This window comes from Chanodichthys erythropterus, chromosome 7, assembly GCF_024489055.1.
Source record: "Chanodichthys erythropterus isolate Z2021 chromosome 7, ASM2448905v1, whole genome shotgun sequence".
In the NCBI taxonomy this organism is placed as follows: domain Eukaryota; kingdom Metazoa; phylum Chordata; class Actinopteri; order Cypriniformes; family Xenocyprididae; genus Chanodichthys; species Chanodichthys erythropterus.
The window spans coordinates 19828035-19900123 of record NC_090227.1 but is presented as its reverse complement, the minus strand read 5'-3'; the positions used below and the strand labels follow the sequence as shown (position 1 = coordinate 19900123).

Genomic DNA, 72089 nt, shown 5'->3' with positions numbered 1-72089 from the left:
GTTCGTCATTCATGCTTGTTATGAACCCAGTATGGGTCATATTTGTTGGTTTGTTTTTTTCTTTGTTTTGCAGGATGGTGCTAGGGTGAGTGACGTCATCATTACTGAAGACTTACACCTGTTTGGAGCTGATGCCGGCAAATTTAAGCAGCTCCCTTCAGTGTGATGGCGCTCGCTCTCCCCTCCACGTGTCGTGCTCGTTTTCTCTTCAGTTGTTTGTTTTGTTTTCATTAAGTCTTCTTCTTAATTTTATTCTTACTTTAATAAATGTAATTACTTTTTCCGACCCTCATCCAACGTGTTGTCTCCTTCTTTTTCGCGGCTTGCGAGCCGGCCGTGACAAATGGGGGCTCGTCCTTTCATTTTTTAAAAATTTCTATTGTTTTTGACGTGATTCGAAAGCGCTTTGTTTTGTTTGCATTCGGTTATTTTGTAAGGAAATTCGGTGTGTTGATTAACCAACTGTAAAACCGGAAGAACGATTGTTTGTATAGCGCTTTTGTTTGGGATGTTTAATGCATCATTTTGAAGGAAATACGCGTTGGATTTGGCTGTTTTAAGGATTGAGTGCGATGGATTGCTGTATCCGTAATTTAGCTGTCTTTTGATGCGAAGTTTTAGAAGGTAAGTGATTTTGCAAATCCTATCGTGGGGGAATTTTGAATAGTATTTGTGTTCCCTTGTTAGGTGTAGCTGCTCGTTCCCTTTTGGAATGAGTGGGGTAATGTAATATTTTTTATTTTTGTGTTGGTGATCGTGAGTAGAGCAGTTGTCTCGGGAGCATATCCGTGGTATGAGTGAGTCGCCAGCGTGCTGGTTGCTTTTCTTTTACCAGCGGGAGTTGGTGCTTAAATACCCCTCACCAGTAACCACACGAAGATTAGGGGTGAGTTAGTTAGTTTTTTTTTCTGTAGATAGGGAAAGGGAACTTGTTGTTATTCCTCCTGCTGGGGTTTGTATAACACGTCTTCTATTTTGTAGCGTGTATTTAAAGTGGTAGCATGTCTACTCTAGTTGAAGATTTTATTAGTTCTCCGTCTGAAGCTTTGCTCGATTCGTGTGCAAAAGATCAATTATTTAAAATTGCGGATCACTATGGAATTGAAATTGGAGTTAAGAGGGTAAAGGATAGTACAATTAGAGAAACGCTTAAAACAAAACTGATAGAGCAGCCCATACTGTTTGAAATGCCAGCTACTGCCGGTCAAGTTAAACCTCATGTTGGCTCTTTAACTTTTGAGCAGCAAGAACGTTTATTGTTGTTACAACTTGAGCAGGAGCGTTTGAAGTTGGAGGTAGAGCGTGAAAAAACTAGAAACGAACAGACCAATTTTGAGCTGCAGAAACATCACTTGGACATAATAAGAGAAGGTGGATTGAATGGCGGCTCAGTTGATGCTTTTCAGGGTGCTTCTCAAATGTTTGACACTGCTGGAAATTTACATTTAGTTCCTAAATTTAATGAGCGAGACCCAGATACCTTCTTTATATTGTTTGAGCAGATAGCGGAGGCAAGAGGTTGGCCTAGTAAAGAACGTACACTGCTTTTACAATGCGTGCTCACTGGCAGGGCTCAAGAAGTCTATTCGGCTCTTTCACTCTCTGACTGCCAAGATTACGATATCGTTAAAGCTGTAGTTTTAAAAGCGTATGAATTAGTACCAGAAGCGTACCGACAAAAGTTTAGAACGTTGTCTAAGGGAGTTAATGAGGCTCATGTTGAGTTTGCTAGAGAGCTTACTACTGCATTTAATCGTTGGTGTATGGCATCGGAGGTAACCACGTTTGAGGAGTTGAGTAACTTGATTGTGCTTGAAGAGTTTAAGAACTCTGTTCCTGCTCACATTGTAACATATATAAATGAGCAGAAAGCTGATACACCTGCTAAAGCTACTGAGTTAGCTGACGATTATATTTTGACGCATAAGAGTAGTTTTGAGTTTCGGAAAAGGGATGAAATGCTTGAAGAGAAAGTAGATCGTACATCCAGAAATTCATCTCTGATCTGTAATTATTGTCGTGGTAAAGGCCACTGGAAAAATTAGTGCCCTGTGCTTAAAGTGAAGAGTAAAGGGGGAAAAGCTCCTCGTGTTAAGCCAGCTGTCCTTGTGGCACCAGTGTTTAATCCTGTTAACTCTTCTACTGAGGTTTTCCCCACAACAGTGAACCCCATAAAAGATGAAGATTATTCACCTTTTATTACCTATGGGCATGTGTCAATTGTTGGTGAGGAGACAAAAGTTCCAGTGACTATACTGAGGACACTGGACACTGGAGCATCTGAGTCCTTTATTTTGCAGGATGTGTTGCCATTTTCCTCTTTGAGTGACACTGGTAACTAGTGTGCTTATTAGAGGAATTGGGTTAAATGTCTTATCTGTTCCTCTACACAAAATAATGTTGTCATCTCAACTTGTGAGTGGAGAATGGTGATTGGTGTGTGTCCGTCTTTGCCAGTGGACGGTGTTGACATAATAATGGGAAATAATTTGGCAGGGGGCAGAGTTTGGCCTGGTACTTTTTCACCTGCTGTGGTCTCAACTTTTCCCATCTCAGATCCTGATGAGAGCAGCAAGAAAACTTCCAGAAGTTTTTTACTGCGTGTGCTGTGACTTGATCCATGGCCTCCGCACAGCCAACGTTGTTCTCTGATTCTACTGTAGTAAGACAAAGAATGAAGTTGTGTTTATGAATTATACAGACTGCAAGTGTTTAAAAATGAAAATAGCGATGGCTCGTCTCCGCAAATACAGTAATAAACGATGGTAACTTTAACCACATTTAACAGTACATTAGCAACATGCTAACGAAACATTTAGAAAGACAATTTACAAATATCACTAAAATATCATGTAATCATGGATCATGTTAGTTATTATTGCTCCATCTGCCTTTTTTCGCTATTGTTCTTGCTTGCTTACCAAGTCTGATGATTCAGCTGTGCACAGATCCAGAAGTTAATACTGGCTGCCCCTTGTGTAATGCCTTGAACATGAGCTGGCATATGCAAATATTGGGGTCATATTAATGATCCCGACTGTTACGTAACAGTCGGTGTTACGTTAAGATTTGCCTGTTTTCCGGAGGTCTTTTAAACAAATCAGATTTATATAAGAAGGAGGAAGCAATGGAGTTTGAAACTCAATGTATGTCTTTTCCATGTACTGAACTCTTATTCAACTATGCTGAGGTAAATTCAAGTTTTGATTCTAGGGCACCTTTAAGTATTTGTTTCATTTCTATGTAAATAACTTTGAATTACCATTGGGTATGAAATGAGCTATATAAATAAACTTAAAAAAAAAAAAAAAGTGTTAAGAACTCGCCATAATTTTATTTTTACATATAACAGCCACGCAACACCAAATAAGGCAAACAGTAAACACAGAGCGCTTGCTTAAGACGTAAGCTGATGCTGCTGTGTTGCCAGCTTCACTTTGTAGATTCAGCCTTACGCCGTAAGGACTAGTTGCACACGTGCTTCAGACACAGTCACGCAGAGGCATTCCCCAAAGTGTCGCCATTGGACACAGCGCAAGTTCCTTCGAAAGGGAACATATCATTTATCATAAATGTAACAGAATAATTTTATGAATTGAGAATTATACTAAATAAGGATTCGTAAACATTTGTACATCTGTACAGTTGCTGATACATAAGTATTTTGCATTTTAGATGCTGTCATTAGGTCAATATGGTACGATTCATTGTCTATGCAAATGCAAGTAAATGTATGTGTGGTAGAACCAAGCATTCTGTAAAAATACTCATGAGATCACATTGCAGCAGCTCCAACATATAGTGTGGTTGCACTTCAGGTGACTTGAGTTGGGCCCTATTCCAAAAGTAACCCTTAGCCCTCGCAATCATCCTCCATCTCCACACTTTTGTAAGAATTGAAAATATCTTAAGATATTTTAAAATGAACAAAGACATTTGCTTTACTGTTTCAACCCCCTCTCTCTTGCTACAAGGGCCATTTGGAAGGCACAAAGGTGCTGATAGTGATCAAGCCCTGTAGGCCAAGATGTGTGTACATCGGGGGTCCACAAATGGTCACACCTTTAGTACAGTGGGGGAAGTTTTAATCTTCTGATTGGTCAGTTTGAATGTCTCACACATTTGAGTTTTGGTCACATGGTCAGGGAAGGAATAAAAGAAGATTGTAACTGTTGCTCTGGGCTCTTTTTACTCTCTGCTCTTGGGCCCTCTCTGGCCCTCTCTCTCTCTCTTTCTTTCTCTCAGGTAACGTTTTACATTCATGCTGGGTACAATTAATGGTATATGATTTTATCATCTCATACATCTATTGTGTAATTATTTTAAGTGTAACCATAATCAGATATTGTCATTAAACCCTTTCAATTGCAAATGATGTGCTAACTAGTTTTGATTTAGTATTAATATTGATGTGCTCCCTATTTCAATACATTATTGTCACACTATAGCAACGCTCTCCCACATATTTTGCTATTGTAACTGCGCTTATTTCTGTCGTTGGTATAAGTTGCAGTGGGTGGTAATATACAAGAAATGTACAGTTTTCTAACATCTTACTGATAAAGTTTCTTTAGTCGCTCGCCAAACCTTACAGTCTGAACCGCTGTAGGAATTCCACCCTTACACTTTTGTGACATAATGGCCGTTGACTGTTGGGTAGAAGTCTGCTGCAGAGCTCATGGGCTTGCGGGCTCAGCAAAAGTGCGTTCACAAGCACCTTTCCGAAATGACAAATGGGATACCCTGCGGTCTTGTGGACTTAATGGACACGTGCCTTCAGCCTAAGTAGGGGTGTGAACTGTCACTGTTCTCACGATTCAATTTGATTACAATTATCATGTCAACGATTTGATTCCACAATGCATCACGATGCATCACAATGTGCTGCATCCTCAATGTTCCTCAAACTGCATATTGCACATTTTCATCAATTAACTCCCTTTTAATTTTATCTACTCCAAGAAAGTACACTGCCTGAATGTAGCATCAAACAAAACTTAAGTCTGAACACAGCATATGACAGGAGCATTTAGAACTAAATAAACACTAGTAAATACTAAAAGCACATGAAACTGTCAAGTAGTACTTAAGTTACAATAACGCTCGCACGCACACACACACACACACACACACACGCTCGCTGTAAATGTTAAAATAGTGGGTGCACTTATACTTGATTTTGTGTTTTGCCTCCCTCCTTTGTTTTACGCTAGTGCGAGAAGACGAGAATGTGACGAATTACATCAGAGAAACATCAGTAGGCTATAATCGATTATTACTGCATTGATGCAGAATCGTCCAAGTTTGCATAGTTTGCACAATTAATTTGTAAGTCTAATTGTAAGTCAACAAGACTGCAAGTGCACATGACGTGTGCAATTTGGAACAGGGCCTTAGAGTCCCGGCTTGTGGTTCTTCCCAATCCCATCCCCCTCTCTCAACCACTTTGCTTCCTGTCAATTTTTCTGTCCTGTCCCAATAATAAAAAAAAAAAAATAGTTTTATATTGATTGCAGCCTTAATCACTGCAGGAAACTGCTGGCCTACATGTATCTGAACTACACATATCTAAATTCAACATAAGTTTTTAAATCATGTTTATGTCTTCAAAAATGTTTACCTTGTGTAAACATTTGTGTGCTTCTCTTCTTCTACAATATGCCTGAATGGAACCATTCATATTTATTTTATTATTGTTATTATTATTATTGTTTTACACCTCATTCAGGCATAAATTGTATTTGAAATAATACCTGTGACATTTCAGAGACCAGCCATAAACAACTCATTAATCACACCTCATTTAATAGCCAGTTGCATCATGTGTTTTGTTCATTGCATTTGTTGTTGAAAACAGTTTAAGTCCCTTGATATTTATGACATTAATTTAATATATATTCCATCTGGGCTTTAATTAATGGGTTTATTATTTGTGCCTTTCCATGTTTTTGATGCCTACAAAAACTTTCCTCTCAGGTGAATACCTGCAACAGAAGCATTTGCGTCAGCCTGATTTTCAGGTTGCAACATGTTCAGTGTCACAGACCTGAGACTTGTTGTTTCTGCTTCTGTCCAAGCACTACACATGGTCCACACAAACAATCACTCTTTCTTGCAAACAATAAAAAAACATGTTGTTTTATTTGTCAGTAGGACAGAGATGTTTTACCATTATATGTTGCTTTGTATTTTCTTCAGGCTTAAGCAGGATGATATAATATTTAAGTGCAAATATGCAGAATAGTAAACCAAAGCTTGAGGATAAAATGACATATCTCCACAGTTACTATGCATCTTCCAGAAGAACAGACATAAACTGGAATAAATGTGATCCAAACAGAACAGAATATGATGAATCTGGCTTGTCGAAGTTATCAGGTAGCGTGCAAGCCAGAAAAGCAAGAATGAAGCACAAGATGGCCAGTAGGCCAGTATAACCCAGAACAGCCCAGAAACCTTTCGTGCAACCCAAACTGCACTCAAGAATGATCTTTTCCTTATAATATTTCATAGTTTTGTTTGGAAATGGAAGAGATATTGTTAGCCGAAGAACTCAGATAAGAACCTGTGTAAGTGTAAAGGCAAGAACAAGTCATTGTTGTGCTTGACATTATTTATGACATTACTTCCTGGAAGTGTAGCCTTGAAGGCCATCAATACCACTATTGTTGTCCCCAAAACACAAGAGATACAGAGGACAAAAGTGATCCCAAACACTGTGACACAACATACAGTGCCATCCAGTGGGCAGACCGATGAAAGTGAACAGTGGAGTCACCTTTATTTATATAGCACTTTATACAATACAGATTGTTTCTAAGCAGCTTTACAATGATAAACAGGAAAATGATGATCAATGATCCAAACAGAAATCAATTCTGCTATAAAGCAGCTCAAAAAAAAGACAATAGTGTCATGATTCAGTCAGTTCAGTGTTGACTAATTTCAGTTCAAAAACTGTGTAAAGTTCATTAATTCTGAAATGAGTTCAATTCATGTGTGATGTCATCGTCCAGCTCAGTTTAGTAATCATCTAATAGTGTCAGTGCACTCCAGTCAATAATATTGCTGAATATATCCCAACAAGCAAGCCAAAGGCAACAGTGGCAAGTAGGGCTGTCACTAATGATTATTTAGGTAATCGAGTAACTGATTGATTATTTTGACGATTAATCCGATTTTTTTTTCTGTGGTAATAAAAATAGAAAATGTATTATGTATTATAACAAATGCATGCAGAGGGCACCAACAGACTAGTGATTGTTGTTGTTGTTGTTGTTATGCAGCAGATCAAATCCTTAATATTGGCCAAATGTTTACTTAATCTATAATATTTGGCCACTTCCTTATGATGTAAATGCTACAGCCACTGTAATTTTTAAAACAAGAACATGTGGACATCAAAGCATGCAAACTCAGAGCAAGGGTTTAAACTCGTAACTTGCATGCAAGGATTAAAGCTTGACAAAAAGCTAAAGTTATTGACAACAGTGTATTGTATATTTATAATATCGAATGATCTAAACACATAACATTAGTCATTGTATTGGCCCACTGTCCTGCAGAGTTTCGCTCCAACCCTAATCAAACACACCTGAACCAGCTAATCAAGCTCTTTAGGACTGCTTGAAAATCACAAGCTGAAGATTAGATATAATGCAGGTTAGATATAATAAACTTTGCAGGGCAGTGGGCCTCCAGGAGCAGGGTTGAAGACCTCTGTGCTATCATATCATCTGAGATCCGTTATTCAAGTCTTCTTAATATTTTTGCTTAAGACTTGCTTTACAGTGCCCTCTGCTGTTGCTTTTTCTGCTTTATTTGTTTGTGCTCATGTGTATGTCAATATAGCTTACAAATGTGCAGACCATAGACGGTGCAGACCAACACAGGGCCGCAGACACGCATCTCTCCAACATCAGGTGGCACTATGTTATGCAGATTTGCGTTTTGGATCATAACTCTGGATTAAAATTATTATGCCATTTTTTTGATGGCAGTTATTAACAGCCTGGCATTGCATGCTTTTCATAATTTGACCTATATCTCCTGAATGCAATGTCCAAACATAACAAAGCTTGATACAAATAGACCAAAGGGCATTCTAAACACACATACCACATCATCAAAAAACATTAAATAAATAAATAATAAAAACAAATGTCGTGTACATAGCATAAAGCTAGTTTGCAGCCCTCATCCCTGGTTAGGCTTTTGCGTAAAATAAAAAAAAAACACACTCATCACAAGAAACAAAACTTTTACAAAGACACAAACATAAAATGTAAGTTATCCTACATAGAGAAAGAAAATGTAAACTTAACCAACATGCAAAAGCTCAATGTTCACATCACTGTAAAGATTTCATCCATTGTTTCAGCTTTGTAGAAAAAACTGATTGCAACTTTAAATCTACAGGCATGGTGTTCCATAGATGTGAACCTTTTACTGAAAAGGATGACTGACCCACAGTAGTTCTGCATCTCCGAACTCTACAATTCCCACTTACTGCCCCTCTGTTCTTTGCCCCATCACTGCTATATTCAGCTGACAGATTACATCAGGGTCAAGGCCATATGCAGACTTAAATACTTTTTCAGTTTTGATTTTAAATGCATCCAGCACTTTGTTCTTTAATAAAAAACACAATGATACTGTTTTGTTGTAATTTAAAGTTAAACAGTTACATTGCAGCCACTGGGAAACACTGACCAGTTGCCTGGTTAATATTTCTGCAGCCAAATGAGAAGTTTCTTATTTTACATAAATAATTGTGTCATTTGCATACATTTGACAACCGACCTCCTTGCAACTTTCAGGAAAATAATTTATACATAAACAGAAAAGCAAAGGACCCAATATTGATCCTTGTGGTATACCCAATTAGCATTTTTGAAATGATGACTTCACACCAATAATTTTAACACATTGCTGTCTACAACCCAGGTATGATTTAAACCAGTTTAGAGCTTGTTTAGAAAAGTTAATTTGTTTGTTTATTTATGAGTACTTCATGGTTCACAGAATCAAAAGTCTAAAGTCTAAAAATACTGCTCCCACTACTTTTCCTTGATCCAAACTACTTTTTTATGTTATCTATAAAATGACATACAGCCACTTCTGTTGAATAGTTTGGCTGGAATCCAAATTGCTTAGAATTTAAAATATTTTTTTCAAGGCAATTCATTGATTGTTCAACCACTAACTTTACTAAGACTTTGGAAATTAATAAAATTAATTGAAATGGGTCTATAATTACACAACTCATTAGTCTCTCCAGACTCAAAGTCACCACAGCTGTTTTAAGATTTTGTGGAAACTCACCAGTTTTAATAGATACATTTACCAAATGTGCTATTGGCTTTACCAGTATTTGTTTTGGCCGATTTTAAAACACTGCTTCATGAAACTTCTGAGCTTTATGAATCTTTTGTTTTGAATTAGTGATTCGGATCTCCTATCAAACGACTAAACTGCTGAAATCACGTGACTTTGGTGCTCCGATTCACTGATTCGATTTGTAAAGCTCTGAAGCAGTGTTTTGAAATCGGCCTATATAGATATTGTTGAAAAGTCTTTATTTTTTTTATTTTTTTATTTTTAGCACACAAAAAGCTTTATAATATTAAGATAGAACCACTGAACTCACATGAACTGTTACAAATATGTTTTAGGTCCCTTATGGACCTTGAGAGTTTGAATGGCTTTGCTCTCAATAGAGGCCTCACTGAGCCATTGGATTTCATCAACAATATCTTATTTTGTGTTCCGAAGATGAACGAAGGTCTTACGGCTGTAGAACGACATGAAGGTGAGTAATAAATTACATTATTTTCATTTTTGGGTGAACTAACCCTTTAGGCTAGTCCTAGACTAAAATGCATGTTTGAGCTGTTTTAACTGAAAGCAACTTGTACTGACATATCTGAAAATATGTCAGTGCCATTGTTTCGTCTCAAGATGCACACCACTTATGTTTTTTTCTAGGGTAAGTTTATAAAAGCTACTTAAATGCCCTAATTGAACAAAGGCCTAATCCTGGCTTAGTCTAAGTCCTGTCTGTGAAACTGCACCTACTTGTCAATTAACTCTTAGGTCCAATGTTACTTTTAGTCAACAGAATGTTTGAAAGGGACCATCATGGTTTTATAACATTATGCAAACCCTTCAATATTGCTTTTTGTTTTTGTTTGTTTGTTTGTTTTGAGTGATAAATCTTTATAGTTATCCATCCCAGTCATCCAATCAGGCTCTGTTTGATATAATTTCACAGAGTGCTCAATACAAATCCCATCCTTCTCTCCTGTACTCAGAAATATGGCAATTCCATGGTTTGCTTAGTCACTGTCACTGTTCAAAGCTCCCACCCAAAACCCAGCTATGTATTTGACGGATGTATGGAAGTGTACTGCTCTGGTGGTAATCAAGAACACAGTCAGTAGGGTGATTTTGTTTTCCGTCAAAATGTTGTTGTTATTGGTCTTTACCATTGGAATATTAAAAAAATCATGTGGCAGTAAATTCTGTTTCTCAAATCTATAGGAGAAAATGTATAGGAGAAAGTCCATTGTAGGACCATTCATCAGTCCCATTGATGCACTAATACAGGGGTGTCCAAACTTTTTTTTTTAAAGGGGGCCAGATTCAATGTTATGGACACACCTGGGGGCCAGTTACTTTACTTGACAGTATAAGATTAGCTTGAGTTGGGATGCATATGTAAGCTTAATACACAAACAGTAACATAAACATTTTAAACTCATTATAAAGAGTAAAATTTAAATGTTCTTACTGAGTTAGAACTCTACTCTTATTTGAATTAACCACTAGTTTTTCATGGTATCATACATTTAGGTCATCACAGGTAAAAATGGCACCTATGGCATCTAGAATGGCTTCATGGTATTTAGTCTATAATCATTTGATATAAAAACAAATGCACAAAACCTTCTAAAAAATAAAAAAAAAATAATAATAATAATAATTTGGCCTATTTCATTACTCATTTAATACATTTAATATGTATACAATAATATAATAATTTGATATTAATATCCCACATTTCTGCCACAATACCACGGTTTATGTATACCACGGTTTTATATATATATATATATATATATATATATATATATATATATATATATATATATATATATCTATATATATATATATATATATCTATATATATTAATATATATATTTATACAACAGTTCTGTCTGGTTCTCGAATCTGATTGGCTGATAGCCATGCGATATTTCAGTGATAACAGCACTCCTACTGCCTTTTCACCGTTTGTATCACTCCGCTTGAAGTGACCGTCATGGCGGCCGATCAAATCAACCGTAATTTTTACAAATACTACTTGTACCGCGAACTGTAGTTTTAATAGTTTTTTAGGTGAGAATGTAGTTGTTTAGACTTGAAATATGTGACTCATATTTCATAACAGCGCCTATTTTACAATTTGTTTTGACGTTTTCGGAGATGCGAGCTCGAGTGCATCAGCGGCCGTTCAGTGCTTCTGTAACCGCCGAGATCAGCTTCATCTCGGCCAGTGCCTCGGGGATTTGGTGCTGGCTCTTATAGTGGTTAAACACGAGACATAATTCAATTTGAGTACATAGAACGGGCAGTCTTTGGTCTTATTGATCTATTATTTGTTCCAGAGCAAGTCGAATTGTGCTATATTAAATTTGATAATAATAAACGTTACGTTACATCCTTATATAGCATATTGACTACAACTAGACGGGACATATCAGACTCTTCTCCGCTTCAAATACGTAAAACATTAAACTTTATAAACATATGTTTTTTTGAGTAAACAAAACGCTTTACTTTTTTTTTTTTTTCAAACATCAGATCTTTATTTACCTTTGCATTGCACAGAGGATATGTCCAAACTGCGTGCGCACTTCATTCACGAGGTGAGGCGGATTAATGAGGCTTGATTGACAGTTTGAGGATCCAATGGAGTTGGGAGGTTTTGTCACAAGCTCTTTAAAATCCTTTTCATTCGTTAAATATTTGTAAAAACCCACATACAAGCGTAAATGGTGACCTATATATATTTTTTTAATAACTAGTGCTTTATGTTTGACTTAACTGTACAATTGTGCTTATATGTTGTTCAATAAATATTATTTTATATAAATATGTCCATTAAGTAATATGGATTGAGTGAACATTACATTAATACGCCATTAGATGGTGGCAACACTTTACAGGAGAATTGGTCAGTGAGTCACAAGAGACTTTTAAATTGAAAGGGACTTTTGCAAAAGGAAGTTGTTTTAGCACTGTGGTGTTATTTACAGTCTATGGTTAAGGATGGAAAATTCCCAAAGCTGAAAAAAGAATACAAAGATCGCTTACCTCAGCGGACATTCAAACGGACTTGTATAAAGGATGTAATATTATGGACATCGACTTGATGAATGAATGTAATGCCAGATATATACCAGACACAGGTAATAGCTTCTCTCTCTCTCTCTCTCTCTCTCTCTAATACTGTAGAAAATTCAATGTGTTTCAATGAAGCGACTCAACGTTCCTTCGTTACTAGTTCTAAAGTGACGTTTTAGAGTTAGCAACGGAGGCTTGGTTCAACTGACAACTTGAGTTTTGAAACGTTCCTTCGTTACTAGTTCTGAAGTGACGTTTTAGAATTAGTAACGGAGGCTTGGTCCAACTGTCGAATTGAGTTTTGAATCCGTGGCGGAAGGAAGTAGTGCTGCACAAAAGAGGGTTTTAAAGACACTCCGTTGTTGTTCTTATTTATTTACACACTCGTGCCGTCGAACTGTTGTATAAACGCAATATCACACTCGTAGCCGTGCGATATGGCTGTATATCAGCACGCTGTGATGGCCTGCGGCCTCGTGCCTACGGACGAATCACAGCGTGCTGATATAGCCATATCGCACGGCTACTCGTGTGATATTGCTCATATATATATATATAGCATGGCTACGAGTGTGATTGCATTTGTACAACAGTTCAATGGCACGAGTGTGTAAACAAATAAGAAACAACAACAGAGTGTCTTTAAAACCCTCTTTTGTGCAGCACTTCTATCTTCCATCATGGATTCAAATCTCAAGTTGATAGTTTGACCAACCTTTGTAGTTCCATTTAGCCACTTGTTAGCAACCTGCTTCTTCAAGACAAGTAAAAGCTTTTAAAACTCATAAGTATTACTGGTATCACTGATTTATGTGGAATAAAATGAATGTAAAGACATTTTTTCAGGCATTTAACAAAACAAAACAAACAAACAAAAAAAAAAAACATTCTAAAAACCCATTGACTAAAGCCCGGGATACACTGTATGATTTTTGAAAAAAATAAAAGTTTGCCATCGTGAAACAGTCCTGGCGATTTCTGTGATTGTGGCTCTTTATCAGTGGTCCTATGTCGTACAGTGAGAGAGGTTCAAAGACTGATGTTTTCCTGGTCTTGTGACCAAAGATTGCCTACGATAATTTTCTAACAGTGTCAGAAATTCAGTATGATCATTGCACAGTGTGTTTGCTGCTACGACCTTCATCTGCTGATAAAGCCAATAAAAATGTGTCATGAAATCAACGCGATATAGCACTAAAACTTAAAGGTGCCCTAGAACTTTTAAAAAAAGATGTAATATAAGTCTAAGGTGTCCCCTGAATGTGTCTGAGAAGTTTCAGCTCAAAATACCCCATAGATTTTTTTTAAATAATTTTTTTTAACTGCCTATTTTGGGGCATAATTAGAAACGAGCCGATTTCAGGTTGTGGCCCCTTTAAATCGTGTAACAGTCGGTGTTATGTTGAGATTCGCCTGTTTTCCGGAGGTCTTTTAAACAAATGAGATTTATATAAGAAGGAGGAAACAATGGAGTTTGAAACTCACTGTATGTCTTTTCCATGTACTGAACTCTTGTTATTTAACTATGCCAATATAAATTAAATGTTTAATTCTAGGGCACCTTTAAAACTACTTACCTCAACTTCTTTTCCCTTCTTCTTTTGCTGCTTCCTTTTTTTTCAGCACACATAAAAACTACAACTGCCAAAGTGCGATTCAACATGGGCTGAATCCCAAATGGCACACTTCTATGCACTTTCGATCTTGTGGACTTACAATGGCTGCCACGTGCACGTCCGTTAAGTCCACGAGTTCCATACATCATTTTAAGTTTCAGAAGGGTGCTCAGGAGCACCCCCTTTGGGACCGCTATGCGCCCTCGATGCACACTTCAGCTGAACCCGTAAGTTTGTGAGCTACGCAGAGGAGTTTACCCGGTAGTCAAAGCGGCATTTCGTCACAAAAGTGCGGACTCGGAGGAAGGCCGTGAGGGTTTAGGGTGCCATTTGGAATTCAGCCAAAGTCTTTTTGTTTACCAATAGTGCATACTGATGACGTTTTATTCTTCTATAGAAACTTACATCGTAGCCTACGAGTCAATAGGTGTCATCATCGTACAGTCTACATGCATGTTGTATAGAAGTTTAATAGATCATGTCGCACAGTGTGATTTGTAATGATCTTATAGGATTGCTAAAATCGTGCAGTGTATCCCGGGCTTTAGACACAGTGGAACCCGTAAGTGCTAAAATGCACTTCTGGGTTTTGGCCTACAAAAATATGTCATCCCTGCAGCACTCTATATAGGTCTTTCTACACTCTCAAACAACATATACTGTATTTGTATAGATTTTAATATTTTGTATTAAACTTCAAATGTATTGTGTACAATATATAATACCTCAATATAACAATTTAGAAATATCCTACACTTATTTATGAATTATTTTCAGTGATTTTGGAAAAATATCTCTTTCTAACAACTAAAATTTCAGAAGGATGATCTGGGCCACACACCTTCCCCCAACAATCAGCCCTGATGTGGTCTGCCATCACAAATTTACATGCTGTACAGTCCTACACTTTGATAAATACATTTTTAAATAATGTACAATACTATCTTGGTATTATGAGTTATTAAAACTGCATGTATAATAATTACAAAACAAAACCTTGTTCAAAATAGTTTTATATTAATTTTATTATTTTATTATTAATTTTATATTATTTTATTATTGCAGCCCAAATCACAGCAGAGAAATAGTGTCATTGCTTGACATGTCGGGTCACCACATATCTGAAGGTAGAAACTTTGGAAGATATATGTATGTGATTTAAAATCTCACTTATATATTTCTCTCTATTCTCATCTTTCATAATATAATTGAAAATAATATTTCACATTTTCATACTTTTTATATTGTTTTACACCTCATTCATTTGTATTTGACATTTCAAAAACCCACCATAAACAATTAAATAATTTCACTTCATTTAACAGTCAGTTGCATCATGTTTTTTTCATTGTCTTTGTTGTTGAAAACAATGTCACTCCCTTGATGTTTGTGACAACAATATGTTGTATTTTCCAGCTGGGCTTTAGGGGTATATTTGCATCATTCTGTGTTTGTAGAGACACCTATGAACTATTCTCTCAGAGGGGTAGAAATTATAGGAGCCTTTGCATCAGCCTGTTTTTCAGGTTGCATCACATCACAGTTCAATGTTACAGACCTGAGAACATCACCACCCCCACCCCCACCCCATATATATATATATATATATATATATATATATATATATATATATATATATATATATATATATATATATAACTTGCAAAATAATATAAACATGTTCTATTTGTCAATTAAACTTAGATGTTTTTTTTCCCATCATATGTTGCTTTGTATTTTCCTCAGGCTTAAGCAAGATGATATAACATTTAGGGGCAAAAATGCAGAATAGTAAACCAACACTTGAGAATAAAATAGCAAATATCTCCACAGCTACTGTGAATTTTCCAGGAGAACTAACATAAGCTGGAATAAATGTGATCCATACAGCACAGAATATTAGCATACTGAATGTGATGAATTTGGCTTCATTGAAGTTATCAGGCAGTGTGCGAGCCAGAAAAGCTAGAATGAAACACAAAACGGCCAGTAGGCCAATATAACCCAGGACAGCCCAGAAACCAAGAGTAGAACCTAGACTGCACTCGAGAATGATCTTTTCCTTATAATATTTCATATTTTTCTGGGGAAATGGAGGAGAAATTGTCAGCCATAGCACACAGATTAGAAGTTGTATAAGTGTAAAGGCAAGAACACTGAGTCGTTGTTGTGTAGGCCCAAACCATTTCATGATATTACTTCCTGGAAGTGTGGCCTTGAAGGCCATTAACACCACTATTGTTTTCCCCAGAACACAGGAGATACAGAGGACAAAAGTGATCCCAAATGCTGTGTGACGCAACATGCAGGACCACTCAGTGGGTTGACCAATGAAAGTAATAGAACAGAGGAAACACAGAGTCAATGAAAAGAGCAGCAGGAAGCTCAGCTCTGAGTTGTTGGCTTTTACTATAGGGGTGTCCTTCTTGCTGTAAAACAGGATGGCTACCAACACAGTTAATCCTACTCCAAACAGTGAGAAAAAGACTAGCACTACACCCATAACTTCTGTAAATGACAGAAACTCTACAGTCTTTAACACACATTTATTTTTCTCAGCATTAGACCAGTATTCCCTTGGACACTGCTTGCAGTTAATTGAATCTGGAAAGGAAGTTGTGTTTACTATAGTTAGAGTTACAATGAAAATTATTTTATTTATGAACTCCTTTGATAAAAAACTGCACCCTGAACAGTAAAAGAAAAACACAAAAAGAGCAACTAACCAATTTTCTTTGGACCTTTGAGATGGGCTGAAGATTACCTGTCTCATTGCTGATTTCTCCGTCTGCACATGGAATACAGTCATAACAGCAGACAGGTCTTCCTTTCTGTGCAGCCTTTCTAGTGCCTGGAGGACAGCTCTCACTGCACACAGAACTTGGCTTCTACTCAGAAACATACAATAAGTTGTACAAAGTTATTTATATGTTGATTCTGATTCTAAAGAAAAGAGATAAAAATAAATGATCTTAAAAAGTTGCACCTTAAATGCCCTCTGCAGTTGTGTTTCTGCTTTATCAAAGTTTATTATCACTTCCACATTCAAATCACATGAATTTGTTTTAAAACACCAATTAGACATATAGGCCCGGTTTCACACACAGGGTTTAGCCTAAACCAGGATTAGGCCTTAGTTCAATTAGGGCATTTAAGTAACTTTTTTAAACATGTCTTAGAAAAAAATATTACTGATGATCATCTTGAGACAAAACAGTTGCACTGACATATTTTTAGATATCTCAGAGCAAGTTTCTTTCAGTTGAAACAGTTCAAACATGCATTTTAGTCTAGGACTAGCTTAAGCCTTGTTTGTGAAACCGGGGGATAGTTTGCTAAGGCAAATGGTTTAAATTATTATTATTAATATTATTAATATTGTTGTTTTGTTTTGTTTTGTTTCTTTTTCTACATTTTCTGTCCTGAACTCTGAATAGAATGTAGAGCTTTAAAAAGCGTTAGGAGATTAATAAATCTGCCATTATAATGTCCTCCTTTACTGAATTATAAAGTCCTTGTGTCTTAGATGTCAGTGATAGCAGTTGCCTTTTTTTTTTAGATTTTGAAATTATGGTAACCATTTTAATTTTGCTTGCCTTCAGCTTTCCTCCAGCCCAGATTATGTTTTCAGTGTTAACCACAAAGTGCTGGTCAGGGGTTAGTGAGGCATCATAGTATCCCACTGGTTTAAACTGAATTGATCCACCAGAGTCCTGCTGCCAATTCACAACTTCATATTGAGCTATTGTGGCACCAGTGCTGTCAAACCACACACGATCTCCCATCTTTACGGTATAATTTACCTTTTTCAGAGCCTCAACCACCTAGTAAAAAGACAAATTAGCTTTTATTGAGAAATTGCCACCCTGAAATACATATGTCTTTGATATCACTTTTTGTTTAGATTTATTCCGTTTTACCTGTTGTGGTTGTATTATCAGGTCTTTCTCACAACCTTCTGGTTCTTTGCACTTCAGTAGACTGTGTAGTGAATTAGCCACAGCATAAACTGCTTTATAGACATTGCTTGAAAATCTATGTTCAGGCACATCTTCATTGTAATTTTTCAGTGCAAGTAAATCTTGATATTTGCTGCAATTTAATTTGACCTGAGAATCATTCCCCTGACTCTGTGAGCATGGAAAAGCTGTGTCCCAGAATGCATTTAGAACATAATCTGCAAAATCTTCAATAAAGATTTTTCTCACTGCAAATCCCAGTGACCCCCCCAGCACACGAAAGGTTTTTGGAGTGATTAAACTCTTTGAAGTTATCCACCCCTCCACACCCACCATTTGGAGGCCAGTGATGTTCTGAATACTTAGCTGATCGATAAGTAAGCCCATCTCAAGAAATGAAATAAATGCAACAATCACTTTTGCAGTGCTCTTTTTAATTGTGTCTACGACTTTTTTTAGTTTTTCTGCCTCTGTTCGATAGAATTTCACAGAGTACTCCACACAGATCCCCTCCTTCTGTGCTGTATTCAGAAATATGGCCATTCCATTGTTTCCATAGTCATTGTCACTGTTCACAGCTCCCACCCAGGTCCAGCCAAAGTGTTTGACAATGTAAGCAAGTGCTCTGCCTTGGTGGTAATCACTAGCAATAGTTCTGAAGAATGAGGGGTAATCTCTCCTATTACTAAGACATTCACAAGAGGCTGCATGACTTATCTGAAAGAAAGAAAGAAAAAGAAAGAAAGAAAGAAAGAAAGAAAGAAAGAAAGAAAGAAAGAAAGAAAGAAAGAAAGAAAGAAAGAAAGAAAGAAAGAAAGAGAAAGAAAGAAAGAAAATTAAATGAGTTCACTGTATGGTGATCTTGTCAGACCTTTTTAATTTCCACTTACCACTGGAATTTTAAAAGGTCCTGTAGTTCTGGACAGAATCACTGTGGCAGAAGACTCTGTTTCTCCAATAATGGCATGTATAGGAGACTGTCCATTGCATATGTCCCCTGCTACAAACTCTGGACCATTCATCAGTCCCATAGTTGCACTCATAGATGACATTCTTGAACTACAGGTATCATAAATTTTGTAGCCAATAGAAACATTTGGGAGTAAACTTTCACTTCTGTTAATCTCCTCGATGGCAAAGATCATGATTTGAGCCAGACGAAAATCTCTCAGATTTACACTGTGAAAACATTAAATCAGTAAGTATCAACTACATAAACAAACAAACAAACAAACAAACAAACAAACAGATAAAGACAGTGGTAAAGTAATGGACATACATGTGCATACAGTCTAAATTTCACATAACAAACCTGGAGCATGATAGAAGCTGAGGTTTACGTGTAAACTCAAATGAAGGTAATGTCTCCATGCTGTGGATTGGAAAAAGTGCCCCAATATTAACATCTCCATCCCTGAAAAGTAGTGGGTACTTCAGGTCTCCAAACATTCGGCAAGGAACGTTGGCTGCCTTTGCATGAAGCAGACTGAAAAGCAAGAGCGTGTTAAGAAAGAGAAGCATCCCAAAGATTGAGCTCAACTACAGCTGCCAAATGTATTTGACCTGATAGGGTATTTGCACTTTTAAAGACATTATTATGGATGAATGATTGTGAACATAGCCAATTACCTCATAAGTTACATGAGGCAGGTCAATCACAGGTCAAAAAGGTCAAACTAATTTTACAGTGTCTAATTTTCTTACACCTGTTAGAATGCAGTAGATTTTAAAACTGGATATTGGATTGTTAGTTTATGCTGTGCACTCAGACTTGCATTACCTAGTTTTTAAAACAAACTCTAAATGCCTTCCCCATGTAAAAGCTATATACATATTCTTTGTTTTTTTATTTATTTTTTTTTTTTTTTTATGTTTGGTTTATATATATATATATATATATATATATATATATATATATATATATATATATATATATATATATATATAAGGGGTGTGATTGACACAATACCTCAGTATTGAAGTCACGGTTTAGTATGGATTCAATACAGCAGGAGGGAGAAATCTAAACATAAAATTGCTATTTTTTATTATTAAACAGTGGTTTACTGAACAAATTGTGTCTCTGTCTGTAAATAAATTCAATTATAGTTAACATCTTCTTAAGGATAAAAAAAAAAAAAAAATCTATCTCTGCTAATGCTGTAAACTATATACGGGGAGCCCTTTCTTGCACATTACTATAATATTAAAGGTTACAATTAAAAACAGAGCCCAATTTATTAAATTATCGCTATTTATTTTTAGATAATAATCAACACTCATAAAAATTATGCAGACATGTAAATTGCATATAAGGCAGTTTTTGCATTAACTTCCAAAATTTGCTTCTACTCCAATTGGAGGTTAAAATAGGCTATATTCATTTACACAGTGGCTGTCATAACTTTTCATGACAGAGTTATTTAAACATACATTAAACATATACATTTAATAATTAAGACTGGTTAAGTAAAATATAATAAATATATAGGCTAATATAGTGCATATATGTAGCGAAAGAGTTTCCAGAAAACATTGTAGGTGAACAAAATCCACCGTGCCATTCGCCGTTGCCGGCTTAAACTCTATAGGTAAAAAAAGAAGCCATATCTAAACATGATCCAGAAGCGCAGGTGTTTTTTTTCTGGGCCAAGGCTCATTTAAAATGGACTGTGGCAAAGTGGAAAACTGTTCTGTGGTTAGACAAATCAAAATTTGAAGTTCTTTTTGTAAAACTGGGACGCCATGCCATCCGGACTAAAGAGGACAAGGACAACCCAAGTTGTTATCAGCGCTCAGTTCAGAAGCCTGCATCACTGATGGAATGAGGTTGAATGAGTGCATGTGGCATGGGCAAGCTTACACATCTGGAAAGGCACCATCAATGCTGAAAGGTATATCCAAGTTCTAGAACATATGCTCCCATCCAGACGTCGTCTCTTTCAGGGAAGACCTTGCATTTTCCAACATGACAATGCCAGACCACATCCTGCATCAATTACAACATCATGGCTGTGTAGAAGAAGGATCCGGGTACTAAAATGGCCAGCCTGCAGTCCAGATCTTTCACCCATAGAAAACATTTGGTGCATCATAAAGAGGAAGATGCGACAAAGAAGACCTAAGACAGTTGAGCAACTAGAAGCCTGTATTAGACAAGAATGGGACAACATTCCTATTCCTAATCTTGAGCAACTTGTCTCCTCAGTCCCCAGATGTTTGCAGACTCTTATAAAAAGATGAGGGTATGCCACACAGTGGTAAACATGGCCTTGTCCCAACTTTTTTTGAGATGTGTTGATGCCATGAAATTTAAAATCAACCTATTTTTCCCTTAAAATGATACATTTTCTCAGTTTAAACATTTGATATGTCATCTATGTTGTATTCTGAATAAAATATTGAAATTTGAAACTTCCACATCATTGCATTCTGTTTTTATTCACAATTTGTACAGTGTCCATTTCCACTATCAGGGCAATAATGAAGAAGTTCCAATCAATCAAGAATAGTCAGAAGAACTGAGCTCCTGCCGGAGCCAAGGCGACATCACTGCTGTGACAGTGGAGAAATTGGCCAAAAGAACTGAGCTCCTGCGGGAGTAGAGGCAACATCACTGCTGCGACAGTGGGAGATCAATTATTAAGCATTTTTTGTCTGAAAATTTTCTGGTAGCCACTCCAATAGGGCTGATATGTTCAATTGGGTTCAGATCAGGAGCCACTGAATCACTTTCACCCTGTTCTTCTTCAGGAATCCAACAGTGGCCTTATATGTGTGTTTATGATCATTGTCATGTTGCATTGTCATGTTGCATGCATTGTCAACCTTAATGTTATGAAGTTTGTTGCTGCCACGTTGTTTGAGCTAGAGCTCCGTCGAGCTGATTCCTAATTGTTTGTTTTTGCCTCGTAAAATCTAACTTATAATCTATCACTCTTTCTTTTTCGGTGGGGGAACACATCCCCAACATTATTTTATATAAAAAACATTTGGATTACCTTGATATCGCTAGTTTTATCCGACTTCCCGAACTTTCGCTCCTAGCTTTAGCTAGCGTTTGTACTCTTCTCTCTCACAATATTATTGTTTCATCTAAGTTACTCTAATGGCGAGTGTATTGGATGTTTCTCTACCTTTGTGTGCAGGTGAGGACACGTTTGAGCTGCATGCGGTGCAGTTGGAACTGGAGGCCGTGGAGCGGCAGATCCGGATCCTTCTCGAGAAGCAGGCCGAGCTACGCGAGCGGCAGACAGCGCTGGAAACTTCTCACGCTGGCGCTCACCAACCCTTGGTAAGTTTGCAGCGCGATATTAACACTCCTGCTTCCTCTACGCCGTGTGTTTCTCTGCACAGGGCCCGAGCACCAACGCGTTCATCCCAGCCCTCGTTCACTCCGGCGCCGTCACACCAGGGACCTTGGGTGCTTCAGCAGCGGAAGACGCGAGCCAGGCCTCGGACCAGGACCTCTCCTCCGCCGCCCCCGGTCTTCGACGTCTCGACACGGAACCGCTTCTCCCCTCTTCGCGAGGCAGAACGCGACGCTGTGGTCATCGGAGACTCCATCGTCCGCCACGTCCACGCTAACACAGCCAAAGGTAAGGTGCGCAGTCACTGTTTTCCTGGTGCTCGTGTTCTCGATGTCTCTGCGCAGATTCCCGCGATCCTCAACGGTGCTGAGACCATCGGAGCTGTAGTGCTGCACGCGGGGGTGAACGACACCAGGCTGCGGCAGACGGAGGTTGCTGAAGCAGGACTTCAGAAGCCTGATCGAGACGGTACGAGCCACATTGCCCGCGACGAAGATCATCGTGTCCGGACCGCTTCCGACGTACCGACGAGGACATGAAAGGTTCAGTAGATTATTTGCTTTAAATGAATGGTTGATGTCTTGGTGTAATGAACAGAAGCTGCTCTTTGTAAATAATTGGAATCTTTTCTGGGAGCGTCCTAGGCTTTTCCGTGCTGATGGCCTGCACCCCAGCAGCATCGGAGCTGATCTTCTGTCAGAGAACATCTCCAAGACGCTTCGCACCATATGACTAGTAAGTCAAACCTCAAATCACAGTCTGTGTTCTGCCCATTTAATTGATAGAAATGTGAGTGTAGTACAGTCTATAGAAACTGTGTCTATTCCCCGAATAGTGAGGTTTAACAATAAAAATAAAGGATCTAGAAAAAACCTAATCGTGATCAAACCAGATTTTGTAAAATTACTGAACAAAAACAATCTCTAAAGCTAGGGCTACTAAACATTAGATCGCTGACACCGAAGGCAGTTATCATAAATGGAATTATCACGGATAATAGTCTTGATGTAATTTGCCTTACTGAAACATGGCTTAAAGCAAATGATTATTTTGGTCTTAATGAGTCTTGTCCACCTGGCTACCGTTATAAAAATAAATGCCGCCTGATTGGCCGTGGTGGTGGTGTAGCAACAATCTATAGAGAGATACTTACTGTTACTCAGAGAACAAACTACAGGTTTAATTCATTTGAAATTCTTATGCTAAATGTTACACTCTCAGATATATGTAAAAAGTCGCTACTATCTCTTGCTTTGGCTACCATTTATAGACCTCCAGGGCCTTATTCTGATTTCCTAAAAGAGTTTGCAGACTTTCTCTCAGACCTATTGGTCAACGTCGATAAAGCACTGATTGTTGGAGATTTTAACATTCATGTAGACAATATAAATGATGCGTAAGGGGCTGCGTTTACAGATTTACTAAACTCATTTGGGGTCGAACAAAACGTCACTGGACCCACTCACTGTTTTAATCATACTCTAGATTTAATTATATGACATGGAATCAATCCAACCGTTATAGAAATTCTACCGCAAAGTGATGACGTCTCTGATCACTATCTTGTAACATGCGTACTGCATACTGATGATATTTGTCAAATTGCATCACGATATCGACTAGGCAGAACAATTCTCCCGACAACTATAGATAAATTCACAAATAATCTGCCTGATCTGTCACAGCTGCTCATCGTACCCGAACACGCAAATGATCTTGAGGAAATGACTAGCAGTATGTGCACCATTTTTACTAGTACATTAGATACTGTTGCACCGACGAGATTAAAAAAGGTTAGAGAGAAAAATACTGTACCTTGGTACAACAGTATTACTCGCGCTATCAAAAAAGAAACTCGCAATCTAGAACGCAAATGGAGACAAACTCGTTTAGAGGTCTTCAGAATCGCATGGAAAGACAGTTTGTCCCGTTATAGAAAGACTCTAAAAGCAGCCAGGGCTGAGCATCTTCGCAAACTTATAGAGAATAACCAAAACAATCCACGGTTCTTATTTAGTACAGTAGCTAGATTAACAAATAAACAGATATCACCAGAACAAAATGTTTCATTACAGTTTAGTAGTGATGACTTTATGAATTTCTTTAATGAAAAAATCGAAAGTATCAGAAATAAAATTGTAAATGTACAACCTTTGACAGAGTTTTATGATTCAGCCTCAATTATCACCCCTCAAGAACAGTTGCAGTGCTTTACAACTATAGGACAGGAAGTAATAAACTTATTACTGCGTCTAAACCAACAACATGTTTATTAGATCCAATACCCACTAAACTACTAAAAGAACTGTTACCTGTAGCAGAAGAGCCTCTTCTCAATATTATCAACTCGTCTTTATCTCTAGGTCATGTCCCACGACCGTTCAAGCTAGCAGTTATTAAGCCTCTCATTAAGAAACCACAATTAGATCCAAACGTATTAGCAAATTACAGACCCATTTCAAATCTTCCATTTATGTCTAAAATACTAGAAAAAGTGGTGTCGGTCCAATTGTGCTCCTTCTTAAAAAAAAAATCTATCTATGAAAAATTTCAGTCAGGATTCAGGTCTCATCATAGCACAGAAACTGCGCTCGTTAAAATTACAAACGACTTGCTTCTAGCTTCTGACCAAGGCTGTGTCTCAATGCTAGTGTTACTTGATCTCAGTGCTGCGTTTGACACTATAGATCATAAAATACTCCTAGATCGACTACAAAATTACACTGGTATTCAGGGACAGGCATTACAGTGGTTTAAGTCATACCTATCAGACCGTCACAATTTTGTTTATATAAACGGGGAAAAATCTAAGATAACGATAGTAAACTATGGAGTGCCGCAAGGATCTGTGTTAGGCCCTCTGCTATTTTCAATTTACATGCTGCCACTCGGCAATATTATAAGAAAACGTGGGATTAGTTTCCACTGCTATGCCGATGATACTCAGTTATATATTTCATCACGACCAGATGAAATCTCTAAATTATCCAATCTGACAGAATGTATTAAAGAAGTAAAACATTGGATGACTAGTAATTTTCTTCTATTAAATTCAGATAAGACTGAAGTATTACTTATTGGGCCAAAAACCTGTGCACAGAATCTCTCAGACTACAATCTGCATTTAGAAGGATGTACTGTTACTCCATCCTCGACAGTTAAAGACCTGGGTGTTATATTAGACAGCAACTTGTCCTTTGAAAATCATATTTCATATGTTACAAAAACAGCCTTCTTTCACCTCAGAAACATTGCTAAGATACGGAATATGTTATCTATTTCTGATGCAGAAAAGTTAGTTCATGCTTTCATGACGTCTCGACTAGATTACTGTAATGTATTATTAGCTGGTTGTCCTGCTTCTTCAATAAACAAGCTACAATTATTACAAAATGCAGCTGCTAGAGTTCTTACAAAATATGATCAAATAACACCAATCTTATCATCTCTACACTGGTTACCTATTAAGTTCCGTATCGATTATAAAGTATTGCTAATGACTTATAAGGCTCTAAATGGTTTAGCTCCTGTGTACTTAACCGATCTTCTATCGCTCTACAATCCTTCACGCTCTTTAAGATCACAAAACTCTGGACTTCTGGTTGTACCTAGGATATCTAAGTCCACTAAAGGAGGGAGAGCGTTTGCACATTTGGCTCCGAAACTCTGGAATAGCCTTCCTGATAATGTCCGGGGCTCAGACTCGCTCACCCAGTTTAAATCTAGATTAAAGACGCATCTCTTTAGCCGAGCATTCACATAATGCATCTCATATCAGATCAACTGCACATGACTATCTTTGCTTAAAGTTATGAACAGCAGCTACGCTAATTGTTCTCCTTTTGCTTTTCTGTTTTACCTCGGGACACCCGCCCTGAGGTGACTAGAGAGTACATCAGCTTCAGTTTGGATCCAGCCTCTTAAGAAGACCTCAGATGACCATCACCTGTGAAGAGACGGCGCCAGCTCCTGCGAGGACTTCAGGAGACGCAATCATCTAGATCAACATTCACATTGCACAATCTCTATATCCTAATTTATTGTTAATGTAATTCATTTTCCAGGAGCTCATTACTTCTACCTTCAGTTAAACTGCTAACAGTGATTGTAATTACCTAAAGTATATTATTTGCTAACTACATTCTTTAAATTGTAATGTTGACATCCATTTTCTGTAAAGCTGCTTTGAAATGATATGCATCGTGAAAAGCGCTATACAAATAAATTTGAATTGAATTGAATTGATATGTAAAAAAAATAAATAAATCAAAAGGGGGCTTGGTAAAAGGGCTGAAACCTGATTCTTCTTCATTTTTGATTAAAGCCGAGTTCAGACTGCACGATTTTAGCCCCGATTTTGGCTCACTGACAGGTTTTGAGAAATCGCCGACAAATGCCCGAAATCACAGGCAAATCGGTGCTCGTTCACGCGAGTGACAATCACGCAGTGTGAATGAGCAAAGACGCGATCTGAGAGAATCGGCGACGAGTCGCCGACACCCGTGAGATATCTGGCATGCTAAATATCTGGACCTGTCGGCGATTCAAAATCCTGCAGTGTGAAAAGTGTTCTGACTGAAAACTACATCGGCGATGACTGACAGCCAATGAGAGAGCAAGATACAGAGCAGCGTGGAGTTCGGGGAGGAGTTATAGACCACAACATCAGCAAGCATGGCTTCATTCACATAAACATTACAATTATATCAAACAGAAACAAAGCACAAACATTTGCTTGACCATCCGCAACAGCAGCACATTGAAAAGTTATGTATTTAGCTCCAACTGTCATTGCAGAACACACAATCCTTGTACTTTGCGTCTTCCCAAACATTTCCTCCATATTCTTCTTTTCTTTGTATTGTTTTCACTGCAAATCAGCGCACAGGCAATTCATATTTCAAGCTTCATGCGGGCTACTATTTTTAATAATAATCCCACCGTGTGTCTCAATCAGCTCCCTAGTTCAGTAGTCAGGGCACTGATCAGGGTATCAGCCACATTCACTTTCATTATGTACTGATTCACTACCTAGGGAGCTAGGGAGCTGATTGAGACGCAGGGCCAGTCTCACGTGAGAACTCTGGTCTTGCGCGCGTTGTTTCCTTGTCAGGTCTCGCGTGTGTTTGGTTGTGAAACGTAGTTTGCGTGCCAGACAGAGTTGTCGGCGATTCTTCCTATTGTAAAGTCATGCAGTGTGAAACCTTCTGTCGCCGATCCATCGTGCAGTTTGAACACAGCAGCGACTGAATGCTGGCCAAGATAGTCATGCAGTGTGAAAAGAACAGTGACCCGACTACTTTGAAAATCGTGCAGTCTGAACTCGGCATAAGTTGCTCACTGTGTCAGGTTCAGCGAGGGCAGACTGAAGAATATTGCATTTTTTTTTTTTGAGTGGGGAGGCTTTCCACTCTAGGTTTGAAACTGCTCGAGACCAGACACTAAATACTCAGCAAAGTTAGCGTCAGGGTGGTGAGACAATTCGGCAGACAGACGAGAAATATTCACAGGAGTAGACAAGTAATTTTTTTTTATTTTTATTTTGTGATCATTTTACAGGGCATATGGTGCGGGAAGGAGCGTCACCCATTAATTGCAGGTGTGCAGGAAGTGGCACCGCTGTCGTGCGCATCCCCACGAGTTGAAATTAATGCAAACTTCATCGCAAGAGTTGAACGTGGTTTTCTTAAAATCCTTTGTTGAAGCATTGAAATTTGCTGGTCGTGGGACGTAACTAGTCAATCTTTCCTGTGGTGGAACTGGGCAAGGGGGAATTAAGGATTAACCAAAGGAAATGATATGGTGGAGTGAGCGAGTGATCTGCAGACTGCACAAGATACACTGCTCAAAAAAATTAAAGGAACATTTTGAAAACACATCAGATCTCAATGGTGAAAAAAAATGATGCTAGTTATCTATACTGATATGGACTGAGTAATGTGTTAGGAATGAAACGATGCCACATCATTTGATGGAAATGAAAATTGTCAACCTACAGAGGACTGAATTCAAAGACACCCTGAAAATCAAAGTGAAAAAATGATGCAGCAGGCTAGTCCATTTTGCTGAAATTTCATTGCAGCACCTCAAAACGGTACTCAGTAGTTTGTATGGCCTCCACGTGCATGTAGGCATGCCTGAGAACATTGGGGCATGCTCCTAATTAGATGACGGATGGTGTCCTGGGGTATTTCCTCTCAGATCTGGACCAGGGCATCACTGAGCTCCTGGACAGTCTGAGGTGCAACCTGGCAGTGTCGGATGGACCAAAACATAATGTCCCAGAGGTGTTCTATTGGATTTAGGTCAGGCAGCATGGGGGCCATTCAATGCTATCAATTCCATCATCCTCCAGTAACTGCCTGCATGCTCTCGCCACATGAGGCCAGGCATTGTCATGCACCAGGAGGAACCCAGGATCCACTGTACCAGTGTAGGGTCTGACAATGGGTCCAAGTATTTCATCCCAATACCTAATGACAGTCAGGGTGCCATTGTCTAGCCTGTAGAGGTCTGTGTGTCCCTCCATGGATATGCCTCCCCAGACCATCACCGACCCACCACCAATGCTGAACGATGTTACAGACAGCATAATGTTCTCCACGGCTTCTCCAGACCCTTTCACATCTGTCACGTGCTCAGGGTGAACCTGCTCTCATTTGTGAAAAGCACAGGCGCCAGTGGCAGACCTGCCAATTCTAGTGTTCAATGGCAGATTCCAATCGAGCTCCATGGTTCCGGGCAGTGAGCACAGGGCCCGCCAGAGGACATCGGGCCCTCAGGCCAAGACTGTTTCTGATCGTTTGGTCAGAGACATTCATACTAGTGGCCTGCTGGAGATCATTTTGTAGGGCTCTGGCAGTGTTCATCCTGTTCCTCCTTGCACAAAGGAGCAGATACTGGTCCTGCTGATGGGTTAAGGACCTTCTACAGCCCGGTCCAGCTCTCCTAGAGTAACTGCCTGTCTCCTGGAAACTCCTCCATGCTCTTGAGACTGTGCTGGGAGACACAGCAAACCTTCTGGCAATGGCACATATTGATGTGCCATCCTGGAAGAGTTGGACTGCCTGTGCAACCTCTGTAGGGTCCAGGTATCGCCTCATGCTACCAGTAGTGACACTGACCCTAGCCAAATGCAAAACTAGTGAAAAACAGTCAGAAAAGATGAGTAGGGAAAAAAAAGTCAGTGGCCTCCACCTGTAAAACCATTCCTGTTTTGGGGGTCATCTCACTGTTGCCCATCTAGTGCACCTGTTGTTCATTTCATTGAAAGCAGATGAAACCGATTAACAACCCCCTCTGCTACTTAACTGACCAGATCAATATCCCAGGAGTTTTACTGACTTGATGCTATTCTCTGATTAAAAAGTGTACCTTTAATTTTTTTGAGTACATAACTGTGCTTTAGTCATTCTCCTAAAGAAATGAACGCCTGCGCTGATGAGCGCTTGTCTTAGACTTACTACTGTCCATTTCTCTATTGCAGGAATTGTCGGATGGGCCGAGGCATAAGAAGTCGCTGGAGATGCTGGTTGGTGTCTTGTTGGAGGAGGCGAGGGTAATCCTCTGCGTCGTGGAGTACGGGAAGTGGCCCAAATGGGCTAACGTCCGCTTAGTGGCTCCGGGGATTCAGAAATAGCATCTGGAGGAGCGTCGGTACTCCTGACGTGGGATGAATGAGGTGAAGATTCCTGGGAGATGAGGGACTCATTGTCGGAAGGGAAGAGTTGCAACGATTTGGACCAAGTGCTGTAAAACTGTCGAGGAATATGGGTGAGTCGACTGTGTCTATATATATTCTTTCACTCATGCTGATTGGATAGATATGTTGATTACTGATTGCTAACAGCTGGCTGAAATGATGTGATGATTAGTCAGATTATTTGTGCTTTGCTCCTCCTGAATTTTGTAAATAAAACATCATTAAATATGCAATACAGTGCATCCGGAAAGTTTTCACAGCGCTTCACTTTTTCTACATTTTGTTATGGTACAGCCTTATTCCAAAATGGATTAAACTCATTATTTTCCTCAAAATTCTATAAACAATACCTCATAATGACAGCATGAAAGAAGTTTGTTTGAGATCTTTGCAAATTTATATAAAAAAAAAAAAAAAATCACACAGCCTTTGCCATAATACTTAAAAATGAGCTCAGATACATACTATTTCCACTGAACATCCTTGAGATGTTTCTACAGATTGAATGGAGTCCACCTGTGGTAAATTCAGTTGAGTGGACATGATTTAGAAACCAGAGGTGGATAGTAACAAAGTAAATTTACTTTGTAACATTTACTTGAGTATTTTTATTTATTTTTTTTTTTGGAAAATTTGTACTTTTAAGAGTAGATTTAAATGTGGGTACTTTTATTTTAACTTGAGTGCATTTATAATGAAAAAGCTGTACCTTTACTTCGCTTCCTCTCATTACTTTATTTTAATGCTATACATAAGAAATGTGTAGTTTATTCCAAGTGTGCGGTCTCTCTTTTTTTTTTTTTTTTCATGAACGATGGCACATTCATAAAGGAATCACTCTTTTTAGTCAATTCTGTTTAAAGACTTGATCAAACAAGTGGGCAAAACTGGCCCTGTCCCAAATGGCACCCAAAACCCTCACGGTCTTCCACTGAGTCCGCACTTTCACGACACAATGCCGCTTTGACTGCCAGGTAAAGTCCTATGTGTAGCTCACAGTGTTGTGGACTCAACAGAAGTGCACATCGAGGGCGCATAGCAGCTACAAGGGGGGCACTCACTAGCACTTTTTTTTTTAAGTTTAAATGACGAACGGGACACCCTGCGGTCCTGTGGACTTAACAGACACACAGGCAGCAGCCATTGTAAGTCCACAAGACCGAAAGTGCAAATGAAGTGTGCCATTTGGGACAGGGCCACTGCCTAAATTGGGTCGCGAATCAGTTTGACTGATTTGTTAAGTTCCTTGCACGCACTGAATCGTCTGAAGCGGTTTCTCACATATGCTGTGTGTGGCATATGCTGTCTGTGAACAATTCCACAGGTATCTATTTCAATTGATTTAAATTCATACAGCCTACATTTTACAACCAAACAGATTGTTATGCCATGATAACACCACTACAAAGTATGCAGCATTTCTTTACCGTTTTTTTGGACATATATCTTAATTTATACATTAAATACCATTGTTCAGAGAGTATGAAATGAACACCCGCCAACCCGTGGTAATTTTGCGCAGTGGCGGAGCCAAAGACCTGTTCTTCTTGAAAATGAACGCCTTTGCATAGACAGTTAATCAGTTTATAGGCGCCTGCAGAAATATGATTACATTTGATTACATTTTGGAGAACAGATGGAAGAAGATCCGTCAATGTGCATTTGATCATTGTTTATGTTCAGATGTTCAGCAGCTATGAGCGCGAGCACATGTAAAGAGTTTTGGAAGTTTTTTTTTTTCAAATGTTTTTTTTTTTTTCAAATGTTTTGGAAGTTTTTTTTTTCAAATGTAGCTGTATACGTTATATATATATATATATATATATATATATATATATAGATATATATATATATATATATATATATATACATATATATACAGTCAAACCAAACACATGTCAATGTCAAACATCTTTTCAGACATGAGAAGCATTTATTAACATCTTGTCCAACAAAAGACAACATTTAATAACTTCATTTTACTCCAGACTCAATTCATAATGACAGTTAAGCATCCTTCTGTGAGATGATGTGGTGTCTACACAGAATAAGGCAGTTGTGTGTTTATTAGTCATGTTTAATTAATCAAAACGTGTCAATCTTCTGTTTATTCAGCTACAGCTGTGACACTGTCCCATAAAATACATGTTTTACCGCTCTATTTATTACAATGATTTTATGTATAATAGAGTTTTAATTGGTTTACATGTGTTTTAGTCCATTTTATTCCTCTTATTTTAATGTGTGTATGTCTTAAAAATGTGTATGGGTCTGCCTGTCATGTGACTGGTCACATGACAGGAACCAGGAAATAGACCAGCATAAAGGAGGCAGCATGGCAAACAATGAGCCCTGATTGCAAACACAACAGCTGGACCGTCCCCCGTCCTCTTCGCACGCCCAGAGCAGCATCGCTCAGCGGAAGCGAGTGACCTCATCTCCTTCGGCGGCTCAGAGGATGAGCAGCCCGACGACTCCATGTCGCTCGCGGCATCTGAAGCAGATGAGTGGGCCTCTGCAACACTGGCTGAAACTCAGGGTTCCAATACATGCTTGGCGGCACGGCCGCTTCCTTATCAGAGTCAATCAGGCCTGCGTTACAGCCCTGAGACCTTGGACGAACCCCAGCTGGTTCAAGCATGGAGTCCCCCTTCAGGCGGTAACAAGAAGGAAGGTGCTTTCGACGGACGCCTCCAACACGGGTTGGGGCGCCGTTTTCGAGGGCAAACCAGCCTTCGGCTCGTGGACTCACGAGCAGAGCCATCTGCACAGCAACTGCCTCGAGATGCTGGCAGTAGAGCATGCCCTGAACTCTTTTCAGCCGTTCCTGGAAGGACACCACGTCCTAGTCCAGTCGGACAGCATGACGGTTGTGTCGTATATAAACCACCAAGGAGGCCTTTCGTCCAGCCGCCTTTGCGCCCTGGCAAAGCGCCTCCTCGAATGGGCAACGCCCAGGTTGCAGTCGCTCAAAGCGACACACATTCTTGGCAAGTCGAACCTTGGGGCAGACATGCTATCGCGGAGCAACGTCCCCTCAGACGAGTGGATGCTCCACCCTCAAACGGTACAAAAGATTTGGGAGATCTTCGGGAAGGCAGAGGTCGACCTCTTCGCCTCAGAAGACAATTCTCACTGCCCAACCTTCTTTTTAAAACAGACGGATGCGCTGGCCCAAACCTGGCCCAGGCTCCTCCTTTATGCTTTTCCCCTGATCACAATGATCCCTTGCGTGATCAGACGAATCAGGGAGGACAAACACAGAGTCCTGCTGGTGGCCCCACTCTGGAGGACCCAAACCTGGTCCTCAGAGCTGTTCAGGCTCTCCACGAGAGACCCATGGCCTATCCCCCTGAGAAGAGACCTCCTCTCTCAGGCGAACGGGACAGTCTGGCACCCCTAGCCCCAGCTGTGGGCTCTGCACCTATGGTCCCTCGATTAATCCCCCTAGACCACTTACCGTTCCCTCTTGGGACCTTTCCACTGTCCTTGCAGCCCTCAAGGGTCCGCCCTTCGAGCCACTGCAGTCAGCTGACCTTCGGCCCTTAACGCTTAAAACCGCTCTGCTACTTGCGCTAGCATCGGTTAAGCGCATCGGTGACCTGCAGGCCCTCTCTGTGAGCCCTGCATGCCTTGAGTTCGGGCCCAACGACTCCAAAGTCGTTCTAAAACCCAGACATGGTTATGTCCCCAAGGTGTTCTCGACCCTGTTCAGAGCCCAGGTTATTTCCCTCTCAGCGCTACCTCCTTCTACGGACGAGCGAGAGTTGCATTTACTCTGCCCCGTCAGGGCATTGAGAATCTATACTGAGCGGTCTCAGCCATTCAGGCAGTCAGACCAGCTCTTCACCCCTGTCATGGCTGTTGAAAGAGCCAGTAGTGCATTGAACTCACTTGAATGTAGAATGTACATTACATGAGTAGCAGGACCATTCATGATGCAGTTGTTCTGTTCAGCTGGGATTGTCATACTGAGACGTGTTAGATCTGTGTGGACCTAACTGAGATTAATGTCATGGGTGGAAAAATCATGAATATTTGTTTGTTTGTTTTTTTTTTTTAAGTTTTAAAGAGGTGTGTGAACTCGCAAGTACAATGTCAGGAGAAGTAATTTGCTCTAGTCCCCTTCCTGTTCGTTGGAGTGATGAGATAGCAGATTATCATCACTCAATGTCTGGCTGTCTAAGTGGTGTCTGCAAAATAATATAGGTTTCATCTGAAAAAGTTTTTGGGGCAGACCTGACCTGTTGAAAAGAGATGGTATTCATCTCTCTCGGGAATGTGCTGCTCTTCTCTCTAGTATTACAGAAGTCAGATAATTCCCAACACATAGAAACACTTACACCTAGATATTATCACATAGAGACTGTGTCTGTACCCCGAATTAGTAAAAAAAAAAAACTTCCAAACCCATTTAATGGTAAAAATTGAATTGATGTTCAACAAATAAAAAATAGAGATAATAATGATAAACAAATGATAAAGCTTGGGTTGTTAAATATTAGATCCCTTTTTTCAAAATCACTTATTATAAATTATATTATCCCAGACAATAATCTATATGTGCTGTGTTTGACAGAAACTTGGCTAAAACCAGACGATTACATTACTTTAAATGAGTCTAGCCCTCAAGGTTATGAATATCGACACAATCCTCGTCAGAAAGGCAAAGGGGGAGGTGTTGCTGTAATTTATAGTAATATTTACAGTATTAGTCAAAAGTCTTTCAAATATAATTCTTTCAAAGTGATGGTCCTTTTCGTAACATTATGTAAGTTGACATTTGTGCTGGCTACTGTATACAGGCCACCAGGCCACCATACAGACTTTATCAAAGAATTTGCTGATTTTCTATCGGAGTTAGTACTAGCTGCAGATAAAGTCCTTGTTGTTGGTGATTTTAATACCCATGTAGATAGTAAAAAAGGCTCACTGGGATTGGCATTTGCAGACATTCTAAACTCTATTGGTGTTAGACAACACGCGTCAGGTCCCACTCATTGTCGTAATCATACTTTAGATCTAATATTGTCACATGGAATCAATATTGATGCTGTTGAAATTCTGCAACAGAGTGACGACATCTCAGATCATTATCGAGTCTTGTGTATACTACATTTAGTCAAGGCAGCTAAACTGCCTCCCTGCCATAAATATGGTAGAACCATCACTTATGAGTCAAATTAATTTAAACTCGCATGGAAACTTTTTTGATATACACATTTATATTATTATTACACTTTCACTGATGGCGATAAGCACGCAGTTACACGCAGTAATTTCACAGAAGTTAAACAAAATGATATGAATTTAGACAGTAGATGTGCTACTTTCAATCACTTTTCCTGTGACGCGCTGTTTTAATGACAGCGAGGAGTGATAGGCGCACAATAATTCCTCTTTAAACTAAACTGCAGATGTTTTGACAAAATATTTTAGCGAGAACGATGATCAGTGATGCACACTTAACTTCGATATTATAGAAGACAGTGCTGGATTCAGTGGTCAAAAGGTCCGTTGTCCAGTTTGAATAGATCCAATGGTAATATCTTACTGTACAACAGCAGCTGCACGGAGGTGTTGATGTCGTGTGAAGGATCTTTAAACAATTACCACTGTATTTGAAGGATATAATTTGAGGAAAATGGTAAGATTTGCATGTTTCCTTTATAAAATACTTTGTCAGTGACACGCTGAGTCACGGAATTACACCACAATAAATAAGTAAGCCTATCTGTTTCCACAAAAAATAGCCTATAAACATCCTAAAAGATATGTTCACCTTATCAGCAAAACTGCATAAATTTGATTCAAATTGTTTAAAACAATTAAAATACTATTTGGCTCGTGGAAATTAATGATGCCGCACGTGCAATCTTCCACTGACTGGGATTTATAAAGGGATTTGTGCGCAGGATTTGGCGTACGCATGTTTTTTTTCTTGTGCGTACGCAGAATCTAGCTTTTTCGCGTACGTACATGTAGTAATGTTCAAAGTTCGTGGGGAAGGAAGAGGACAAGGGTCAGCTTTTTGACTGCTGACTGAGCTTTATTTAGTAAAATGAAAAATGTCCAACAAAAGTCTGTGCACCGCACAACAACGAAAATAAACAATCCACAACAGGGCTTCACTCCATAACGGTATAGACAATCCACAATCGGGCTTCTCTCCAGTATTGTTGTCGTGCTCTGTGTCTCAGTCAGCAGTCCCTCTCTCTCTCGCACACTCCTGCTTCTCCTGGCATTTTATCCTGTCTCTGCGCCAATTACTGGAATGAGAAACAGGTGTTCGTAATTTACATTTAACCCGCTCGCTTACCACGCGTCTCCCGACACTCTCTCCAGTTGCAGACCTTGCTGAACCACGCCCCCCTCGCCACAGTACACTTTTACGATGAAATCTACAGAAAGTTTTATAAATGAGGCCCCAGGGAACTAAGGTTACAGTTGTAACCGAGACGTTTTCTTTGCAGTGTGATAGAACTAGAGAACACACACACACACAAATCTTGCATTACCAGCCGATGATTCAAATTAAAATGTCCTGCCTTATACATGTTACAATTATAGTTTTGGTATCACATCCTGATAGAGAGAAATACCCTTTGTTGGTTTCATCCATGATTTTTCTGAACTGTGAACTGAATCCATGAAGTCTTTCAACTTTTCTTGACATGTGACTGCATAATTGACTTGACCAATGAAATCAGCTAGGCTGTGAGGTAGGGTTTAAACTTAACTGGTTTGGGGGAAAATTCTGCCTACTTCATCTTTCAATTTGACAAATATAATAAAACAAAACGACCAAAAATCGAATAATAAAATCAGTGCCAAATTGTGGAACCTGCTATGACTGTCCATTTTAATATCACTGTCAAATAAGACACTCGACTAAATATTGCTGATTGATTACAAAAGCCACACGTAACAGTAATAAGCCTATGCAGAGACGAGACGTATACGGATTTCCACAACAAAGTCCGGGAACGAAGTGAACTGTGACATTAACCCCAGGGAAGGGGGGGTGGGCGCCCTGGAGTTCAGGCAGCCATGGTGGGTCAGAAGCCATGGGCGGCCATGGCGGGTCAGAGGCCGTGGACGGCCATGGAGGGTCAGGAGCCTTAGCAGGCCATGGCAGGACTGGAGCCTCGGCTGGCCATGGTGGGTCAGGAGCTGTGGATGGCCATAGCGGGTCTGGAGCCTTAGCAGGCCATGGTAATGTCGAAACCCCACCCATGAGTTCCCCACCCACGGGTACATGGTAAGTATTTCATATAGGGATGTCCAGATCCGATCACATGATCGGAAATCGGGCCCGATCATGTGGTTTCAGACTCGATCGGAATCGGACATTACCTCCCGATCAAGACTCGGATATATATGTATTAGGGGTGCAACGGTTCTCGGTAAAAAAAATGAACCATACGGTTCTCCACTTACAGACCGCACTTGCACTGCGGTCCATCTCGAATGACGACGCATCTATTGGTTAATATGGTTTGTTTAAAATAGCAACGTGGAAAACAGACAGAGTTCAGATAATGTATGTTTCAGTCGATGGATGCGCAAAACGTTACAACAACGATAATCAGAAAGCGTGGACAAAACAGTCACTCTTTGTAAACTGTTCACTGCGAGTGCCGTCTGCTCTAATGTCCAGTCATTTACGCCGTCATCACCCGGGTGTTGATAGCGCCCGAGCGCAGGTGAGACCTGAACAGCACACGTTGCTGTCTGTGTTTAAACTAACTCATTTAAGCCTTGCTGATTTAAACCTTCAAGAACAAGACGCGAAAGAGAACTCGCGCACGCTGTGAGAAGATTTGTGTGTGCTCATCCGAAGCGCGCACACGCTTATTCCAGTCAGCGCGCATATACTGAGTTCTCTTTCAAGTCTTGCGCTTCAGCGGACAAATTAATACAAAATTTATGTCAACATGCCCGTCCTAGCGAGTATCCTAGCAAACATAGTCGGTTATGTCTTAAGTGAACGTATATCAGTCGAAAAAGACAGCGCATGTGGAACAGTAGCTATATGTACTGGATCGTGCATGGGAAAACAACTATTCCTGCTGCCTGTATTTAATGTTAAATCAAACAACAAATAACAAAGAAATCACTCACTGCTCTTGACTGAATAGTTTTTGTAACTTCATTAATGATTAATCTTTATTTATTTTATAAAAGATAAATATGCAGTGATATTTTATATTTGATTACTATTTGAAAATCACTGTTCCTGGATCTGTTTTTTCGCTCTTCTTTATTCTTTTTTATGTAGGCTATTAAGTATCGGATCGGGACTCGGTATCGGCAGATACTCAAAATCAAATGACTCAGACTCGGACTCAAGGGCAAAAAAACGTGATCGGGACATCCCTAATTTCATATAATAAGTATTTCATATATTTCATACTAAGTATTTCATATAAATATTGAAATGAGTGTTTCGTGCATTTTTCATAACAATGAATCTTTTTTTTAACTTCCACAATAATCTGCCAAGTGTTTTCTTTAAAGTCTAAAGTTGTGTTCCAAATTTGAGGTTGATATCTCAAAAAATGAGCTTTCTGTAAGATTTTGTTTGGGCGCAGTACCAAATGTTTCCACTAAATGAAATATATTTTCTGTTAAATTCCAAAGCAGTCATTTTTGACCGCAAGGAGAATGACTTTTTTTCCATGACAATTTAACCTTTTCGAATCATGTCTCTGATTTTATTTATTTATTTATTTATTTAATTTTGTATTCATAACAAGTGGCAAAACCTTTACCAAGTTTCATATCATTCAGATGAAGAAAAAAAAATTCTATATAACCAAAATGTTTTTTTTTTTTTTATTTATTTATTTTTTTTATTTAGAAGACAGAAGATATCTTCATTTGTGTTTTAAAGATGAACAAATGTCTTTTGGAACAACATGTTGAAAATCAAAGTTCATATTTGTGCTATTTGTCTAATATCCACCTACAAATTACACACTCATATTTGGATATTAGTATTTACTACATTTGGATAAAATCTAACTCTGTCACATTAGTATGGCTCTATTCCACCATTGCTTGAATCATGTCCTGCCCTATGAATCAATCATCCATATTAATTATGCCTATAAAAGTGCAAACGTTTTATCAAGTCAGTTGCATGTGTCCACAGTTGAGCTCAATCTTTGCAATGTCTGTCTTTCTTTACACACTCTTGCTTACTTTTCAACGTCATTCAAAGGCAGAAAAGCCTCTTTGCCGAATGATGGGAGAACCCAAATATCCGCTGTTATCCAAGGATGGAGAAGTAACTATTGGAGCACTTTTTTCAGTCCACAGCATAGAGTCATTACCTTCATTTGAGTTTACACAAAAACCTCTGCTTCTATCATGCTCAAGGTTTGTTACTTTGGAATCCATTGTTATATAATCATTACAGCAAATATGTAATATCAGTAATGTAATTTATCATCTGGAATATTAATGTGTTTCAGGTGTGAACTACAAGTGAAATTTAAAAAGTTTACAAAAATAAAGTGTGTTTTGGTCTGTATTTAACAAACTGGTTTCATGTTTTCACAGTGTGAGTCTAAGAGATTTTCGAATGGCTCAAACCATGATCTTCGCCATTGAGGAGATTAACAGAAATGAAAGTTTGTTACCAAATGTTTCTATTGGCTACCAAATTTATGATACATGTGGTTCAAGACTGTCTTCTATGAGTGCAACTATAGCATTGATGAATGGTCCAGAATTTACAGCAGAAAACAGATGCAATGGACAGTCTCCTATACATGCTATCATAGGAGAAACAGAGTCTTCTGCCACAGTGATTCTGTCCAGAACTACAGGACCTTTTAAAATTCCAGTGGTAAGAAGCAACTACATCAAAAGTTGGACAATCATTATACTAATCCCTTTTTAACATCCCCCCCCCCCCCACACACACACACAGTTTTTTTTTTCTTTTTTTTTCAGATAAGTCCCTCAGCCACATGTGAATGTCTCAGTAATAGGAAAGAATATCCTTCCTTCTTCAGGACTATTGCTAGTGATTACCACCAGAGCAGAGCACTAGCATACATAGTCAAGCACTTTGGTTGGACTTGGGTGGGAGCTGTGAACACAGACAATGACTATGGAAACAATGGAATGGCCATATTTTTGAATACAGCCCAGGAAGAGGGAATTTGTGTGGAGTACTCTGTGAAATTCTATCGAACAGAGCCAGAAAAACTCCAAAACGTGGTAGACATAATAAAAAAAGGCACTGCAAAAGTGATTGTTGCATTTCTTACCAGTTCTGAAATGTACAATCTACTCGAGCAGCTAAGTATTCAGAACATTACAGACCTCCAAATGATTGGAGTGGAGGGATGGATAACTGCAAAGAGTTTGATCATTCCAAACAGTTTTCATGTGCTAGGAGGGTCACTGGGGTTTGCAGTGCGAAAAATTGATATTGGAGGTTTTGCAGATTATGTTATAAAAGCATTCTGGGAAACAGCTTTTCCATGCTCACAGACTGAGGGGAATTTCTCTCAATATGCATTAAGTTGTAACAAATATCAGGATCTACTTGCGCTGAAAAACTACAATGAAGATGTGCCTGAACAAAGATATTCAAGCAATGTCTACAAAGCAGTTTATGCTGTGGCTCATTCACTACACAGTCTACTCAAGTGCAAAGAACAAGCAGGTTGTGAGAAAGGCCTGACAATACAACCACAACAGGTAAAATAAGTAAAGCATAAGAGGTAGGGTAATGGAAGGAAGAGTAAGAGGATAGCCCTATTTCTGTTTGAAAATGTCTTAAAATGCCTTTTTCTCAATAGGTTGTTGAGGCTCTGAAAAATGTCAATTTCACTGTAAAGATGGGAGATCGTTTGTGGTTTGATAGCTCTGGTGCCGCAGTAGCGCAATATGAAGTTGTGAACTGGCAGCAGGACTCAAATGGATCAATTGAATTTAAACCAGTGGGATACTATGATGCCTCACTTCCTCCTCACCAGCGCTTTGTGCTTAACACTGAAAACATAATCTGGGCTGGAGGACAGCTAGAGGTAAAGGGCAATAAAATGTTTGACCTAAAGGGTTTCTTGAAACTGGAAGAACAAAATGTTAAAATGCTTGCACTGTCCTATACAAATGGCATAAATGTAAGAAAAAATAAATTTAAAAATAAACAAATCTGCACCTGTTTTATTCACAAGATAGAACATTTGGTTCCTCTATGGTCAAAAGCAACAGCAGAGGGCAGTGCAGAGCCAGTATTACAATTTTTTTCAACTGCCTACACACAAAATTCTTACTTGTCACACAATTTCTGAAACCTGACACTCAAACACCAGAACCACACACCAAATCTGCAAAACTATACACTAATTCTCGGCCTTCAACTCAGTTTTCAATTTCATAAAAAACTTTTGCAAAACACAACACGCAATTCTCTATGTAACACAAAAATCTAACAGGAAGTATCTTGATTTCCTTTTTCAAACACAACCATTGTTTCTGTCCAACTACACATGGTTGATGTATTTTTTTCTTGCATACTGTGTAATACTGTATTCACAACCACAAATGCTTACAGTAAAAAAAAAAAAAAAGTTTGGTTTCAATCTTGCCTTTGTGTTTACCGTTACTTTCAATCTTGTATAGAAATGCACATAGGAGCTCATGAGCTTTAGGTTTTGAATAACTGTGTGTATGATATATCCAAAAATAGCATATTATGGCAAAAGTGTTTGCAACGTTAAGACAAATGTTTGCTTTTGAGATGTGTTTGTGATATTTTGAATGCAGTGCTTAATTTTTCAAGAGATGTGAGGCAGTTTGCATTTTGTGTGTGCAATTCTTGGATTTGTGTGTAAAGTTTTGAAAAAAGAAGGCAAAACTTTGAAAACGTGTTTAAGCAGTTAAAAAAAAATGTAAATAAAAGTAATGGTGATTAATTTTTAGTAAAAACACTCAAATGATTTTGTTCCAATTGTAAGTGAAAGTGACATGTGAATGCCAAGTATGGTAACCCAAACTTGGAATATGCATTCAACCCATCGAAATTACTGCACACATATTAGGAGTGAGTATAAATAGTCCGAATAATTAACTAAAAATAATGTATTTTTCTATGTAGAAGCCAAGGTCTGTGTGCAGTGAGAGCTGTCCTCCAGGCACTAGGAAGGCTGGACAGAAAGGAAGACCTGTCTGCTGTTATGACTGTATTCCATGTGCAGACGGAGAAATCAGTAACGAGACAGGTAATAGTCAGCCCATTTAACAATTTTAAAGAAAGTCATTCCTTTTTGTGTTTCGCCTCTTGCATTGCAGTTTCTGGGTGCAGTTTAAATTAGTTAAATTAAATTTTGTTTCTAACTACAAGTATCATACTTTCTTTTCAGATTCAAATAACTGCAAGCAGTGTCCAGGGGAATACTGGTCTAATGCTGAGAAAAATAAATGTGTGTTAAAGGCTGTAGAGTTTCTGTCATTCACTGAAGTTATGGGTATAGTGCTAGTCATTTTCTCACTGTTTGGAGTAGGATTAACTGTGCTTATGGCCATCCTTTTTTACAGAAAGAAGGACACCCCTATAGTAAAAGCCAACAACTCAGAGCTGAGCTTCCTGCTGCTCTTCTCATTGATTCTTTGTTTCCTCTGTTCACTTACTTTCATTGGTCGGCCCACTGAGTGGTCCTGTATGTTGCGTCACACAGCATTTGGGATCACTTTTGTCCTCTGTATCTCCTGTGTTCTGGGGAAAACAATAGTGGTGTTAATGGCCTTCAAGGCCACACTTCCAGGAAGTAATGTCATGAAATGGTTTGGGCCACCTCAACAAAGACTAAGTGTTCTTGCCTTTACACTTATACAAGTTCTTATCTGTGTGCTTTGGCTATCAAAATCACCTCCATTTCCCTACAAAAATTTGAAATATTATAATGAAAAGATCGTTCTTGAGTGCAGTCTGGGTTCTACTATAGGTTTCTGGGCTGTTCTAGGTTATATTGGCCTACTGGCTTTCTTGTGCTTCATTCTGGCTTTTCTGGCTCGCAAGCTGCCTGACAACTTTAATGAAGCTAAATTCATCACATTCAGTATGCTCATATTCTGTACAGTATGGATCACATTTATCCCATCTTATGTCAGTCCTCCTGGGAAATTTACTGTAGCTGTGGAGATATTTGCAATTTTAGCTTCAAGCTTTGGTTTACTATTCTGCATATTTGCACCTAAATGTTATATAATTCTGTGTAAGCCTGAACAAAATACAAAGCAACATCTGATGGGAAAAGGTTCCATATAGATTGTATTAGGAAATAAACTGACATAATTAACATTGCACATTTTGGTGTTTATTCAGTAACATAAACAACGTTAAAGCAAACAAACTGATTAACAATCAACCCAACTTTCACATTAAACATCACATATTTATATAAGTTATTAAATAACAAATGTGATCTCATGGGTATTTGAGAGTATTTTACATAAATGTTGTACTACGCAATTGGCTCATTTAATTCATTTGAACAGAACATTTTATTCTGTTCTGTGTATCTTCTTGTGTCAGATCATTTCAAAAGATTATGGTAACACTTTATTTTAGGGTCTTTTAACTAGTTGCTTCTTAGCATGCATATTACTAGAATATTGGTTGTTTATTAGTGATTATTAAGCACATATTAATGCCTTATTCTGCATGACCTTACTCTACATTCTTAATCCTACCCAATACCTAATCTTAACAACTAACTTACTTACTATTAATAAGCAAAATTAGGAGTTTATTGAGGAAAAAGTTGTAATTAATAGTGAATACATGTTCCCTATACTAAAGTGTTACCAAGATTACATATAAACTACACTATAAAATCTTAAAATTAATACAAGTTCAGTAATCGTTTAACCATCATTCAATAATTATTTTATTTGTTGGGAAACACGTGCTGTGAAAAATAAAAATACACCACAAATGCACCATAAAATCATTGTTTTTTTTTTTTTTGGTTTTTTCTTTCAATTGCTAACAAGCATTGTTCAATACTGAAGCCACATTTTCAAAACTTTTCACACATTCAGTGAAACAAAAGTGTATGCGGACAAAACTATGAATAATTTATTGCAAAATGCATACAATGACCACATTTTTCAAAATCCATGAACACTTTTGTCATTCATACTTCACCATCTGCAAAACACTATATATTAGCAGCACATTTTTCAAATGCTAACACACTGCTTTCAAAACTAATAAAAGCACTTTCAAATCAGAATGATGGCAAACTGTGCATTTCTGCAGGAATTAAATTGAAATAAAAAAAATCTTAGCATAATATTTAAAATGAAATTAAATAATAACTAGATTTTAAAGTTTGTAGACAAACTTTGATGTTGGCTTGACAAAGCCAGTCTGAAAGTTTAAAATAACTTTGAACAGCTTGATGTTTGAAGGTTTTACTCAGATAAAGTTAAAAAAAAAAAAAATGCTAGTCATGATTCTGCATGTTGCTATCATGTTTTAGCACTTAGCTAATCATTATTAGCATGTAGCTTGTAACATGTGCCGTGGGTCCGTGTTCTATTTTCATCATATTTCCCACAATTCCCCATCTAGGAACCAATCATGCATTCACACCTGTTTCCTATCAGTGACCCTTTATAAGCTGCACACACACACATTGCTCAGTTTTGATTTTGCCTTGTATTCTACCTAGCCTCGCCTGTGTTTTGACCCTGGACTGATTCCTTATTTATAATCATTTGCTTCCTGCCTTGACCTTCGCCTGTGTATTGGATTATTATTTTGCCTTGCCTTCCTGTAAATGTTTGCTAGTGTTTGACGTACCTGTACGACTATTCTCTTCCTGTAAATAAAGCCTGCATGTGGCTCTCCAACTCCATTGTCCTGCTCCCATCCGTTACATAGCTATTCACTAGTAGGGGTGTCGCAATATACCGACGATAACTGTGATATTCAAAGCATGAAATATCGATATCGTGTTAATTTAGGGTGTGACGATTATACCAGTATTGGCGATAACCTCTTACCCACCTCCGTGTCCATCACCCTGCAAATTACTCCATTTTACAGAGAGTAAGTTGCGATTATTTTACTAGTCATGGAATGGGAAATGTTATATTAACCTGTTAAAGGCAATTTTCTGTGTTCATGTATATAAATAAAGGGTGATTATTTTAAGTACCGCATTTTCTTTATTTGTCTTATTCAGCGTGATGTAGATATGCATGCAGTTATTTGCCCTCAAAATTCAAGACTTCGGTAAAGTTGTTTTTTTTTATTCGCACATTCGGACTTCTGATAAATTCAGACTTTCCAATAAATGTGCAATAAATTAATGTTTGTGGATTTTAAGCAGCGACATGATATTGAAAACCAACGATTGTCACAACGATCAAAATAGGCAAGTATTGTTTCAATGGCATATTTACTTGTGAATGTCCGCTGAATGTCCAATGTAGTTTGATTAACAAGGCTATTGAATATGGATGTCCGAATGTGCGAATATAAAACCAACTTTACCAAAGTAAATTCAAGATACACAGGCATTTTTTGCTCCAACAATTTTTGTCATTATATCATATTATAAGATGAAATTGTTTTACAATATCACACGAGCAAAAGTGCCGTTTTCCCAAAATAAGCACAAATGCAATGTTCCTTCAACTTGTTAAATGAACAATGTGAGTTACATTTTAGACACAGTATTGTTAGTATTGTTTGTTTTTTTCTTTATTTCGTCAACGAAAATTTCAAAATTATGAACAGCAGAACAAAGCCCCATTAAGACTACTACTGGCAGTTTAGTTTAGTTTCATATTTAAGGGACAATAAAAAGTTAAAATTAGAAAAATTTATTTAAATATTTAAATATGAAATGAAATTTATGTAAACAAATTGTAAATGCTGTGTAAATATATGTCACTTCTAATTCTGTGTCACATCTGTATTACAAAGATGGATTTTGTTGATAATGATTTCATTTGATTGGAAACAGCCATAATGTATAGGCTATGCTAGTATTAATTTTTATTTCTTCAGGTCTTAAAAAACCTTAAATTTGTATAGCGCTTTTCACGATACATATCATTTCAAAGCAGCTTTACAGAAAATGGATGTCAACATTACAATTTAAAGAATGTAGTTAGCAAATAATATACTTTAGGTAATTACAATCACTGTTAGCAGTTTAACTGAAGGTAGAAGTAATGAGCTCCTGGAAAATGAATTACATTAACAATAAATTAGGATATAGAGATTGTGCAATGTGAATGTTGATCTAGATGATTGCGTCTCCTGAAGTCCTCGCAGGAGCTGGCGCCATCTCTTCACAGGTAATGGTCATCTGAGGTCACCCTTATAGGGTGTGATTTTTCTATGACACTGTGTTGCAAATTATCCTTCTAGGCCTTTTAAAAATATATAAGTCTATAGAATCAGTTGCTAGTGTGCTCTAAATAGTTGCTAGGGTGTGGCTTACAGTTTTTTACAATTGCTTAATCACAGTTTTAACAACAAGGTTCATTTTGTCACACTACACACAATTCACAGATCCACACACACTAGTAGCATAACACCTCTGTTATTTTGCAAAATGAAACACTTCATTCACAACTGTACATAAATAAAAAAAAAAAAAAAAAAAACTTAACGTTGACACTATATGGGACACACTTGGTTCATACATTCCGATTTTGTTTGATTCATTTACACACTGCTGTGCTCAGTCTTAAACACTTTTATACTTTTCTAATGATATAGTCTGGGTGTTATTTTTTTTTTTTTTTTTTTTCAGAGATATTGTTAGAGTAAAGTACATGAATATATTATATATTGAATGGTTGCTAGAGAGTTGCTAGGTAGTTGCTAATGTGTTCTGGGTGGTTGCTATGATGTTGCTAGGCAGTTGGTAGTTGTCACAGATGGTTACTATGGAGTTTTATAGAGTTCTTAGAATGTTCTTAGCATGATTTAACATTAGCTTATCACCATTAGCATCTACCTATTGACTGATAGGTATGTGTAACATGTTGGAAGTCCTGTTTGCTAGAATGAGTCAAATGAGCTGTAGCATTTGGACCAATCAGACACACAAATTACTCTTATAAAAAACAGAAGCAGAGAGTGCTACACGGGTATCTTGATATAGCAACTGGTGCTCACTGGATGTAATAGAGGTAAACATCAAATTATGCAGACGAAATACTTCCAAGGCACTCATGTGGTAAGTAAAAAGCCTTTGATAAACTGGGTTTAAATCATTAAAACAAGATAAAAGTAGATCTACACGTTTCGGCAACACAGCCTTCTTCAAGACACACATCAATTGCTCAAACAGGTATTCTTAAGGTGCATTCACGCGGCCTCGTAATTCCTGTAGTTAAAAGATTATAGCTTGTAAAAAGTGTTCACGTCCTCGTAGAGCTCGTAATTACAGCTTGTAAGCTGGGAGTTTTCTGAAAGCTCCCACATGTACCACGTGGCTGCTGTACCACCTGACCACTGTAGATTCATTCATTTTGTTATCTCAAGATTCCGGTAAATACGAGGTGACGTGAACGCAGCATTAAACAAATGGTGATTAATGAATCAAAGACAGCTGGTTAATAGGTGTGGCTAAGACTAGCCTCTTGGTACAGAGAAAAAAAATAAATAAATAAATATATATATGTGTGTGTGTGTGTGTGTGTGTGTGTGTCTGATTGCAACTACCAAGGGGTGTTGCTATACTGGCGTGACAAAGTAAAATATAGCCAATTAAGTCCTTGTCTGACTATGCAGATTTTGACAATCATGTTGTTGTTGTTGTTTTCAGATGCTAGCAATGCCAGATTTGAGAATGAATCATTCTTGATTTTTAAAGGTGCCCTAGACCTTTTTTTTTAAAAAGATGTAACATAAGTCTAAGGTGTGTAAAAGGTCTGTAAAGTTTCAGCTCAAAATACCAGCTCAAAATTTTTATTCATTTTTTTTAACATTATTAGGCATTAAAAGCATGACAAGTGTTGTGGTTACTCTGTATTTACAACAAAAATCACATTAAAACTACCAATACTGTGGTAAAAAGCACGGTAAGTGTTGTTTTTTACCGTGCTTCTACAAATACCATTTTGAAACTACACGTGTACTACTTTGAACCTGATATGAATATGTTATATATATTGTGCAATATATTGCACGTCACGTGACAGTGTCTAATCACCCTAGTTTAGTATTTAATATAGAAAGCAATGAAAAGCAATACCTCCGCGGAGGTGACAGATATACTGCAGTGACTGAACATGAGGGAGCTAACGTTAATCTGATTAATATCTGCAAACAGAAAAGACATTATATCAAACATTAGAACAGCGTATTTACGACTACTTACCAACATCCAGCACACGCGAACTGATGCCAAATATCGCGATGTGTTCTGAAGGAGACTTCTTCAGCGTGATTTCATACCAATAAAATTTGCGTCAGTTTTTGATGCTAAAGGTTTCCCATTGAAAGCAATGGAGTTCCCAGTTCGTCCAAGTAGTGACGTCGAGGGGCACCTTTCGAGTCTCCAGAGCGACGCCGGGGGCGTTTGACTTGACCATGCTTCAATCTTTGACGCCTCGGGAGTGAGAACGGGTTGACATTCACTGAGTGAATATTATGAAAATAGAATATATATTTCTCGCTAAAAATGTAATCAAACCTTATTTTTATGCAGAAACTAACTCAAAATATTGTCCATAGCAACCAAAACGTAGCAGTTTCACATTATTCTGGCGAGATCTGAAAAATCTTTGCAACAACACACAAGCGAGTGATTATGTACATTCACTGATTGAATATTATGAAAATAGAATATATTTCTCGATAAAAATGTAATCAAAACTTATTTTTATGCAGAAACTAACTCAAAATATTGTTTTTTTTCACTAAAAAGTAGAGAAACATCTGCCATGTTTTTTGTTCTCACGGCCAGGCTCTCTAAAGTCACGTGACTTGGACGCAAAACAATAGGCAAAAAAAAATAAAAAATGTAAGTCATACAATTTAAGGGCCATTATTGTAACCCTCTACGTTTTGCACTTTGGACCAACGTAGTCAGGATACGTTTTCATATGAGACTGGGTTGGAGTATTGTATACTGTTATATTGTTTACATTTGATTCTTGAATGAATTCGAGGCTGTGCTCCGTGGCTAACGGCTAATGCTACACTGTTGGAGAGATTTATAAAGAATGAAGTGGTGTTTATGAATTATACAGACTGCAAGTGTTTAATAATGAAAATAGCGACGGCTCTTGTCTCCATGAATACAGTAAGAAGAGATGGTAACTTTAACCACATTTAACAGTACATTAGCAACATGCTAACGAAACATTTAGAAAGACAATTTACAAATATCACTAAAAATATGATGTTATCATGAATCATGTCAGTTATTATTGCTCCATCTGCCATTTTTCACTATTGTTCTTGCTTGCTTACCTAGTCTGTTGATTCAGCTCTGCACAGATCCAGATGTTCTGCCCTTGTCTAATGCCTTTCATAATGTTGGGAACATGGGCTGGCATATGCAAATATTGGGGCGTACACCCCGACTGTTACGTAACAGTCGGTGTTATGTTGAGATTAGCCTGTTCTTCGGAGGTCTTTTAAACAAATGAGATTTATATAAGGAGCAGGAAACAATGGAGTTTGAGACTCACTGTATGTCATTTCCATGTACTGAACTCTTGTTATTTGACTATGCCAAGATAAATTCAATTTTTCATTCGAGGGCACCTTTAAGCGCATTTTAAAAACAGTTTTGGGGACCATGTCAGAAGTTTGATGCTGTCAGAACAAGCAACAGCAGGCTTTTTTCCTCCTCCCAAGTGCCTCATCTTAATCTCCTCACATAAATGCTTACATTTTGATGGCTTATGTTTCTTAGCCACCGCAGAAACCACCACAGGTTCATCAATGCCGTCAAAATTATTCATTTTTCTGTTTTTGTTGATCACAAAGTACAAAGTAGATAAGGAAAATTAGGAAGCTGGGTGTATTCAAAGCGCTGCCATTACTGTTTACAGTGCGCGGAATGGTGCGCTGTAATTGGTTGAGATTGAGATTGGTTGAGACTTCTGTCTTCTGGAGATGATGGTGTAGCTTCCAGTTTGGTGATTATAAAGCCAGACTCTTGAATGGCAATCTCTACTGCATTTTTTGCAGGTGAACGACGATGCCTGATGAGGCTGCAGATGCCTTTCTTTCCTCTTGACTCTCTTAGAGGCAAGGTTTTTATTCCTGGTTTCCTCAGTTTTCTGTACGCCCTGTCTAACAATGAAATGCCAGGCGGAGTGGTCTTCTGCACAACTCTCCCACGTGCCAATGTTGATGTCGGACAGCTTCATGTCTTTCTTGCAGATATGTTTGTAGCGCATTCGTGGACGTCCAATTAGTCGTGAACCCTGTGCCAACTCGCCATACAGTAGGTCCTTGGGAATGCAGCCAGGGCCAATTCCTCTGATGTGGCCGAGCCAACGAAGGCGCTTTTAGCTAAATATGGTAGGCATGCTTCTCAGCGCATGTTGGCGGGTTCCAGAACCTCTGTGTTAGTTACTTTGTCCTGCCACTGGATGCACAGAATGTGCCGCAGGCACCTCAGGTGAAAGCTGTTGAGTTTCTTCTCATGCTTTGTGTGAGTGGTCCATGTCTCACTACTATAGAGAAGTGTGCGAAGCATGCAGGCCTTGGTCTTCTCTGTGAGGCTGGAGTCATTCCAGACTCTCTGGTTCAGTCTGGCCATGACTGCTGCTGCCTTTTATTTCTGCATCGATGGAAAGAAAGCTGGAGATGGTAGACCCGAGTTAGGTGTTGAGACTCCTCACATAAATGCTTACAAATGTTGCTTATTTGTGAATATTTTGAATAAAAAAGGAAAAATTAAATAAAAGGAGATTATCAGTCTTACAGCGCTGCGGTGTGTCACGTAACAAGCAATGACGTGTCACCATGGAAACCATAAAGCGATACGTTCTAAATAATGGTTGCCTTAAAAAACTCACGCTGGGGGGTCAGCCAGAATATTTTAAACTTACGTGCGAAAGGGTTAAGGAAACAGACTGCAACAGTTTATGAGGCTGCTGTCCCTTTAACAATGAATGCATGAATCTAATATAATGTTACACACATATGCCATTTTGTCCAAATAGGTTACATTTTCATTGTTACTGTATCCCAATTTGCCAACTTATACTACGCCCTAAAAGTATGTACTCTTTTTGTGAAGAAAAAGTACATACTTTTGAGTGTGTAGCAAAAGAGTAGACATGCATTGGGACATAATATCACATCATAAAATTGCGTCTTTTAATGGACACTCTTAGTTACACACATCCTGTCTGTGTCAATCATCGTGTCAAAGTTAAAATCATCCACATTGATCTGCCAGATGTGGATCTTTCATGCAGAGAACTCTCCTCATATTAATGCATAATGATGCATTTAAAAGTTAATGGCCAAACAGATTTTACGAAAAGTTTACGAAATATAACACTGATAACATTAAATATTTTCTATCAGGTTACTCAAACCCCTTTATCTAAACCGTCGGTAACGCACATCCTCTGTGTTTGTAGTTTTTTAAACACTTTATTCGTAGTTAGTAGTTCTGAACTGAATCCTCCTCCAAAGCGTAATGGATTGTGGGCAATATTAGCCATTATAATGTGCACAGATCCACACTTCGAAAATCTACCGGAAATAGTAAACCACCCGGGGACTTTACACTTTTCAACATACTACGCTTTGGGACATTTAATCTCACAATATTTAGGATGGATAGTATGGACATTGGGACACAGTGTGTGTTTACATGAATACGCCACACGATGTTCATTTTGACATAATTGTGTAAAGTATATGACCATGCAAGTGCAATAAATGGGGAAAGAGAACTGTATTCGGGACTGCATGCATCTAAGAGTCGGCATCTGTGTGGCTGTGTGTCCATCAGCATGAGCACCACATTGAGTCCTTTTTCATGGACAGAGGCTTCGGCCTTGTAGGTTAGAAATATAAAAGTGAAGGGAAGCTTTCGTTCTTTGTCTTACACTCTGCAGCTACTTGTGTTTCTGTATGACCTGTCTGACCTTTCTTCCAAGAAATAAAAGCTTTAAAGACAATTGGACGTGTTTGTCTCTTATGCAGTAGAGTCGGAGTTGATTTTTGCCACAACAATATATATATATATATATATATATATATATATATATATATATATATATATATATATATATATATATATATATATATATATATATATATACCCTAGTGAAAAAAAGTGTACTTTATTGTATTTTAAATATATTCCCTTTTTCTATAGTACACTGCAAATATACTAACAAAAAATGTACTATCATTAAATATATAAAAAGTATATTAGTATCATATTTTCACAATGCAACTTTTAACACTTTAAAATAATTGTACTTTAGTACATTTTCTAAAAAATATATTTTAGAAAAATATACTTGAAGTTCAGTTTATTTTTTAAAAGTGTATTTATTTGCACTTTATAAAAATACATTTGAGGTATATTTTAACAGTGTGCTGAAAATGATCATTGTAACAATGCACTGAAAGTATATTTAAAAAATACATGATTTAATATCCTGAAATTGTAGTATCTAATGTTAAATTTGAGTATATTTTTTAAGTTTACTTCTTCATCCTTGGAATTCATTATATTACTTGTGCTATTTATTTCAGTATGAATGCATTACAAACCCATTTAGTACATGCAGTGTAGCCTATACAATTTCCAAATATGTGTAAAAGTTTACACTGGCATAATCATTTTACAGTCGTACACACAAATCTATATTAAACAACACACCAGCAGCACAAGTAATGCTAAAAAATATGTCAAGTGGTTAAACTTATCGGAATTCAAATGTCTCTTCAACTTGGTCTGTGACCAATCAGATTTTGTTGCTCACTGCCTTCAGACAATCAGAGCTGCTGACGTCACGGTCGTCGTCTGAATCCCCTCGCTCAGTCAGTCTGGTCAAGTATAATGTCGCAATGTATAATTTATTTAATAAAACACTGAAAGCGCAATACATCGCTCAATCTTGGGGATTCTGACCAGTTCAATCAAGTGACATCGCAGCCTGACCGTGATGGCGACGACAACCGGCTAATCTAATGGCCTACGTGATCCTGAAAGAACCGGAGAAAAGTGCTGCTATTGGGAGCACTTGTAGTCTACCAGTTAACAAACTTTATTTTATTTTCTTTAACAAACGGAGAGCGATATTTCGGCTTGATATCTCCTTTTTGAGTTTTTGTGTGGTGGTTTATGGCACATGTTTGTATGCAGCACCAAAACATTCATATGATTGGTCGAATCAGTCCGTATTCTGTACGATATTAATTCATAAAGTGTTGAATGCTTGACTATGTCCCGAAAACAATATCGACATGCCATTCTGATACAGTTCCCTGCTGTTAATCTTCATTTACTGTTCAAAAATAGTATTGGTTCAATGTAGGATTTAGACAGACTATTGTAAACGTGAATAAAGAGTTGAACATGCCGTCTTATCTTTGGTATATTCTGTCAACAGATGCTGTTCTTCATGAGTCTCTGCGGTCATCATTGTGCCATCAGACACAATGAGAAGCTCATCAGAAAATGGAATATAATGTGTAATTTGTATTTGTGTATAGAGGGTCACCATGGTCCAAATTTTTTTTTTTTCTTTAATGAAAAACATGGTAAGTTTTGCTGAATCCAAGTTTAAATAAAAACTATTGGATTTGTCAATGAAATATGTCTCTTCATTAGAGATGTTGTTACATTTTATTTATTTTAATGGCCTTGAAAACAAATGCATTCAACTTTGGGAAAATGTGTTAAACTGTATTTAAATAGTAGCACAACTGTATTGTGTGAGATTGTCATTCAAAGTACAGTAGTCAACATTTGAAGTGGATCAAAAAAGTTAGGACAACTTTGATTAAAGGTTTTGATCTTTCTTCAAATGTTGACTATATTATACAAAGTATAAGTAATAACAAAGTGTATTGTTATTGACTGCAAAGTGTGTAATGTTTAATATTTGGAATAAGCCAAAGGTACTGAGCATACAGTATATACTATTACCTGTAAAATAATATATTCAGTGTATATTGCTTGTGTTTTCTGAAGACACTTGTAATTATTTTGTAATGTACTTAAATCACAAATAAAGTGTACTTATAACACAAAGTGTACTCATAACAGAAATAAAGTATACTTATAACACAAATAAAAGTATACTTATAACAGAAATAAAGTATACTTATAAGTTTTTGTTTTGTTATAATATATGTTGTTATATACAAATTAACATTGTACATTGTATACAAATTAAGTACACTTTAATATCACTAATCAAGCATGTAATTAGTCCCGACACAGACATACTTAAAGTATACTAAGTATACTTGAAGTTGTTCCAATTTAGCACACATAAGTATACTAAATATACTTAAAGTTGTGTTTTAATACTACTTAATTTCAACTTAAATATACTTAGTACAAAATTAGTTGTTTCAAAATAGCACACTTTGAATGAACTAATCATTAACACACTTGAAATATACTAATAATTAGTCTTGCTGCAAGTATACTTAGTATACTTTTTTTCACTAGGATATATATATATATATATATATATATATATATATATATATATATATATATATATATATATATATATATTAGTATTATATATTATTATATAAATATATATATAGAGAGAGAGAGTACAGATATAGAAACCAACTAAGAGGAAAGTCGGTAAGTAGTCAGCTAGTCAGTATCAGTAGGAAAAAGGGAATTACAATATGATTCTTTGCATTTTCATACAAGATGCTTAAACTATACAGCCTTGATCATATTTTGCTGAAAACAGTATAGAAAATAATACATTTGTATCTATTTATTATTTTAAAGAATAAATAGATACTATCATCTGAATCAAAGTGTACTCAAACTGAAAAATCAAATTGGCTTGACTCTACGCTACTCCTGCTTGACTTAATTGTCCTGCCCTATGAGGTAACTGGCAACAATCACAACCATTCATCTGTACTAATTATGTCTATAAAAGTTCTAAATGATATATCAGATCACTTACATTTGGTAGTCGCAGTAGAGCTCAGTCTTTGGGATGCTTATCTTTGCTTACACACTCCTGCTTTTCTATCACCTGAACACAAAGGCAGAAAACACTCTTTGCCGAATTATGGGAGACCCTAAGTATCCATTGCTTTCCCAGGATGGAGACATAATTATTGGAGCACTTTTTGTTATCCACACTGAAGTATCATTACCTTCATTTGAGTTTACACAAAAACCCCAGCTACTGTCATGCTCCAGGTTTGCTTCTTTAGAAATGTTTTTATTTATTTATTTACTATTTATTTATATATTTTATTTAATGCATTGCAGGTAATCCACTAAATTAAATTTATAACAGCAAATAACCTTTAAATATAAGCCAAGTTAATGTAAAAGAAAAACGTGTTTATCTGATTCTTTATTAGTTGCTATTTACCATGATGGTTTAATATCTTCACAGTGTGAATATAAAAGATTTTCGGCTAGCTCAAACCATGATCTTTGCCATTGAAGAGATTAACAAAAGTAAAAGTTTGCTCCCAAATGTTTCTGTTGGCTATAAAATTTATGATACCTGTGGTTCAAGACTGTCTTCTATGAGTGCAACTATGGCATTGATGAATGGTCCAGAGTTTGCAACAAGAGACAGATGCAGTGGACAGTCTCCTATACATGCTATCATAGGAGAAACAGAGTCTTCCAACACAGTGATTCTGTCCAGAACTACAGGACCTTTTAAAATTCCAGTGGTAAGGAGTAAATACAGTTAAAATAATTCTGAGACTATAATGATTATACTGATGTGCTTCTGTGTTTTTTCTTTTTTCTTTTCTTTCAGATAAGTCCCACAGCCACATGCGAGTGTCTCAGTAACAGGAAAGATTATCCGTCTTTCTTCAGGACTATTGCTAGTGATTATCACCAGAGTAGAGCAATTGCATACATAGTCAAATACTTTGGCTGGTCTTGGGTGGGAGCTGTGAGCAGTGACAATGACTATGGAAACTATGGAATGGCCATATTTCTGAAAACAGCTCAAGAAGAGGGGATTTGTGTGGAGTACTCTGTGAAATTTCTGAGAACAGAGCCTGAAAAAATCAGAAAAGTGGTACACATGATGAAAGAAGGCACCACTAAAGTAATTGTTGCATTTCTTACTGGTTTTGAGATGAAAAGTCTACTTGAGCAGCTAACTGTTCAGAACATTACAGGCCTCCAAATGATTGGTGTGGAGGCATGGATAACTGCAAAAAGTTTGATGACTCCAAACAGTTTCCATGTGCTAGGAGGGTCACTGGGGTTTGCAGTGAAAAAAATCCAAATTGAAGGGTTTGCAGAATATGCTATGAAAGCATTCTGGGAGACAGCTTTCCCATGCTCTTTTAATGATGAAGTAAATTGCAGTCGATATCAGGATCTATTTGTGGTGAAAAACTACAATGAAGATGTGCCTGAACAAAGATTTCTAAGCCATGTCTATAAAGCAGTTTATGCTGTGGCTCATTCACTACACAGTCTACTCAAGTGCAAAGAACAAGCAGGTTGTGAGAAAGGCCCGGCAATACAACCACAGCAGGTAAAGAGTAGTAGTAATAATAATAAATAAATGAAGAGAAAGAGTGAAAGAGGCTCCATTTTTGTCTGACATTTTGTTAAAACGATATTATATCAAAACTGTCCTATTTCTTTAGGTGGTTGAGTCTCTGAAAAAGGTTCATTTCACTGTAAAGACAGGAGACCATGTGTGGTTTGACAGCACTGGTGGTGCAATAGCACAGTATGAAATTGTAAATTGGCAGAAGAAATCAGATGGATCACTCCAGTTTAAACCAGTGGGATACTATGATGCCTCCCTACCTCCTGACCAGCGCTTTGTGATTAACACTAAAAACATAATCTGGGCCAGAGAAAAACTGGAGGTAAATGGAAATAACCTGTTTGTGCAATAGGGTTTTTCTATACAAAAGGTTTACATTTGTATACTTGACTGGTATTAACTAATGTGGCATTCATCTTTACGATTTAATTCTCTGAAACTGGTGGAAAGGAATTATTACAATCAAACTTGATCAAACTGATAAAAGAAGTTGCATAGAGCAATACTAAGTTTTGTGCTAAAGGACAGTACTTTGCTAAGCAGACTGAGCATTAATGCCGATTTTTGAAAACTGACCTTTCAAACTGTTGTTTTGTTCTGGAGATACATTCATAATACACTGGCATTCGTAAGTTACCACTTAACAATTGCCATTTTATGCCTCAAAGAGTCTCTTCTTAAAGATAAAGGCATTTGTTTTCATCAATTAATTTCTGTTACGACAACTCTCTGAGAGACTGGCATGGTAATGGATATGGCATTTGGTAATGTATTTGGTCTTGGCAGAATAGATCTGTTACGCTGCTGCAGAGCAAGTACCGAGATTTGCTACTGCCAATGCATGCAAGACATGCTGCTGCACCACGTATAACATGCATGAAATAACCCCGTAGCAGATCTATACAGGTGGAGCTGGGGAAGGTGGAGAGTTTCTGAAAGCGTACTGCAGACTGCTAACAGCAAACACTACCAATATTTGAATGTTGAGTCGCAGCTCACTGGCCACTGATGCAACAGCAGCCAATCAGCTGTGCTATGTAGATAACGATGTGATCACTACCAAAATTGAGTTAAAGAACTTTCAACTTATGCCATCTACAGTTTCATGACATGAAATTGACATTTATTTTCACTTCAGAGTCAGTATAGATAACTATGTATGATGTAATATTCCATGTAGAAGCCAAGGTCTGTATGCAGTGAGAGCTGTTCTCCAGGCACTAGAAAGGCTGCACAGAGAGGAAGACCTGTATGCTGTTATGACTGTATTCCATGTGCAGACGGAGAAATCAGTAATGAGACAGGTAATATTCAGTCAATATTCCAAAGAAAATTGGTTAGTGTCTCATTTTGTGTTCTTCTTCTACTGTTCAGGATGCAGTTTCTTATCAAAGGAGTTCATAAATATAACTATGTTCTTTTTAATGTCTAACTATACACATTCCTTTCCAGATTCAATTAACTGCAAGCAGTGTCCAGGGGAATACTGGTCTAATGTTGAGAAAAATAAATGTGTGTTAAAGGCTGTAGAGTTTCTTTCATTCACAGAAGTTATGGGTATAGTGCTAGGCTTTTTCTCGTTGTTTGGAGTAGGATTAACTGCACTGGTGGCCATCCTGTTTTACAGAAAGAAGGACACCCCTATAGTAAAAGCCAACAACTCAGAGCTAAGCTTCCTGCTGCTCTTTTCTTTGACTCTTTGTTTCCTCTGTTCACTTACTTTCATTGGTCGGCCCACTGAATGGTCCTGTATGTTGCGTCACACAGCATTTGGGATCACTTTTGTCCTCTGTATCTCCTGTGTTCTTGGGAAAACAGTAGTGGTGTTAATGGCCTTCAGGGCTACACTTCCAGGAAGTAATGTCATGAAATGGTTTGGGCCTACACAACAACGACTCTGCGTTCTTGCATTTACACTTATACAGGTTCTTATCTGTGTGCTTTGGGTATTGATTTCTCCTCCATTTCCCTACAAAAATATGAAATATTATAAGGAAAAAATCATTCTTGAGTGCAGTCTGGGATCTACTATCGGTTTCTCTGCTGTTCTGGGTTATATTGGCCTACTGGCTGTCTTGTGCTTCATTCTGGCTTTTCTTGCTCGCATTCTGCCTGATAACTTCAATGAAGCCAAATTCATCACATTCAGTATGCTCATATTCTGTGCTGTGTGGATCACATTTATTCCAGCTTATGTCAGTTCTCCTGGAAAATTTACTGTAGCTGTGGAAATATTTGCCATTTTAGCCTCCAGCTTTGGTTTACTATTCTGCATATTTGCACCTAAATGTTATATCATTCTTCTTAAGCCTGAGCAAAATACAAAACAACATATGATGGGAAAAACATCTAAATTTTGAGAAATAAAATAGTACTGCTAATTTTTATCAGAGGAGGGTTTTTTTTTTTTTTTTTTTTTTTTTTTCTAAATTAAAGTGGCCAAGTGCTTTTTGAAGTCTGATTTTTGTTTTTGGGTATTTGATTCTCACAACATTAAGTCAAAAAGGGAAAGAGAATAACTAGATTCTAGTAATAGGAAATGCAGAGTGCTCTATATCCAAACCTGTTCCTGGAGGGCCACTGTACTGTAGAGTTCAACTACAACAACAGTTTTCCTCAACACACCTACCTGGAAGTTTCTAGTATGCCTTGTATTGATTTGCTGGTTCAGGTGTGTTTAATTGGGGTTGGAGCTAAACTCTGCAGGACATTGGCCCTCCAGGAGTAGGTTTGGACACCCCTGCTCTAAATACAATACAAACTTTGTGGTCAAAAGATAGGAAATTATTATTTTTTTTCCTTTTCATATAAATTTAACAGAATTTACCAATTCACAGGTTACACATGAATATAATTCATAATTGAAATGCCATGTTGTAACGATCACCGTCTGCTCCTGTCACTCCCCGGACTACACTTCCCACAATTCTCCCTGTCAGTCACATGTTCACTCCACACCAATCACCTGTCGCCACATACAGCCATGCACACACTCCTCACTAATCACCACACCCAGCTGCAGCTTGTTACCTGGACTATAAAAGGACTCTCACTCACACCATCTAATCACAAAGTCTTGTTTACTGTTGTAGCAATTCCGAGCATTTTTACCCTGTCTGTCTGTTGTTACTGTAGTGATGGGCAGATCGAGGCTTCATGAAACACTGAAGCAGCTGAATCAAATGTGCCGTAAAGATTCGAGGCTTCGAAACAATCTGACACCCGTCTCCACGGTGACCCCTAGTGGTCAGAGCTGTGCAAATGCAACAAAACTCAGGCCAAACATGCATTAAAAATACACTTTAACAAATGTATTGCAAAAGTTTTATTTAAAGTAAATCAATTAAATGGAATTAACTAATCATCTAATAAGATTAAATATAGAGTGTCTGTATAATTTGTGTTCTTTTATCAATTTTAAAGGCTTGTTTCTCTTATCCATGGCTCAAGCTAAACAGGCCAATAAGAGATTAATAACTACCATTATTCATTTTAATTATTCTAATGTATAATTAAAACATGTACAACTGTATAAAACTGATCGGAGATCAGGTAAAACCATAGGGTAAAGCCCTAGACACTTGTTCAATAGTTCTCAGTGAATCTGCATGATTCATGGGCTCACTTTATCATCGCCCTCTGTTGGTGAACCACTGAAATTTCGAACTGTTTCGAAACAGTGATGACGTGATGAAGCCTCGTTTACTAAAATCATGTGACTTTGGCAATTTGATACACGCTCCGAATCACTGATTCGAAACAAAAAGATTCATGGTGCTTCGGAGCTTCATGAAGCAGTGTTTCGAAATCGGCCATCACTATGTTACTGTTCCTGCCTGCTACCCGTTGTCGACCCATCGCTGCCTGTCTTGACCCTTGCCTTGTCTGCCATTCTGTGAATGATATCTGCCTGCCTCGATCTACTGCCTGTACCCTCACTACGATTCTGCCTGTCCCTTGCTGTTCCTGTTTGTTCCTGATTGACTCTGCCTGTACGACCATTCTCACTGTAAATAAATACGCTGCACTTGGATCCCCTGCCTGAGTCTCCCATTCGTAACACATGTCTATTTTACCCATTTAAATGTGTACTAATGGTATGTTATTTTTATTTGAGGTAAACAAAATAATAATTTTCTCTGTATTCTCATAAACTGGGAAACATTTATAACAATTTAAGTTGCATAAGTGTTTTACAACTTAATGGTTCTTGTAAATGACTGGAATAAAGAACTTAGTGGCCTGCTATTCTTTTGGTTGTCCTTGTATTCGTTCACTTACTTTTTGTCCTTTGTTTGCAGTCAGGGGTTGGGGGTCAAACTGTAGTTTCAGAAAGAAGAAAGGCAAAGTATGAGGATTAGTGACATGTTGCAACCTGCAAAACAGGCTGACGGCAAAGGCTCAAGTGACTTGTACTTGCCTGGAAGCTAGGCTGATAGGAGTCTTAAAAAAACACAAATACAAAAACATAAAAAAACACAAATAAAATACACACAAAAAAAAACATTTTAATTGATGCTTGGCAGGAAACTACACCCTATTAGTGTCAAAAACATGTTTAACTAATCTCAATAACAAAGACATTGAACAAACACATGATGTAACTTACTGTTAACTTTTGGCTCGTTTCCACCGAGCGGCACAGTTAAGTACGATACAGTACTCAATTATTATTACAGAAGCTGTATGGTACCAAAATACCAAACTTTACCATACCAATTTTTGGGACCCTTTCGTTGGGGTACCTAGCACAATAGTACCAATAGTACCGGTACTGGTACCAAAAGGGTGAAGCTACACTTACTGCAGAACATTGATTGGTTGACAGAGAATTGTCACTACGTGCTACAAGGGGAATGACAACACAATACCGTTGCAACACAATGTGTATTTTTTGGCTGTTTTTCCTTGCAGCCTTTGCTCAAACAAAGCTGCTGTATGTCCTCCATTGTTGTTAATGGTCACTTTCTTCTTCACGCAAGAATGACGTCGATCAGAAAAGCAAGCTGGATCAGGGTTTTCCATCCTGTACTGAACTGAACTGTACCGCTCGGTGGAAATGAGCCATTATTGGTTTCTGACAAAGGTAGTCTACAGTTAGTGTTTGGAACCCATCTCGGTAGCACTTTATTTTACAGTACGTGTACTTTCCTGGTACATATATAGTAATTATATTGTACATACAGGTAAAAGAGTGGTAACACAAGGTACTTAGGCCTACCTGACATGTATGTACATGGGAACTAATAAGAAACACTGCTGTACTTTCCAATGGTACATACATGGTTACTACTTTGTACTTATAGACAAGTGTTGGGTAATAACAGGTGCTTACTTATAGTGTCCGTATATGGTAACTAACAGACACATTACTGTACTTACTAATAGTACGTACTTGGTAAATATTTTGTACTTACAGACAAGTGTGGGTAATAACAAGCACTTATTTATGGTAACTTGTAAGACACATTACTGTACTTACTAAATTGTTTAAAATGCTTAAGCTTATTATTGCAAAGGTTAAAGAGCTGGTACTTCCTATGTAATGTTTATGTACAAGGATGCACTTTATTTTACAGTCCTATTTCCATGTACTTATTATGAACGTACTAGTGAATATACCAGTTAGTTAATGTGTAAGTTACACCTGGTAAGAGCTGGTAATTCCTATGTAATGTTTATGTACAAGGGTTCACTTTATTTTACAGTCCTATTTCCATGTACTTACTCTGAACGTACTAGTGACTATACCAGTTAATTACCAGTATACCAGTTAATGTGTAAGTTACACCTGGTAAGAGCATACGTAGCTTTCAAAGACACAAAACATACATTTTTGTAAATGAAAATGATAATTTTATTAAAAATATAAGATCAAAATGATATTTTGAGCTGTTAATCCTACACCTACCTTTAAAATAACCCATAACCATTTATTAAAACTATACTGTTTTAAATAAAAGAAAGACAGACGAACAAGCGTAATCACAACAATTTATTTATTGCGAAAATGTCTACCAAAAGTAGTTCAAATGATGATGAGTTGCAGTCGCAGTCCTCTCTGACAGTAAATAATAGTTTTTTACAGAATATGATGAATCCGGCTTCTCTATGTGAAGGCGCGCACTCATTCAAATGTCAATCCACTGAAACAGGGCATGTCGCAATCTGTGACGAAGCAGGTGAGAGCCAATGGGCGTTTGATATCAGTGCCGTAAACCATGTCGTAACGCTTCTCGAGGGTGGCACTACTTTCAAATTTAAATTAGGCTAGTTTGAGATGCGCCTAGCCTCGCTTGAAGTTCAGCCGAGAGTAGGCGGCTGCAGTAAGGGGAGGAGTGAAAAAAGTGCAGGCAAGACGGACAGTTCTCTGTTCTCGTAGTGGATCAAGAGGATCACACACCTACGAGATCAAAGGCGGATATCGCGGGATTCACACTCGTGCTTTTTTGCTGATAAACTTGATGTAATTTAAGTTCTGTTTCTTTTTATATATAAACATAATGAACAATACACCCAAAGTACTTGTTATTTATTTCCATTCGAAAGATGTGTGGATCAATCATTTTTATTTTAATTACAGACATGTTTTTATATATTTTTATAAATCTGATAACTATCACATAATACCCACAGAGTGATCGCACTGTCAGAGACTTTAGGACTATTCACACATAAGTTATACACATAAAAACATGATATTATTGTTTTAAAATCAAACATTTTAAAACAGATCACTACATCACGGTTGTTTAAACCAATAAGCTTTAAGCTGTGTCGTCATCAAGTCGTTTCCCATCATGCTTTTGGTCAGCGCAGTCGGTGGAGAGCAACTGCAGAATCCGACACGTCCGCCTCGCCCTCGCGAGAGGTTTTTGACACACGTCAGCATGACATCAGAGCACGGCGGCCCACCCTCGGACACATTTCTAACCGGCATGCATCTCGCGGTGATCACCGGTGATCGGTTCTGCGCAGAATTTGCTCATCTCAAACAAGCCTATTATAACGAGCGCGAGCTTTGACTGTGACGTCGCTGCTGAGAATGAAGATGAAGATTGATGGATAAAGGGCTGAATTTGGATCTGTTCCTTACAAACATGTGGATTCTAAAGATATGGAGTACAGCAAACAAATAAAATGGGTGTGATTTGTGAATGTATGTTGTGTTTTGATGTATCTTATGGTTGTATTGTCAGTCGCTGCATAGGAGAAAACGTCTCGGGTTACGTTTGTAACCCTGGTTCCCTGAATAAGGCAACGAGACGCTGCGTAGTCGCTTTGGGAACGCCTCTGCGTGATTACGTCTTGAAGCACTTGTGTAATCGAACCAATAGTGTAACAGGACGTCAGAGCGGGTGACGTCACGGACCAGGAAACTATAAAGCACCCCTGAGAACAAAGAACGCTAGCTTCTGATACGGATGAAGCAAGCGCTCACAGGCGTGCAGGGAGTATGGCTAAGCTACGCAGCGTCTCGTTCCCTTATTCAGGGAACCAGGGTTACAAACGTAACCCGAGACGTTCCCTTTCATGGGAACATCGACGCTGCGTAGTCGCTTTGGGAACGCTATCCCAACTAGGCCATAAGACCAAATGACTGTCTGAATCACCTTTTAGAATGACAGTACTGAGGACCCTGGAGTGGAGCCCAAGTCAAGGTTGTAGAATCTAACGAAGGTATGATGAGATGACCACCCAGCAGCATCGCAGATATCATTGAGGGGAACCCCCGAAATCAGAGCCTTTGAGGCAGCCATACCCCTGGTAGAGTGTGCCCGGACGGCCAAAGGCGAGGGCTGTCCGGATGACTTATAAGCAAGAGAGATGGCCTCGACCACCCACTTGCTCATTCTCTGCTTAGACGCAGGACCTCCCTTGTTAGGGGACCCGTAACATATAAACAGCTGTTCTGTTTTTCGCCACAGGGCAGCTCTGTGGACATAGGTGTCTAAAGCCCTCACTGGGCAGAGCAGATTTAGTTTTTCCTGATCCTCATTCGTGAAAGGTGGAGGATAAAAGGCCTGCAGTACAATAGGCCCTGGGACATGAGTAGGGACCTTGGGTATATACCCAGGTCTAGGATGCAAGAAAGCTTTGACCATTCCAGGCGCAAAGTCTAACCCTCTGGAGTCTGAGGCTGATTTGGGGCCTGGAGAAGTTTTGACATGCTCTGACATTTGTGCTTTTTTCAGTTCTTCATAAACATATTAATGGAAAAAGTGTCATTACACTGTATTCAGCACAAACTAGGCTACAATAATATGTGAGGAACATGTATGTACATGTTTGTGTTTTTGAAGGAATAACATTTATGCGTGGTTATTGAAAAAACAAAAAACTTAAGTCACTGAAATAAGGCCAAAAAAAGTATAGTAAATCTGTGTTCACAAGACTTTTGGGTATTGGAGGTTGTAGACTAGAATTTTTGCTTCAGAATTATGTAAAAATTATGCTGCCTACTCCTTCATATAAAACAATATATTGATTTAGTTTTTGTAAGACACTTTTTGCCAAGGAACACAGTATGCGAGGAGGCGTGAATCACCACTGAAAATGGGCCATTCTCACCTGAGAAGACAAAAGAATTGGATAGTAATGAGCTGAAATGACTTGCATATTAATGAGGCATTTCAGTCAGGTAGGCTGTGAAAAAAAACCTTCTGTGATGTCTCAAGCTCATTATGATATATGAAACATACAGAAAAATATTATTACAATATAAAGTAATGGTTTTATATTATACTTTAAAATATAATGTATTTCTGTGATGCAAAGAGTCTGAATATAGGCTTTTAGTTTAAAAGCATGCACATTTGGAGAAATATTGGATTCTCATATGCTTATGTCAATTTTCTATACAGAGGAGTTATTTTTATTTAATATTCACTGTCATTACTATGAGCGCTGGTGTTTTCAATTCATCCTTGAAGTCGGAGGGCGCTCTATGCATTTTTAGTCCACAAATTCATCTAAAAGAAGAAGAGGCTATTCCATGAATGGAGTTTCCAATTCATACAGCAGCAGGAGGGCGCTAAAGAAACAAAAACTCATCTAAAATTCATCCATAGAAGAAAAGTAAACAGGGACTAACTGTATGTCTTCTAGAGATCGCTAACCATGACTTTTACATCCAGATAAACACTTTTCAAGACAATAAATACACGATTGAGATGATGAATGCATGTATTGCCTCTGAATTTGCGTCTGAATAGCGCTGGCTCCGTGGGCGTGGCCGCATTAGCGGATAATGAGCTGAATCACAGTCTTCTGACATGGCTCTCTTTTCATACAGATTACATAAACACAGAAGGTTTGTTTTCGATTTGACTTACATGATTTACAACCTGACATCTTAACGTTTTTTTAGACAAAAGTTTAATTTTTCTGTGATTAGTATTCACTAAGTTACAGTTCATTTTCTGAGAATTATCAGATTGGATTTCGTTCAGAGGGAGAGGAGAGATCACGCATCATGTTAGTTTTCTTTATTTTACAAAAAGCACAACATTTTGTTTTTACTTTGAGTGTATATAAATAAAAGAAGACATTCTATAGTTTCAATTGATATATTACTTATGTCTCTATGACAAAAAATGACGGAGTATTTGAAGTCTGTTTTGCTGCAATGTGAAAAAAAAACTGCAAAACGCGCCGGCGCGTTTTTAGACCTCAGAGTGCTAAGCATGAAGGAGCAACTGAAAGTGCCTGAAGGTCTACAAATCTTTTAAGAGATGTAATAGCCAGCAGAAATACGGTTTTTAGCGTGAGGAACCTTTCATGTACTTCCTCCAAAGGTTCAAAGGGAGCCGCAGACAGCCCTTCGAGTACAATAGCTAAGTCCCAGGATGGAGTTTTTGTTCGTACAGCCGGCCTCAGCCTCTGGGTGCCACGGAGAAAACGTATGACTAGTGGGTTTCTTCCCACAGAAACACCCTCCAAAGGAGAGTGATAAGCGGAGATTGCTGCTATATAGACCTTTAATGTAGAAGGAGTTAGGCCATCCGAGAATTTTTCTTGGAGAAATTGCAGTATGTGACTGATAGAAGAGTGGAACGGGTCCACTTGAGACTGGCTACACCAAGTAGCGAACAGCTTCCACTTGTATGCATATAGTTTTCTCGTGGACGGAGCTCTGGAGTGGAGTATGGTCTCCACAACCTCAGTTGGGAGACCAGATTCTATGAGCTCGGCCCCCTCAGAGGCCAAGCCCACAGTTTCCATAACTCTGGGCGGGGATGAATTATTGTGCCTCCCGCTTGAGACAGAAGGTCCTGCCTGATTGGAATCTCCATGGGGGAGCCGTCTAGAAGGGACACTAGGTCCGTGAACCATACTCGGGTTGGCCAGAACGGGGCTACCAATATGAGACGGGCCCCGTACCGCCGAACCCTCTCCAGAACTCCGGGGAGCAGAGCAATCGGGGGAAAGGCGTACAGACGCAGCCTCGGCCACGTCTGTACCATGGCATCCAACCCCAGGGGGGATGGATGAGTTAGTGAGTACCACAGCGGGCAGTGAGACGTCTCTTTCGAGGCAAATAAGTCGACTTCTGCGCGACCGAATTCTTTCCATATCAACTCCACCGCCTCGGGGTGAAGTCTCCATTCCCCGGGCCTCGGCCCCTGCCTCGACAGGATGTCTGCCCCCACATTTTGATGCCCCGGGATGTAAGCCGCTCTCAGGGAGAGGAGCTTCCCCTGGGACCACAGGAGGATCCGAAGGACTAATTTGTACAACTGACGAGACCTCAGGCCCCCCTGATATATGAGACCACCGACATGTTGTCTGTACGGACCAACACATGGTGGCCCCTCAGGTCTGGGAGGAAGTATTTGAGTGCTCGAAATACCGCCATCATTTCCAGCCGATTTATGTGCCAAGAACGATGATGGTCCTCCCAAAGACCCTGAGCTGAGCGACCACTCATGATCGCCCCCAGCCTGTAAGAGATGCATCCGTCGTTAGCATTACGCGACGACAAGGAGCTCCCAACACAGGACCCTGGGACAGGAACCAGGGCTTCTTCCACATGGATAAAGCACGAAGGCATCGCCGCGTGACTTTGATCATGCGGAGAGGATTTCCCCTCGGAGAAAACCCCCTGGTCCTGAGCCACCACTGTAAGGGTCTCATGTGCAGCAGGCCAAAAGTTATCACGTTGGACGCCGCTGCCATCAGACCCAACAGTCTCTGAAACTGTTTTACAGTGAGTGACTGGCCTAATTTCACCCCTTTCACGGTTGAGAGAATGGAATTCACCCGAGCAGGAGACAGACGTGCCTGCATCGTAGTAGAATCCCAAACTACCCCTAGATAGTTGGTAGTCTGAGCTGGTAGAAGCACACTCTTCTTGGCATTGAGTCTCAACCCTAACCTTCTCATGTGTGACAGAACTACATCTCGATGTAGAACTGCCTGTTGCTCTGATTGAGCTAAAATCAACCAATCGTCGATATAATTCAGTATGCGGATGCCCTGGAGTCTCAGAGGAGCCAGGGCTGCATCCACGCACTTCGTGAAGGTGCGGGGTGAAAGGGATAGGCCAAAGGGAAGAACCTTGTATTGGTAAGCTTCGCCCCCGAAAGCAAACCTGAGGTACTTCCAATGTGAAGGATGGATTGACACATGAAAGTAAGCGTCTTTCAGATCTATTGTCACAAACCAGTCCTCGGACCTGATCTGAGTGGTGATCTGTTTGAGTGTTAGCATCTTGAACTTGAGTTTTTGTACTGAGCGATTTAACATACGTAAATCTATTATGGGACGCAACCCTCCATCCTTCTTCGGAACGATGAAGTAACGGCTGTAAAACCCTGACTGTTTGCTGGGAGGAGGAACCCTTTCTATAGCTCCTTTTTGCAAAAGTGTCGTAACTTCTTGTTCCATAACCAGAGACTGCTGGGGGCCCACCACTGTAGGGAGGACCCCATTGAACCGGGGCGGGCGAAACCCGAATTGTATTTTGTAACCCTTTTCTATCATACGCAGTACCCATTGAGAAATGTTGGGAAGACGTTTCCATTCCTCCAGAAATTTCACTAAGGGAACCAGCCTCTCGAGACTGGCCTCTGGTGTTTTTTGAGCACTTGGCTCGGTGCCCTGAAGCGGCGTACCGGCAGGGAGCAGCCGAAACAAGCGCTGGCCGACCCCCTCAGAGGGTCGGTGGGGACCGCTGCGCCCTGGAAGCACACGGGGTGGCAGGGTTGGCAGAACGGCCCCTTGAGGGTGCCGGAGAGGAGTTAATTTTATAGATTTTAATACAGGACCCTCTCCGGAGGGGCTACCCTCGGAAGTCCTGGGCCACTGGCGTCAGGACTTCTTCGAAGCCTTCCTGGCGATAATAACAGTCCTCAGATCTGTTCTACCCCGGGAAGGCTTCGACTGTGTTGCCCGTCCCGGTCCCCAAGCTCTTTGCGGGGGAGCACGGGCAGCAACACTCTGTTTTTGTTGCGCTCTCTGCACAGATGAGGAGCTGCTAGACGCCCGAGGCTGCTCCCGCTCAGCAGCCTCGGACGGGAGAGAGCGGCGAGGGAGGAACTTCTGGAAGGCCGCTGACTGCTTTTTTGCCTCCTGGAACCTCTCGACGACCGAAGTGACAGAGTCGCCGAAGAGGCCCAGGGGAGACAGCGGCGCATCCAATAAGACGCTCTTATCTCTTTCTCTGATGTCTGATAAGTTTAGCCATAAATGCCTCTCCGTTGCCACCAGGGCTGCCATAGAGCGACCGATTGTTTTTGCCGTCTCCTTGGTGGCACGGAGAGATAGATCAGTGGCTTTACGAAGTTCCTGAATCATATCAAAGCTAGCCTCACCGCTCTCATCGATCTCCCCCAGCAGGTCAGCCTGATATGCTTGAAGGACAGACATTGTGTGTAAACACGCTGCGGCCTGACCTGCTGAGGCATATGCTTTGCCCACCAGAGCTGATGTTGTTCTTAGTGGTCTGGTGGGCAGCGTCGGGGATTTTAGGGACGACGCAGACTCGGGCGAGAGATAGATCGCGAGCGTCTCTTCGACCCGAGGCATCGTCCCATAGCCATGTTGTTTAAGCCCCAATATATTGGAATATATAGATGTTTGAGGGTTATATACACGATATTGTGCTGGCTTTTTCCACGACCTCGTCACCTCGGTGTGGAGGTCGGGAATGAATGGTAATCCCCGACGCTGAGGCTGTGACCGGGCAGGGAGAAAGCGCTCATCCAGTTTGCTTTTGTGACGCGCTTCGCTTTTTTCTGCTGGCCATTCGATATTAAGTTTTGCCACTGCCCTAGTCACAACCTCCAGCAGCTCCTCATATGCTGGAGATGAGGATGGCGAGTCCTCCTCTCCAGCTTCAACGCTCACCACATCCAACTCCTCAGAGCTAGACAGGTGAAGCGCTGGTGCCTCTCCTCTGGGGGAAGAAACCGCAGCGCGTGCTTCCGCAACCAAAGGAGAGACACTGGGTCTGGCGGGTGAGGGCCGAGATAGGGCTGGGCCCGTCTCTAACCCCTCCACCAGATCCATCTGTGAACCCCAGGAATGCAGCCGCCGCTGTGCCTCAGCAGCAGCGGGACCCGATCCCTGGGGAACACTCGCCGCGGCGCCCTCTTTATCTTTCTCGAAGAACGCCCGGCGTGAACGGAGTGTACGGAGCGTTAACTTTTCGCAATGCACACAGACAGCTCCCTCAAGAGCTGCCTGGGCATGCTCCACTCCCAAACAGGCTACACATAACTCGTGTGTATCCCCGCCCGTGATGAAGCGAGGGCAGGGAGAAGCACACTGAATGAACTGTTGCTTGCCTGTTTGTCCTGCCGCCATATTTTTTATAAACGTGTCTTTCGATATATATATATATATAAGTGCTTGGTGGACTGAAAATACTCTTGCCCTCGGACTAAGAGATATTTTCGAACTGTATAACGGACAGACAACACCAAATAAGACACACAATACACAGAGCGCTTGCTGAAGACGCAGAAGCTAGCGTTCTTTGTTCTCAGGGGTGCTTTATAGTTTCCTGATCCATGACGTCACCCGCTCTGACGTCCCGTTACACTATTGTTTCGATTACACAAGCGCTTCAAGACTTAATCACGCAGAGGCGTTCCCAAAGCGACTACGCAGCGTCGATGTTCCCATGAAAGGGAATATCTTCTGTGTCTCACAGCTAACAAACTAAATATTACAAGTCACGAACAGAAATGTTATTTCATATTAAGTAGATGAGTAAACTGTATTCAAAAAATGTGACTGAAAACATGTATTGATATGACAATTGAATACATACAACAGATTTAAAACATGAATCCCATGATTTTATTACAGGGGAATTCATTTACATTCAAACGTTACGTTAACTTACATGATTTATTATTGCTGTTAATACGTAATGTATGTTTTTGTGTGTATGAAAATGGCTAAACCACATTTTATGTAAAAATACACATGTATTCTCATGAGATCACGGTAATTCCTATGTAACGTTTATGTACAAGGGCTCACTTTATTTCACAGTCCTATTTCCATGTACTTATTATGAACGTACTAGTGAATATACCAGTTAGTTAATGCGTAAATTACACATTACTTAGGGTGAGGTATAAGCATGGTAAAAGATACTTCTTGAGTACTGGATGATATACTTTTGCGGTTCAACTTGCCTAATCTTTACAGGACAATAATTCACTTAATAGGGGTATTTTGATGACATACATACAGATCAGTAACACTACTGTACTTGGTATACTCAGTTGTCATGTGTCAAAAGCCTTGCTTAAAAGGACAACTTGATAAGTATTAACACTATGAAGTGCTGTATAGTAACTGCAGTGTATCATTTTGGTAAGCACATTTGTTTCACAGTAGTTAAGTGTCTGTTATTTGTGTCCACACTTGTCCGTGAGTACAACATAGTTACCATGTATATACCACTAGTAAGTGCCTGTTATTACTGACAATTGTCCAAAAGTACAACATAGTTACCATGCCACTAGTAAGTACAGTAATGTGTCTTACTAGTTACCACACATTTGTGCCTGTTATTACCCACACTTGTCTGTAAGTACAAAATATTCACCATGTACATACCATTAGTAAGTACAGTAATGTGTCTGTTAGTTACCATATACGGACACTATACGTAAGCACCTGTTATTACCCAACACTTGTCTATATGTACAAAGTAGTTACCATGTATGTACATTGGAAAGTACAGCAGTGTTTCTTATTAGTTCCCATGTACATACATGTCAGGTAAGTACCTTGTGTTACCACTCTTTTACCTGTATGTACAACATAATTACTATATATGTACCAGGAAAGTACACGTATTGTAAAATAAAGTGCTACCCAAATCTCCTCAAA

The 72089-nt window shown here is 38.8% G+C and overlaps 2 protein-coding genes and 1 pseudogene across 2 annotated transcripts; 2 read left to right on the top strand and 1 right to left on the bottom strand.

Moving 5' to 3' along the window:
* Window positions 1-15715: 15715 nt before the first annotated feature.
* On the bottom strand, window positions 15716-29397 carry LOC137022888 (vomeronasal type-2 receptor 1-like; annotated as a pseudogene).
* A 9774-nt stretch (window positions 29398-39171) lies between these two features.
* LOC137022655 (extracellular calcium-sensing receptor-like) lies at window positions 39172-43287 on the top strand. The gene is made up of 6 exons (XM_067389086.1): window positions 39172-39380; window positions 39564-39852; window positions 39960-40715; window positions 40817-41044; window positions 42118-42241; window positions 42383-43287. The coding sequence occupies exons 1-6, from the start codon at window positions 39172-39174 to the stop codon at window positions 43285-43287; spliced, it is 2511 nt and encodes an 836-aa protein (XP_067245187.1).
* An 11891-nt stretch (window positions 43288-55178) lies between these two features.
* Window positions 55179-59095, top strand: LOC137022654 (extracellular calcium-sensing receptor-like). Its single transcript, XM_067389085.1, has 6 exons — window positions 55179-55396; window positions 55599-55887; window positions 55977-56714; window positions 56830-57057; window positions 57916-58039; window positions 58188-59095. The coding sequence occupies exons 1-6, from the start codon at window positions 55188-55190 to the stop codon at window positions 59093-59095; spliced, it is 2496 nt and encodes an 831-aa protein (XP_067245186.1). The 5' UTR covers window positions 55179-55187.
* Window positions 59096-72089: the final 12994 nt, after the last annotated feature.

Excerpts from the sequence above, each read along its gene's own strand:
- LOC137022655 (XM_067389086.1), top strand. The coding sequence starts at position 39,172 with ATGTCTGTCTTTCTTTACACACTCTTGCTTACTTTTCAACGTCATTCA. Across the intron at positions 41,045-42,117 it reads GGGCTGGAGGACAGCTAGAG|AAGCCAAGGTCTGTGTGCAG; the intron begins GTAAAGGGCAAT and ends TTTTCTATGTAG. Across the intron at positions 42,242-42,382 it reads AGAAATCAGTAACGAGACAG|ATTCAAATAACTGCAAGCAG; the intron begins GTAATAGTCAGC and ends CTTTCTTTTCAG.
- LOC137022654 (XM_067389085.1), top strand. The coding sequence starts at position 55,188 with ATGCTTATCTTTGCTTACACACTCCTGCTTTTCTATCACCTGAACACA. Across the intron at positions 55,397-55,598 it reads CAGCTACTGTCATGCTCCAG|TGTGAATATAAAAGATTTTC; the intron begins GTTTGCTTCTTT and ends ATATCTTCACAG. Across the intron at positions 57,058-57,915 it reads GGGCCAGAGAAAAACTGGAG|AAGCCAAGGTCTGTATGCAG; the intron begins GTAAATGGAAAT and ends TATTCCATGTAG.